This window comes from Chenopodium album, chromosome 4, assembly GCF_948465745.1.
Source record: "Chenopodium album chromosome 4, dcCheAlbu1.1, whole genome shotgun sequence".
Lineage (NCBI taxonomy): Eukaryota > Viridiplantae > Streptophyta > Magnoliopsida > Caryophyllales > Amaranthaceae > Chenopodium > Chenopodium album.
The window spans coordinates 33862686-33934774 of NC_137837.1; the positions used below are offsets into that span (position 1 = coordinate 33862686).

At 37.6% G+C, this 72089-nt stretch overlaps 2 protein-coding genes across 3 annotated transcripts; one reads left to right on the top strand and one right to left on the bottom strand.

Annotated features, from left to right (window-relative positions):
* Positions 1-29442: 29442 nt before the first annotated feature.
* Positions 29443-50297, top strand: LOC145629085 (neutral/alkaline invertase 3, chloroplastic-like). 2 transcript variants are annotated; one of them, XM_081681571.1, is made up of 7 exons: positions 29443-29620; positions 30142-30885; positions 35135-35300; positions 35392-35603; positions 39340-39833; positions 46381-46429; positions 49710-50297. In XM_081681571.1, the coding sequence occupies exons 2-7, from the start codon at positions 30190-30192 to the stop codon at positions 50034-50036; spliced, it is 1944 nt and encodes a 647-aa protein (XP_081537697.1). In that variant the 5' UTR covers positions 29443-29620; positions 30142-30189; the 3' UTR covers positions 50037-50297. The 2 variants fall into 2 exon arrangements, with proteins under 2 accessions (XP_081537697.1, XP_081537696.1); XM_081681570.1 differs by having other exon boundaries at positions 29443-29593.
* Positions 50298-52669: 2372 nt separating this feature from the next.
* On the bottom strand, positions 52670-54564 carry LOC145627847 (uncharacterized). The gene is made up of 5 exons (XM_081680191.1): positions 54363-54564; positions 54140-54315; positions 53793-53947; positions 53519-53718; positions 52670-53439 (listed from the first exon to the last, which is right to left on the bottom strand). Exons 1-5 carry the CDS (start codon positions 54562-54564, stop codon positions 52670-52672), a joined length of 1503 nt encoding a protein of 500 aa, XP_081536317.1.
* Positions 54565-72089: the final 17525 nt, after the last annotated feature.

Genomic DNA, 72089 nt, shown 5'->3' on the forward strand with positions numbered 1-72089 from the left:
TGTGACTGAAATTGGTTTATCTTCATATTGGAAGATATAATTTTTTCATGGAGTCACAAGTATTAAAGTTGGAGTCTTTATTGAACTTATGTTCATTTTTCCAACTCCCTTTTATTTTGTCAAAATCTCAAGATTAATTTAAAGTGATTAAATTAATAGTGAGAATTGCCCTAATTTATTTCATCACACCAAGTTAAACCAATTTTATTAAAGAATGGTTCTTGGAAATAAATTTGGTTAATTGCTTTTGGATGAATTATTTAAGTTGGACTTGTAATTTTTCATTTTTCCTCAAAATTGATTCTAAAATTAATTTAGAATTGATTTATAATGTCACACACAAAATCGATAATTTTCGAAACATTAGCACGCAACACGAGGCCTAAGAGCCACGAGCTAGCTCTCGGCCAGCTGGGCTGCTCACGCAACCCATATGTGGTTGTCGAGGCTGCTGGGCGCTTCGTTCTTAGGTGCGTGGTGCTATGCATCTGTGTGTGCGAGGAAGGGCGTAGGCTGCTGCTCGCTGCCAGCAGCATAGTGCGCCAGCCAGCAGCATGGCGCAGCAGCAGCATAATGCTGTGCGCGCTGTGCGTGCTGCTACGCTTGGCTGGGCTGGGCGTGGCGCATGCGAGCACAAGCAGCCCACATGCATGCTTGGTGTTGCGGGGGTGCGCATGGGCATACTACGTGCTTGTTGTACGGTACGTACAATCCCATAATTGGCACAATAACCTCGGGTTATTAAGGCGATGCTATTTTAAAGTTAATTTTAGCGTTGCTTAATATGTAAGTAAGGGTAATTTTTGGACTCCAAGTCTTAGTGCTAGGCACGTAGACATTTTGGAATACGTATTTTGCTTAAATTGTCGTTTTAATTATTTTAATTATTTTGTTTATTTAATTAAAAATTTTGAGGCTAGGCCTCGGTTTTTTAGCGACATTTGCAAAATTAATCTTGGCAAATATTTGGGTTCACCGACTTAATTAATTGGATTAGTTAAGTTGGATGCGGAATTTAGTGGGAGCGTCTCTAAGTTATTACCATAACCGGTTAAAACAACTTTGACTAGTTTAATTAGGCGTGTTAATTGGATTAACCACCTAGATTAGTTACTAGTTCTCGCGCTTTTTATGCATTGTTACTTGTTTATCGTTGTAAAATGCATGGGCCATTCACAGATAGTGAATGGATGAATGGAATGTAAAATTCTCTCACAGGTTTTATGAAATTGCAACTAGTGGGGCCCGATTAGGATAGAAAATACGGATTGTGATCCGTGATGTATTTTTGTAAATCTAAATACGGTCTGCGAACCGTTGAGTATTTTTGTACCTTAATACTTAGATTAGTCCTAATCGTAGATACTAGCAATTGTAATATTTTGGTCAAGTCTTGAAGACGGGGTTCTTAGAAGACAAAGCCATGAAGTTGCAAATGAAGACCTTTTGAAGACTTGAAGATCTCAAGGGGTCATGCTAGTTGCCAAATGCATCTCTATTTATGTTTTCGATATATATTTATGTTTATATATATATGAATTATATGTTAGATGCATGTTTAGGATTTCGAATGTTGAGATGATTAATTAAGTTCACTTAAATCAACCAACATAGAAACCCTAGGTCCCTAAAATATTGAGTAAAACTTGCCATTCCAAACCACACTTACCAACCGAACGAGGGTAGTGGTGGGCTACGCCAAAGCGAGGCATCACTACTTCTCCAAGGAACGTAAGGCATACCGGGTATGCAAGGTGGTTTTGGTTATACTCAACGATATGAGTGATGGAGTCCTAACATGTCGTGGCAAAGTGAGTAAATTGTTTAGAGAGCATTGGATGCGACGATTTATTCAACCAAGAGTGGCTTGGAGCCATTAGCAAAGCGTTGCTTACCTTAGGAGATTGAGTGTTAAGACAAGCCAAAGCATGCTTAACCACTCTTTGTTTCTTTGGATCTTGGAATCGACTTATTCTCACCTAAAATGGGGACAACCTTTAATGTGTGAATAAGACGTTTTAAATAAGTTTGATTAAAATGCATGAATTCAATCTTATTTAAGTATAATGAATGGTTTTTTATTTCAAATTCTTTCAATTGTAGAATCATGTCAACGACCTTATGCTCCCGGAATTGCCCGAAAAGTTGCCAATTTCTCTGAACTTGGTAAACTTTAAGGAATGGGAAGAGGAACTCCGAAAGACCCTCCGAAATTGCTACCTAGAGCACATTCTGGACACTCAAATCCCGAGTTTCTACTCAAAGGGGATTATGAGTGATGAGGCACATGAGGTATGGAGTGTGGATTGTAAAAGAGTTTCCAGACTCATGGCAAACTCCATCCCGGTACAATGGAAGGGGAAGTTCTCCAACTATTTTCCGGACATGATGCTCAAAGCTCTAGAAGATGTAGTCAATTTGAGAGTCACCAAAAGTACCAGAGGCAACTATGATGGACTTGTGGAAGATGTGACTAGGTCACTCTCGAACATGAGGATCAAGCCACCGCAAGATGGGTGTCTCATGAAAGAGAGACAAGAAGTATGGGCTAAGGTCTATAATGCAAGACTTAGACCCGGGATGCCACTTCAAGCTCATGTGCTCAACATGACAAGGCTATTCACCCATCTGGAGCTAATTGGCAAACCAGTGGACGATGAGCAAGCGGCTCTCATGCTACTAAGCTCACTCCATTCGGGGTATGTTTCATTAAAGATGCGACTTACGGCCAAGCGGAACAAACTGTCCTTGATGGAAGTTGTTCAAGAGCTCCAGAAAACCTATTCTTGCAAGAAGGCTAAGGTTGCTCTGAGACCAAAGAAGAAGGAGTTCAAGAACAAAGCTAAGATGCGCTGCTTCTATTGTAGTAGACCCGGACACTACAAAAGAGAATGTAGCATGTATCTAGAAGATGAGGCGAAAAGAAAAGTAACCTCAATCTCAGGTATCATCTTTACACTTGAACATAAGCCATTTATAAGGTATTAGATACCGGAAAATTGGCTCACTATATGCTCCTGTTTCAGGAACAAAGTGAGCGGTGCTTTTCAAGTGGATATGAGTACACAAGTGGAAGAAGAAGATAATCTTTCAAAGAAAGCTTGTAATCTCATATTTTGTCTAGATTTAAAACTTGTTTAGTTTTATCTACCATATTTTGATCTTGTGGCGTTGGACGTCATTTTGAACTTGATCACAAGACATATCATCTTGTTTATATTTATGGAATGACACGTTTGTGTCTTTGGACAAATTTTTTAAAATGATACCAAAAGAGCTAAGACCATAGAGTCAAATCAGACTTACTTGTGGCATTGTCGTCTTGGCCACATCAACATCAAACACATCAAGAAACTTCTACAAGAAGGTGTTCTTGACTCTTTCGATTTAGAATCGTTTGAGAATTGCGAGGGATGTCTATTAGGCAAGATGATTAAACAGCCATTCTCCAAGTTGGGAGAAAGGGCAAGTGACTTATTGGGTCTTATACATACCGATGTATGTGGACCAATGAGCTCAACCACAAGAAATGGACATCGATATTTCATCACTTTCACAGACGACTATAGTAGATATGGCTATGTCTACCTCATGTCGCATAAATCTGAATCATTTGAAAAGTTCAAAGAATTTCAGAGTGAAGTTGAAAATCAGCTTGGCAAGAAAATCAAAGCCCTTCGATCGAATCGAGGTGGTGAATACTTGAGCCAAGAATTCGATGACCATCTGAAATAAAAAGGGTATACTTTCATAATTGACACCTCCAGGAACTCCTCAATGGAACGGAGTATCCGAAAGGAGAAATCGGACCTTGTTAGACATGGTACGATCAACAATGGGTCTTAGTGATCTTCCTATCTCTTTCTGGGGACACGCACTTCTAACTGGGGCACTAACACTGAACCGTGCTCCATCAAAAGCTGTAGAAAAGACTCCATATGAATTATGGACGAAGAAACCTCCTAGGTTATCTTTTCTAAAGATATAGGGATGCGAAGCATATGTCAAGAAATTGATTTCTGACAAACTTCATCCCAAATCTGACAAGGTTTACTTTGTAGGCTACCCAAAAGAAACCAAAGGGTATTACTTCTACAACAAATCGGAGAACAAAATGTTTGTTTCTCGCGATGGTGTCTTTTTGGAGAAGGAGCACCTTTCCAAAATGACAAGTGAGAGGATAATCGAACTCGACGAAGTTCGTGAGGATGAGCAACAAAATCATAATGACAGTCAAAGTGCTCAAACAGCATCTGTTGACACATGTCAAAATGATCAAAATGTGCAAAGTCGAACCGACAATGCAAATGCTCAATCCATGACCCTACGTAGGTCTCAGAGGCCGAGATCTCAACCTGATAGATATCTTGGTTTAGTATTAACCGAGAATCAGGACATCCTGATTATGGATGGAGATGAACCGGCAACCTACAAGCAAGCGATGGCAAGCACCGACTCTGCTAAATGGCAAGAGGCCATGAGATCTGAAATGGATTCCATGTTTGAAAATCAAGTCTGGGACTTGGTTGACTTACCCGAAGGTTATACACCTATCGGATGTAAGTGGATTTTTAAGTTGAAAACCAACAAAGATTGAAATGTATTCATGTACAAAGCTAGATTGGTGGCAAAAGGTTACAGACAAGTTCATGGTATTGATTACGATGAAACCTTTTCACCAGTCGCAATGCTTAAATCCGTTCGGATCCTCCTAGCGATTGCTGCATATTACAATTATGAAATATGGCAGATGGACGTCAAAACCGCCTTCCTTAATGGTTATTTGGAAGAAACTTTGTATATGACACAGCCTGAAGGTTTTGTCGACCAAAACAATGCTAGGAAAGTTTGTAAGCTTAAGAAGTCCATTTATGGACTAAAGCAAGCAAGCAGAAGTTGGAATCTGTGATTCGATGAAGCCATCAGTAAGTTTGGTTTTATCAAGAATCCAGATGAATCTTGTGTTTACAAGAAGGTTAGTGGCAGTGACATCGCCTTCCTAGTCTTATATGTCGATGACATATTGCTCATTGGAAACAGCATTCCGTTGTTAGAGTCTGTAAAGGCCTGGCTTGGAAAGTGCTTCTCAATGAAAGACTTGGGAGAGGCTCAGTACATACTAGGCATCAAGATCTATAGGGATAGATCGAAAAGGATGATTGGATTGAGTCAGAGTACTTATATTGATAAGGTACTTGCTCGATTTGGCATGGAGGAGGCCAAGAGAGGTCACCTTTCAATGTCACATGGCATAACCCTAAGCAAGAAGCAGTGTCCACAGACACTTGATGAGCGGGTAAGAATGAATCAGATTCCATATGCTTCGCTTATTGGATCGATCATGTATGCCATGATATGTACTAGGCCAGATGTATCGTATGCCTTGAGTGCTACGAGCCGTTACCAATCAGACCCAGGAGAGGCGCATTGGACTGCGGCCAAAAATATCCTAAAGTACCTGAAAAGGAACAAGGATAAATTCCTGGTGTATGGTGGTGCAGAGGATTTAGTTGTGGAAAATTATACCGACGCAAGCTTCCAGACAGACAGAGACGATTTTAAATCGCAATCTGGATATGTGTTCTGTCTAAATGGAGGGGCGTTTAGTTGGAAGAGCGCAAAGCAGAGTACAACTGCAGATTCTACAACTGAAGCCGAATACTTAGCAGCTGCTGAAGCAGCTAAGGAGGCTGTTTGGATTCGTAAGTTCGTTGGTGAACTTGATGTTGTACCCTCTATAAAGGGTCCAATAGCCCTCTATTGTGACAACAATGGAGCTATTGCTCAGACCAGAGAGCCTAGGGAACATCAGAAGGTCAAACATGTCAAGCGGCGATTTCACATGATTCGAGAATGGAAATCAGAGGGTGAAATCAGAATTTGCAAAGTTGGAACGGATGACAATGTAGCCGATCCACTTACTAAACCTTTGCCTCAAGTTAAGCACAACAAGCACGTTGAGGCAATGGGAATCAAGCATGTAGGAGACTGGCTTTGATTTCCTTGTTTAGTGTTTTAGTTAATTTTGAGAAAAATTAATGTAAGACGCTAAGGAAAACCATTCAAGTTTTGGAGTAATATAAAATTTCATGCAATATTTTATTACTCCGTTATGCTATTTAATTGTGGTTTAGGATTAAATAATGAGTCCATTCGATTCTGAGAATATTCAAAATAGGGTATCAAGACCAGTCTTGGTAAGGAAACACCTATTAAGTGAACATTGAATATTATAATCGAAAATTATCCCTAATCAAGGCCATTTAAACGATGGACGATTAATGACCGATTGAGATTAGTGTGTAGTTTGATTTATAGCACCGTTTCATGTGCTACAAGGACATGATTGTCATAAATCATTTGCACAGGTATTGGTTTAGAACCATACTGGATCGACCTATGAGAATACTTTAAGAAATTAAAAATTTGTCATAAGTATACTTCTCATTATGGCTATCGGAACCTATTTCCTCGACCATGAGTATTGTGAGTTCTCTTGTTTGAGTACTAGTTCGCTTTGATGTTGTCAAACGTCTGCCGTAATAGGGGATTATAACGGCAACACTCGGGCGACTAGGTCCTCTCAGTAAGAGGAGCTACATTACAAGACTGGGAATGTCCCCCTACTAAAATAGGGAAGATGTCTCTGTTGTATACAAGGCCTCTCGTAGAGCGAGACTGAAAAATGCATGGCCGTGCTCGGATGGATTTTAGAAATCATCTGTTTATTGACAGTCGGACTCGGAATCGAGAAACACTTCTGGACGTAATAAGGATGACAAAATAAATCTTACCTTATAGTTCCTGAAGAGACATTAAGCGACATAGGAAAAAAGGCTGTACACAAAATGTGCACTTGTCCGGAAGGACAAGTGGGAGATTGAAAGGAATGGTGTCCTTCGAACAAGTGTACTATTCCGTTAGTGGGTTCAGAATTATTAGAAAGCTAATATATTCAGTGAGGTCAAGTGATCAGAATGCCTGGGTGGAGGCCGCTGCCGATCAGTAATATTAATGAATAATTAATATTACAGCTTAATCTTGACTGAACCCTTCGGGTCACACCCAAGCATTCAACAAACCGTAACGACGAATTAATTCGGAAGGAATTAATGAGTCGACCAAGTAATATTTATTTAGACGTCGGAAATTCGAGCTTAGAGCGTCGGAAGTCGAGTCGAGAAATAGTGAAAGACGAGACGAGAAATAGTAATAAATCAACAAAAGACCAAAATACCCCTAGCATCGGAATGCCCAAGAAAACCGAGTGCTAAGGGCGTATGGCCTAGCATGGTGGCTAGCATGCGCACCAAGCCGAGCCTAGGCTGGCTGGTGCGTGCTAGCGCACCCATGCTAGCATCGCAAGGCTAGGCGCTGCCTAGTGCGTGCTAGCATGCTAGGCGCAGCCTTGTGCGCGCAATGGCTACGAAGCCATGCCGCAACAAGCTGCAACAGCTAGCACGCTAGGCGCGCCAGCTCGCCACAGCTAGCAGCAGCATGGCTAGGCCATTGCTTGCTGCCTAGAAACGTTGGCCAAGGCCAGCAGCAGCCCGCACAAGCATGCTGGGCTTGCTGGCCAGCAGCGCCTGGCAGCCCGCATGCGAGTGCTGGGCCTGCTGGGCTTGCTCGGCGTGGCTGCCACGGACAGCAGCACATGGCAGCCCACCTTGGCTGCCTTGGTGCCCAAGGGTGGGTGCCATGTGGCTTGTGGTCCTTGAGTGTGTGTGGAGTGAGGTGGCCGGTTATGGGAGAGGGAGTGGGGAGCAAGTTTGGTCCCCCCCTTCTCCAAGTGGTCCTCACCTAACCACTCACATGAGCTTGCCACTTGTTGATTTATTACTAGCTTGATTATTAATTTTATTTTAGCTTTAAAATAAAATGGAAAAATCATACTATCCCACATTGATGGGAGAGTAAATGATACTCCCATCATTTCCTATAAATACCCAAGTATGGGCATTGGGAATGATGCTTGAGTAAGAGTTGAAAAAGGCATCACAATTAGTGAAAACCTTTGAACTCAATATAATTACTCGGGTTTTATTGATCGGGTCTTGCTAACCCCAAGACATTGGACCTAGTCGGTTTTGGTTGTGCGGGTGGACTTCGTTGGAGGTCTCCATGTGAGCGGGACTTGAAGCTTTCAAGTAAGAGCTCATTTTGGAGCGAAGCACGCATCAAAGGTAATTAGCTTATCTTAATCTTGTGATTAATTTAATTATGTTTATGGTTTTATTTATTGCGAGTGCGGTCTTGTTTTTGGGTTTGTTTCCGCGGTGAGTCGGAGTCACCAAACCCCAACAGATCCCTCATCTCTCATCAAACCTATTGAAGAAATTCATGCTATCGAAGAAGAGGAGGAAATCTTTTTCGATGCCATGGATGATTTTCCCGAACCAGGAACCAAGGAAGACGTGCGAATTCTTATATGGTCCATGTGGGAGGGAATAGACTTACTACGTGAGGTTATTGAATTTGCAAATAAACAAGGGGAGGAACTTCATAAAAAGTACGATAAAGTTCCACCCATGAAAAAAAACATTCCCTCTACAAGTAATTGACACGCCCAGGAAGAGTAGTAAACTTTATACTCCAATTGGGACTACCTATGCTAAAATGTTCAAAATGCTCTCCGAGAATGGTAAGGTCAAACCTCTCGATACGAGACCATTTGAATCTCTAAAGAGGACAGACAGGTTCTACTGTCCATACCATCAATCAAGAGGACATAACATTGAAAGTTGTTTTAAATTTAAAGATTTAATTTAGAAGATGATTGAAGATAGAAAGCTAGTTCAAATCCCACAAGAAGAAGACATAAGCATTAACGGGGTTTGGGACAGTTACGAAGAAGACATCTACCTAAAAGACATGGAAAAACCTCCACTTTCTGTGTTGTATTCTATAGGTGATTTTTGGGATGAAGAGGATTCACCTATAGACGTCCTCACAAGATCCGGGAGAACGCAACCTCCCGTCTCTACACAACCTATTTCAGCCGTGCAGCAAGTTCTCATACCTATTTGATCCGTGCCATTTATGGCACCTTTAGGCTATGTTTTCTTTATATTTCTATGCTCCTTTGTAGTCGTTTATGTCGTGTTTTTAGAGAATAATGCTCGATTCGCGTGTTTTTGTGTTAGCTTAGAGAAATGCATGCTTTTAATGGATTTCTTATCATTTTAATCATTTCTCGGCTATTTCTCTTGCTTCTCCGTTTCTTTGTCTTGTTTTGTAGGTAAGCCGCGGGCTATTTTCATGGGAATTGAAAATAGCACCCACTAGGATCAATATGCACTTTTCGGAATTGAATTTGAGTTTGAAACAAAGGAAAACGAAGGATTGCAAAGTATCAAATAGGACCTTTGTGCATTGTTTTAGTCATATCTCAAGTTCTACAGATCGGATTAGGGTGATTCAAGTTGGGTTGGAAACTAGACTTGCAGAGCTTTCCAATGATAGGTTGCACGCCTTCATATGATTCTTAGATCGGAAGTTACAGCCTTCTGAAGTTGGCCCTGGAAAAGTGCCGCGGGCGCGGGGTTGTTGCAGCTCCAAAACTGCCGTATTTGGGCAGTAAGCACCCGCGGTCCCGAGGGCTCCCCGAGGGCGCGGGCTTGGGCCACGGGCGCGGCTATCGAGGTGTCCGTTCCCCTCCGCGGGCGCGGCCGATTTCTCCGCGGGCGCGGGTTTCTGGGTCTTTTACGATTTTAAGCTTCTTTTCTCCTTTTGTTTATATAGTTTTTGGTTTCCTTTATTCTTCATTCATGTAATTCTTTAGTTTTAGAATAGTTTTCTCTCTCTTAGGTTGAGAGCTTCTCTCTCTAGATTAGGCTAGATTAGGAGTAGTTTTAGAGAGAGAAAGTGAGGAATTTCAATGGTGATTGAGAGATTGAAGATGCAAGTGTGACAATTGTGTTGGAGATCTTCTTAATTATCAATGAGCATTTCTAAACTCTATCTCATTCAATGGCTTTGTTTAATTTGATGTTTGTTTGGTTTGATTTTGATATTTGATGTTTGATTAGAGTAATTGTTCTTGATATTTTGTTGATTCTTGTTCTCTATAGTTGATAGTTGATTTGATGATGTTGTTTGAGTAGTTGTTGGCTAGGAATTGGGTGAAACTTGTATGATTGATTAATTGTGATTAATTTTGGAATTGTGTTGATTAATTGTTGAGATTAAAGTGATTAGTGAAGGTTTGCATGTGTGTAATTCAATTTGGCCTTGAGAATTATGCTAGATTGCATTGTAATTGCTAATGACATGAACAATTGATTTAGGAATTGCAATTATCAATTGGTTTTGATTGTGATTCTCTTAGTTTGTTATTCATAGTGAACCCTAGCTTAACAATTAGGAGATAGCTCTTTGATTCCTATTGATTGCTCTTATCATTTAGTCCTCACAACCTTTGATTGGCATGCTCTTCCCAAGTTGTTGCAATTGACATGATTACTTGTTGATCCCCGTTCCTAGTGTTTTATTTCCTTGGTTACTTGTTTTGTTAGTTGTTAGTATTCTCTTTTACCTTCGTCTTCGACCTAGCTTAGGCGCATAATTGAAAGTGCTTGAACATTACCGTTCCTTTGGGTTCGACCCTTGACTTTCCTCTATACTCGTATTTAGGTTTGTTAAGTGTTTATAAATTTTGTTTGACTTGGGGGAAGGGTAGATAACGACATACATTTTCCCCTCGTCAAAATGGCGCCGTTGCCGGGGAACGGTGTCTTTGTTTGAGTGTTTTTGATTGCTTGAGTCTAGGTCTTTGTGTATATTTTTACTTTTATTTGATTTTTGTTTGTTTTGTGAAAAAAAAAAAAAAGAAAAAAAATGGCATGTCTATCATTTCCTCAATATAGCAATGAGCCTTTTTGTGAATATTTCATTAGACTTGAGGGATTTTTGGACTATAATTGTTGTAATATTTGGGAGGCTTGTGAGATTTGTTATTTTGGTTTGAATGAGCAAACTAGGGATGAAGTTGAATGTATGCATAATGGTGAATTTAGAGCTTTGTCAATTGATGATGCTTGGGATTTTTATGTTTGGCTTGCTAGGGATTTTTATGATAAGGGTAATCATGAGTCTAATATTGATATGCAATGTCTTGATTCTTCTAATATTAGCATGAATTCCCATGATTTGTCACATGATCCCTTAAGTGAACCTAGAACACATGATTTCAACTTTATTTCTCCTTTTGTTCATGATAATGAAGTGCAAGCTCAAGTTGATGCTAATGGTGTGTTTCAATATTCTTCATTATTTACCATGCCTTCTTGTGATGTGCTTCATTCCCTTAATGATGAATCTCATGTTATAAATTGTGCCCCCACTCCCCAATGTGATGTATATGCTCATGATCTTAATGTTGATTCTTCCAATATTGGTTGTACTTCTTCTTCTCTTGTTGAGCCTCAACCTTCTACATCTTTTGAATCTCTTGTTGATACATTTGAGTCTCAAATTAGGCGCATTGAGCTTGATAATGAGTTTGGGCCTAGTAAGGAGATGATTCTTAATTCTATGAGAGGTCAATTAGATATAATGAAAAAGAATGAGGAGCGTATTGAGGAAGAAAAGAGAAGAGGAGAAGAGGAGAAGAGTTGGAAAATGAATTGTCATCCTTGATGCTTGTATGTGAAAAATCCCTATCCAATGTGTGTGTTGAGGATGATGATGATGATTTTGAACAACCAAGAGAGGGTGAGGATCCTTTTGGTGAGCATGTTAGTGATGGCGAAGGAGTTGAAAACCAAGAGAGTGTTGAATTTGATTATCCTAACCCTCCTTCCCATCTTGATGAGTCTCTTGTGTATGATTGTGATTCTTCTATCCATGAGTATCTAGACTCGTTTGAGGTTATGTCCAATGCATTCTTTGAGAGTCAAAAGAAAACCCATAGCCTTTTAAATGAGTTCATTAAGGATGCTTCATGGGAGAAAGATGAGTTTGAAATGAATTTGCATCCATTCATGCATGGTTTTGAGACCTTGGGCTTTAAAGTTGTTGAGGGAGTTGTTGTTCATAGTTGTTATGGAGGGGATTATGTTGTTCCTCTTGGAGTTTGGATGTTTGAGGGAGATGGATATCATGAGTGTTCTTCTTTTGAGGACTCTATGATTGATTTCCATGCTCTTATTGGTGATTTGAGGCATGGTGGTGAGAAAAAGTTCATTTGTGAGACCATAGCCCCTTTTCTCTTTTCTCATACCCCTTTTTCAAGAAGATTCAACCATATCCCTTACACTCCTATTTCTCTCCCTTCTTTTGTCAATGAGCCTATTGGGGACCCTTTTGTCTATGATGATTTGTATGAAGCTCATTTGTCCCCAATTGAGGTAAAGGGTGACGTTGCCACCCAAAAATATTTTGAGGAGAGTTTGCCTTCTTTTTCTTTTTCTTCATATTTTGTTGAATTTTCTTTTGATTCTTCCTCTTCCTTTTCTTGGCATCTCTCTCCTCATTTGCGTGCACTATCCTTGTTGCACGTACTCTTCGCGTCATTTGCCTACCTTCTCTCCTATGAAATGTGTAGTAGTGCATTTGACAAGCTCTTGCGCGCGTTGAATTATTATTTTCTAGAGCGGTCAAGCTTGGACCTTAAGCAAGCCTTTCTCGGGAAGTAACCCGTGTTTTATTGCTTCCATTTTCTTTTCTTTTTAGAATAGATTTTATCTCATGGAAATGTTTGTGTTCCTTTTGCTAGGTACATGACTTGATATACTTTGGTGCTTCTATTTGGATCAAGAATCAAGGAAGATTGGCACCACATTTGCTAACATATAGAAGGCAAGATTCAATATTAGAGGTTGTTAGCTTTGAAAGGTTAAAATTGGGTCATTTGCGGGTATTTACACCCACCTAATATCCGGTAATATCCTTCCTTGCTCTTTCTCTAGTGGATGATGACTTGTTGGACATATGTTGGTTTGATTGGATTAATCTCCTTGTTTTTCCCCTCCCGTGGAATATTTGATTTATGTTTGAGCATGTTGTCTCATTCAAGCTTGGGGGAGGGTATTCTATCATGTTTGGTGGAATGTTGATTCATATATGTCATGCACTTTTGTATATGCTTTTCCATGTTCTCGTATTTTGAAAAACTCCAAAAATATTTTTGTTTCTATCAAGGCAAAATTGCATTGTGTTTTGTTTTGTTATTGCTTTGGACATAATAACATTTGGACTTGTATACTTGAATGCTTTTCTTCCTAAATGGTAGTGGTGTGCACGGTTTGAGATACGTTTGGTTGATTCTAGGATAAAGCATGCTAAGGTAGTTGTCTAGAACTAGGGGGGTCATGAAACCGAATTCTACTTGTTTGTGGCATGTTGGTAGTTGCTCCCTATCTTCGATTTGACAACCTTAGTGAGTTTTTGCTACAACCATGTGAGATTTATATTTGTTCAAGCTTTCATCATATTCTTGCATGAGCGGCATGGGGTCCTTGACTTTGCAAGCCTAATCTATAAAGCTTGATGTATGATTCTTAAACCCGAGACCGAGCTATCTAGGGAGGACAAAGGCACCTTTTTCGGGGTGGTATTTTTCATTTTTAGGTTAGTTTGATTCATATTTGTTTTTGGGTTTCCATTTGCCTTCTTGCAACCATTTGAGCCTTATACCTTCTTTTCAAGCCACATCTTTAGTTCTTTGGCCTTTTGTTTCATTTTCTTTCTATTCTTGGTTTTTTGTGAAGCAAATTGATCACGTATGATGGAGTTTGTGGTGGATAAGTTGGAAATTTGGTTTTTATGAGTGCTAGTTTGTGATTAAGTCTTCTTTGTGAATAATGGCAAGTGTTTGAGTAAAAGCCGTCCTTAATCAGAAAAGGCATGGACTAATAAATTTCATTATAGAAAAAGCCGTCCGAATTTAGCAAAAGGCGAGGACATTGCAAGTTTAAGTAAAAAAAAAAAAAAGAAAAAAAAAAAAAAATTGAAAAAAGTGAAAATTCAAAAATATTTTGATGTATTCTTTTCTCCTTCTAAGCATTGAGGACAATGCTTCATTTAAGCTTGGGGGAGAAGCGTTTACGCTTTTTGTATATATTTCTTGTGAGTATAGCTTCAAATAAGCTTGGGGGTGTTGCTTTCGCTTGGTGATTTCTTGATCGTGTTGTTAAGGATTGATCACCCTTTTGCTTCACTTTTTAGGAAAACCTCCAAATTTTAAATTTTAGCCTACCTTCACCCTTTATGCCTTATGTTACAACCTTGGGGAAAGACCTTTCGACCTAGAAAGTTGAGTCACTATTCGGGGGAGGAATCATGGGTCATTGCCTAAGGAAAGGGGATGCGAAGTCAAGATGTCGAGTAGCCCAAAAATTTGATCTTTTTCCGGTTCCTTCGCGGAATCTGTGAGATGCTCACTATGGGGAGATATGAGATTAGTAGGGGGAACGCGGTAAGACCGTTTGGGATGAAAGTGGAGTGTGATAACTAGTTCCTATACTTAGCATTTTTATGTTTCAATCAACCTTAGGTATCTTATAGCGTGCACTCCCTTACTTGTTTAGAAAGATTTGCATTCATTGTGCTTGTACATTTGCAAAAGTCCTTTCATGAACATTTGTTTGCTTTTCTTGTATTTTGTTTTCTTTTTCATGCTTTGCCTTGTTTGTATTATTATGAGAGTTATGGGTAAACTCTTAGGATACCCTTACGAAAGCATCACTCGTCCTCTAGGGCGATCTAGGGGTTTAAATGGTTTGTCTTTAGTTGCTAAAATTGACCGTGATTCCTACGAAAGTGAGTTAGTGTATATTCCCATCTTCTCTAGTTTTCTCGTTTCTTTCTTTGCTTGAATAATGTCATCATTTTTCCCTTGGGTTGGATTTTGTTTTGCTCGAGGACGAGCAAAAGTTTAGCTTGGGGGAATTTGATCCGTGCCATTTATGGCACCTTTAGGCTATGTTTTCTTTATATTTCTATGCTCCTTTGTAGTCGTTTATGTCGTGTTTTTAGAGAATAATGCTCGATTCGCGTGTTTTTGTGTTAGTTTAGAGAAATGCATGCTTTTAATGGATTTCTTATCATTTTAATCATTTCTCGGCTATTTCTCTTGCTTCTCCGTTTCTTTGTCTTGTTTTGTAGGTACGTCGCGGGCTATTTGCATGGGAATTGAAAATAGCACCCACTAGGATCAATATGCACTTTTCGGAATTGAATTTGAGTTTGAAACAAAGGAAAACGAAGGATTGCAAAGTATAAAATAGGACCTTTGTGCATTGTTTTAGTCATATCTCAAGTTCTACCGATCGGATTAGGGTGATTCAAGTTGGGTTGGAAACTAGACTTAAAGAGCTTTCCAATGATAGGTTGCACGCCTTCATACAATTCTTATATCGGAAGTTACAGCCTTCTAAAGTTGGCCCTGGAAAACTGCCGCGGGCGCGGGCTACAGTGCCGCGGGCGCGGGGTTGCTGCAGCTCCAAAACTGCCGTATTTGGGCAGTAAGCACCCGCGGTTGTCCCAAGGGCTCCCCGAGGGCGCGGGCTTGGGCCACGGGCGCGGCTATCGGGGTGTCCGTTCCCCTCCGCGGGCGCGGGTTTCTGGGTCTTTTACGATTTTAAGCTTCTTTTCTCCTTTTGTTTATATAGTTTTTGGTTTCCTTTATTCTTCATTCATGTAATTCTTTAGTTTTAGAATAGTTTTCTCTCTCTTAGGTTGAGAGCTTCTCCCTCTAGATTAGGCTAGATTAGGAGTAGTTTTAGAGAGAGAAAGTGAGGAATTTCAATGGTGATTGAGAGATTGAAGATGCAAGTGTGACAATTGTGTTGGAGATCTTCTTAATTATCAATGAGCATTTCTAAACTCTATCTCATTCAATTGCTTTGTTTAATTTGATGTTTGTTTGGTTTGATTTTGATATTTGATGTTTGATTAGAGTAATTGTTCTTGATATTTTGTTGATTCTTGTTCTCTATAGTTGATAGTTGATTTGATGATGTTGTTTGAGTAGTTGTTGGCTAGGAATTGGGTGAAACTTGTATGATTGATTAATTGTGATTAATTTTGGAATTGTGTTGATTAATTGTTGAGATTAAAGTGATTAGTGAAGGTTTGCATGTGTGTAATTCAATTTGGCCTTGAGAATTATGCTAGATTGCATTGTAATTGCTAATGACATGAACAATTGATTTAGGAATTGCAATTATCAATTGGTTTTGATTGTGATTCTCTTAGTTTGTTATTCATAGTGAACCCTAGCTTAACAATTAGGAGATAGCTCTTTGATTCCTATTGATTGCTCTTATCATTTAGTCCTCACAACCTTTGATTGGCATGCTCTTCCCAAGTTGTTGCAATTGACATGATTACTTGTTGATCCCCGTTCCTAGTGTTTTATTTCCTTGGTTACTTGTTTTGTTAGTTGTTAGTATTCTCTCTTACCTTCGTCTTTGACCTAGCTTAGGCGCATAATTGAAAGTGCTTGAACATTACCGTTCCTTTGGGTTCGACCCTTGACTTGCCTCTATACTCGTATTTAGGTTTGTTAAGTGTTTATAAATTTAGTTTGACCGAGGGAAGATTAGATAACGACCTAGTTTTCCCCTCGTCACTATTATAGAAGACAATGATAACTACTACAAAAGGAGTGTATTTTCGACAGTATAGCCTCGACGCCAGAGCAAGAGCGTCAACAGCTAATTGTGATATACGTGTTTTCTCGACGCTTTTTACAGTCAAAAGAAATTTTTGACAAGGGAATAATCGCGTCTGAAGGAGTTATGCACTAGTAGAAAAATACAAAAAGGCAACCCCTAAATGGCACCGGTTCAAACCAAACCGGTGCCAAAACCCGCCCTAAAAATGGGCGGGATTTTAGACCAAGAGTAATGGCACCGGTTCAGCTCAAACCAGTGCCAAAAATACAAAGGGCACCGGTTTGAACCGGTGCCACTGAACCGCCCAACATTATAAAAAAAAAACCGGGTCATTTTTATACCCTAATAGCTTTCCTCTCTCCGCCTCCATTCCCCATTTCCTCTCCTCTCCTTCTCTCTCCTCTCCCTCTCTCTCCTTTCCCTTCTCTATCCTCTCTCTAAAATCACCATTTTCGATCTCCTCTCTCTCTCTCTCTTAGTTCTTTTTTCATCTCCCTTCGATCTCCACTCCCCTTAGATCCGCAGCAACCAAAGCCGCCACCACAACAACAGCCGCCACATGCAACAACATCCGCCACCACCACCACAAAGTTCGAGCACCACCTCCATTCCCACCGGCATCAAGATCAACAACAATTTCTGGGTTTTTGTTTTCAAGTTCTGGTTTTATTTTTTTTTATTTTAATTGTTTTTTTTTTTCGGATTTGGTTTTTTTTTTCGATTTTGGTTTTTTTTTCTGATTTTTGGGATTTTTTTTTTATTTTAATTGTTTTTTTTTCGATTCAAATTTTTCAATTTTGGTTTTTTTTTTCGGATTTGTTTTTTTATTCGATTTTGGTTTTTATTTTCGTTTTTAGTTTTTTTTTTCGATTTCTGGGATTTTTTTTTATTTTGATTGTTTTTTTTTCGATTCAAATTTTTCGATTTTGGTTTTTATTTTCGGATTTGGTTTTTTTTTTCGATTTTGGTTTTTATTTTTTATTTTAGTTTTTTTTTCGACATCTGGGATTTTTTTTCGATTTTGGTTTTCTGGGTTTCAATTTTGATTTTTTTTTTTTTCAATTTTTGCAATTTTGTTTTTGATTTTGGTTTTTTGGGTATCAATTTTGATTTTGATTTTTATTTTTATTTTGGTTTTTGTTTTCGATTTCTAGGATTTTGTTTTTGATTTTGGTTTTTTGGGTTTTCTGGTATTTTGTTTTCGATTTGTTTTTTTTTTTCGATTTCAATTTTTGTTTTTTTTTTCATTTTCGATTTTTTTTTTAATTTCGATTTTAATTTCTGTTTTTTTTTCCTTTGTTTGAATTAATGCTTTTTTTCTGGGTTTGAATTGTTTGGATTGAATTTCTGGGTTTTTTATTTTTTTCTTAAGCTTATTTTTACCATTTTTTTTGTCTGTTTTACTTGGTGCAGGTACAGATGCAAGAATATTGATATGTTCATATTGTAATTTTCTTTTTGATTTACGAGTATATTGTAATTTTTTTATGATTTATAATGTAATTTTTTTTATTTATTTATATGTTAGTTGTAATTAATCTATATTGTAATTTTGTATTTGATTATATATTGTAAATTTTGGATTATATTGAAACCAATTCGATTTATATTGTGATGTTATTTTTTTTAGTTGATTTAATTGTTAAGTAAAAAAAAACAAAAAAAAAATGGACATTTTTGGCACCGGTTAACCGGTGCCTTAGGCCGGGTTTGAACCGGTGCCATTTTCATTTTTTCACGTAGTGATGTCTTCGATAAGTGCAATTACTAGATATATCAAGGATCACTATTATGGAGATAATAAGTTCATTCTCTTGGGGCGTCATCATCTGTTGCTAGACTATGAGAGATGATCTTTGGGCTAGTCAAATGGTCCAAAGCCCGCTAGAATGGATCCTATGAGGTCACACACAAGGGTATTGGGTTAAGCAAGTTAGAGGTCCATTAATGGGCCTCATGAGCATTTAACTAATCATGAAATGGATTGGGCTAACATAGTTAGATTGGAAATAAGTTTTGGGCTTTTGACATGGGCTCTTGTTTAGAGATGAGATCTATAAATAAGATCCATGCCTAGGATTGCATGCAAGCAGTCATAATTCACACACAGTGTATTTTGACATCAAGGCAACCAATCCCAAAATCCTAATTCCTCTCTCTAACTCACGGATTTCTCTCTCCTCCCCTCGTCCGTACGGCCAGCCACCTTGGTGGCGCGTGTGGTGGTTCGTGGTGGTTCATGGTGGTTCGTTGCTCGCACTTCTCCATAGAAGGTCAATTGAAGAGTTCAATTGCAACTAACTAGCATTAGTGGAGGTCTTAATCTGTGCCCGTGGACCAAGTAGAGGAATCACGCTTGAGGTTCTTTATCTCCCATTGTTCTTGCTCGATCGCACGTGGAATCACGCTTCAAAGGTACGATTATATGTTCTTTATGTGTTATGCATTAGATCTTGGGATTAGGTACTGTGTGAATATGATTCATGTTTTTCCGTTGCGTAGTACCTATAATTCCCTATAGTGGTATCAGTTAGCCTTTTGCATTTACGCATATTGACTATAATTCTTTGATAGTCCACAATTTTAATTCAATTAAGAGGGAGATTGATTTAATTATGGTTCAATTATTATTTTTAATGTGATTAAACTTTTGGAATCAATTAAATGTTATTTAATTATGCTCAAATAGCCATGAAGATGACCGTTTTTAGCCCTAATATGTTCGAAAATTTCGAACCCCCTAACCCTAAATTTCGAATTTTTCGAAAATCCTAGCCCTAAAATATGATTTTTTTTTTTTTTGTGCTTGATTTTGATTTAATTCGGTTTATTTTATGATTAATAATTTTAATCGGATTGATTTATGCATAAAAATGTTTTATGTATGATGATCAATTTAATTTTAAAAGTTAGAATTAAATTGGGATTAAATTCATGAAGAACCCTAATTTTGAAATTGAATATGATTTAATTTTAAAATTAGATGGACCACATTAATTTTAATTTTAATAAAAATGTTTTGTTTTAAATTAAAAATCAATCAAAAAAAAAAGGGGGATTGAGGTGCGGCAGCCGCGGCTGGGTGGCGCAGCCACGGCGACTGCCGCACCGGTGGTAGTCCAGGAGGAAGGGTGGGCTGGGCTCGGGTCAGTCAAGGGGCAGCGCAGCAGTGCACCACCCCGTTGTGTGTGCTGCTGCTGCTGTCCTTGCGTCGCTGCAGGGACAGCGTACACCGTAAGGTGTACGGCCACCGTGGCCGGCTTCGGCTGGCCACACCACGGTGGCTGGCGCGGCTTTTCAAAAAAAAAAAAAAAAAACTGTTTTGAAAAATTATTTCAAGATAATTATGAATTATTTTGGGATAAAATCAGTTTTATTTTGGATAATATAAAATATTTTGAAAATATGATCTTTTATTTTTAAAAGATAAAATTGGTTTTATTTGGATAAAATCTTTTATTTTAGGATAAAATCAAATATTCAAAAGTTGTTATATTTGATATTATCCATATTTAAAGTTGTTAAATTGGTAATTATCCATAATTAAAGTGGTTAATTTTGGATAAGATTTGTTAGGATATTCTGAGCATATTCCAAAAGGATAATAATTGATTTAAATAATGTGATTATCCCATAATTATTTTTGGATAATAATTGATTTAAAATTTTGTGATTGGCTAGTAATTAGGATAGAATTTCCTAACATTGTTAGGATAATCTTTGAGGATAAATATGATTTATCTTTTAAGATTAAAATAAGATTTGATTCTATCTCATGACTAATTTAGAATATATGATATTTTATTGATGGTCATGAATAATATATGATATTATCTAATTGCATTAATTAAAATATGAGATATTTTGGTGCCATGTTTCCTTAATTGTGAACATTCGATGTTGTAGTTTAGGAAATCATGATGAGTGATTTATTATGTGGCAATTTTATAATATATGATGTTATTTATTGCTATATAATGACTAGTATGGCCCAGTATATTACTAAATACGATCTGCGCATCGTGATGTGTTTTTGTAATCTTAGTACGGTCTACGTACCGATAAAGTATTTTTGTAATTTTATTTCATTTTATTTTAGTAGTAGATAGAATAGAGTAAAATTACAGGTTGCAGTTAATCCAAGAAGCCCATGAAGTGAAGGCCCAAAGGAGCAAGGTGGATGAGATCCATGAAGGTTCAAGTGGGAGTTTTTTGCTTTATTAGTTTCTTAGGATTAGGGGCCATGTTATGTCTTGTTTATGCATTCAGTTTATTATGCATGTTAGATTTTATTGATGTTTTGTGATGATGCGCTAGAGTTTACTATTTAATCACAACATAATAAATCTAGGTCCCAGTAATATTGAGGTTTCTTTTCCAATTAAAAACCCGATGAAACCTTCGATATTTATGATAGGTCATGCCTCAGCTGGGTGTCATATTATATCTTAGGGGAGTGGGGGTAAATCACGTTTTACACTTTTAATTGGTTATGCTCAACAAGGTTACCTAAAGAGTTTAGAACCTTGAAGCTAAGGGTAATAATTAAACATGTGATGGATAATTATTCAACCAAGAATTACAAAGAGTTGTAATCAGTAAAGAGTTTACTCGCCTTGAAAATGTAATAGTTGATGGTAGGGCCAAAGTCCGGTCAATTATTGCACAAATAAAGGATCTTGGAATCATTCTATTCAATAGGGATCAATTAAATTGAATGAATGTTTTAAATTTACCAGTTTTATAATCGCTTAAGGTACTTTAAAAATTTTATTAAACATAATTGAATTTTGCGTTTACTTTTAAGTAATATGTCGTTCTAATTTTATTATTATATATAATCTCCTCGATTGAAAATAAAGTTGAGAAACGTTCTCAAAAGGTTAAAAGATAATCCATAAACCTATATCCCAACTTTGCTAAGATGGTTCTAAAAGGCAAGTTTTAGAAATCCATGTCACATGTCTAAGGTTGGTTTTATTCAAAATGTTTTAGTAAAATGCCAACACATCTTCATTTTGAAAAGTGTTTCAAGGGATACAATGAGATGGGAGGTACAAACTCTCTAAAAGACAAGTATAGTAGTCCAATAAAATCTCTTATATTCAATATGATTGAATATAAGAAAGTGAGTGGAAAACTCTATGATCAAAAGTTAATCAAATGACGCTATTCTTCATCCACTTTATATAAGAGTTAAATAGTTGATTAAACTCTAATATGAATGATGATTGAATAGACTTAGCAAAATCATGAAATGTGCTTAAAGTAGTTAAGCAAAGCATCATTTTGAACCTAAGAGAAGTGTTCTAAGTGGCTCAAATGGGAAAGGTTTAGGAATATATGAGGATTGCATTAAGAAGTTATAGGCCAAGAAATGCAAACAAGTTGCTACTTCTCAAACCTAGAACTACTCACATGCTAAAAGTTGTTATGAACAGCAAATGTTTCAAATTAAATGGACCAATTCCAATTGATTAGAAACTACCTCATATAGTTGGAAGGTAAAAGAATGGAAATGTTCCAAATTTAAGAAGTGTATTATAGAAATTAATTTAGCATATTGCTACTTCTTGGGCATATGATGTCTTGTTTAGATCACTCATTGCACAATGTGGTTGAACTAAAGGAAGAAGTTATGGCTGAAAGAGAAATAAATCTACAAGTTTAAAAGCAGATGTTGCTACTTCACAAGTAGAATCTACAAGTCTCGAAGCAAAAGTTGCAACTTTACAAGTAGAACCTATATTTCACCTTACCTTGTTATTGGCTAGAATTAAATAAATGTTATTCATTCTTGCCATCATCAAAACACCATTCAATGTTAGTACTGACTAAGCATCGAAGATTAAAAAACGTGGAATAAATGTTATTCTATGCTTCATTGAGTCATAATATGTTTTGATTTGCTAAATAGGTTCAAAGTTCTATATGATAGAAATAATTGAACCATTTCTATAAATGAATTGTCTCTAAAATGTCAAATAATTCGAACAAAAATGAACATTGCATGCGAAAGATCCAAAGGGATGGACTTTCAATATCTTTAGATTATGAATCCATTGATATATGTAATTATCATTCTAATTTGAAATTTTGACAAAATCACCATTTAGAGAAATGATGATGTGAACTCAAGGTCGAATACATATTGATGTAAGAAAACCAAAGGTTCAAAGGCTAGAGACGGACAATGAAACTTCATTTATGATATGATCACTATTTATGCTTAGTTGAAGCATGGAAATGAAAATACTGAAAAGTTCAAAAGGTTCGGTATGAAGTTCAGTATCAACTTGTTAAGATAAATGTTTACAGTACAATATGATTGTAATTGTGAAAATTTAAGTCAAGACATGTACTTGGCAACACATTCAAAATATTGCGATATGATCGTAATAATGAGAATTTAAGCCAAGACCTTGATAAACATCCAAGAGTTGTGAAATCGTTTTACAACAAACTCCGAAAGAAAACCTTGTGAAGTGTTTATGAAGAGAGCTATCAATCTATATGAGATATATTTTGATAATGGATGAAAATTACCTATCTTCCAACCATTATTCAGAGAATATACTTTTAAGATAAGCTACAAAACTAAACAAAAATACATAGGTCAAATCAAAATGTAGCAAAGACTCCATATATGATATGGATAAGAAGAGTTCTTATAAAGTCTTTCTACAAAGCAAGGAATAAAAGTTGTATTAAATCGTTTAATGCACGATCAATTCCTATACAGAGCACGGGGTACTACTACACAAATCACACTTAGCACAAAATTTTTGTTGCTCAAATAGGTGCCCTTATGGAAATTGTTCCAAAAGGTCAAGTGGGAGTAGTATAAATCTCGAAAGAGTTTGAGAAAAGCAACAAACAAACATGGCTCAAACCATGGTTGGTTCACCCTATGCTAAATATGCCTCCTCAAAAGGCAAGTGGGAGTATAAGAATCTTGAAAAGTTCGAGAGCCTTGAAAGAGTTCAAGAAAAGTGATTCGAAATTCTTGAAGAAATTTGAGAAGTAATCGAATCAAAGCAACAATATGAGCATGGTTCACCTCATGTTACAAGTGATAGCGCATGGTCTCATTAAGTGTAATGGGAATAATAACCATGTGTCGAAGGTAGTACATTCCTAGTGCACATCCTCAATTGTCGTTTCTCAGTGAAAACTAAACAAAGTTGTTGTATGAGTTTCAATTATTGACTAGCATATGTAAAACTTAGCCAAAGAAATATGATTTCATATTGACAAAGAGTTCTAAAATATTTATTTTAGAACATGATGATTATGCAAGTAACAAAGATGATTTGACAAGTTATAACTCCAAGTGGTTTAAAAACCAGGAAATCTGAAATAGATTCTAGATCTGTAAGCAAGTGTATGACACTTGAATAATTTGCCTAATTGGGTGAGACCCATTATAAGAAAAACAGACAAGAAAGAAAAATGTTTTCTAACTAAAGCAAAGACTTATTAAAGGATTCAACTAATTCATAGTATGACTATGACTACGATGAAAACTTTATATTAGTCATGTTGCAAAGATCTATTAAAGATATTTTAGTGATTACTACCTTATAAGATTTGGTAGATGGACTTCAAAACACCTTATTGAAGTTGTTCATGAAAGAAGATTTGTATATGATACAATCAAAAGTTTGAAGATCCAATAATCCTAGGGATGCATAGCATCATGGAGTTAGTGTTCTTAATTTTGTGAGTAAATCAAATCGTTTGATGTTCTCGTAAAATGAAGAAAAGATCTTGTGTGTACAAGATGTTTAGTGGGAGCTATGAAGTCTTCTTGGTCTAGTATAGAGAGCAATTGTTTATTTCTTGAAGGGTCAAGTGATGGCTAATGCATTTTGTATGAAAATCTTGAAGAAGAATGATGAGTACATTTGGGATTCAAAATCTATAGAGATAGGTTTTGATGGATGTTTGAGCTTGGTTAAGAAACTTATATTGATAAGATTCTTATAAAGTTCAACGTTATATTGAAAGGAGTTTCAATCTCATGTAACATGGCACATTGCTTATGATTCAATACTTTGAGAAAGGCTAATGAAATTAAGGTCTTGAGTGATGATCCTTATGCAGTTTGCAAAGGATGCATCATGCATGTCATGGACTATACTCGTCTATTTGATTCACATGTTTTTAAGAACAAGTGATGATAGATTTCAATTGAAATCCAATGTTACGTTGGAATACAAATTAGAAATTTCTAAGTTCCTTGTGAAAGGACGAAGGAAAATTCTTAGTGTATGGAGATGAAAATGATTATAAAATTTAGAAATTGCAAAATTCATGTTTATGAGAATGTCTCATGAACTCTACTTAGTAAACCCCTTCCATTTCCAAAGCATGAGAAACATGCTAATGAAACTGGATTGAGGCAAATGATGTAATTAGAAGTTGTATTTGTTTTTGGAGAAAAACAAGTTACATATGTAATACATTCATTTGCAGAATTATGTTTATCAATTGAAGCAATGTTTCAATCTTATTTAATCGTGGTTTCAAGATTAAATAAAATGTCCAAAATAATTATGAATTGATGGGCTCATCAGGTTGATGACCTGGTGAATGGAACCCCACAGGTGAACTAAATTCATATATTATTTAAGTTCCTAGTTCAAAATCATTAAAGTGGACATAAATGAGTTCAATTAATGGACTAGCATGTAAGATTGATTGGATAGCGTAGTTTCATGGGCTATAGGAGCGTAGTGAAGCTCGGTCAATCACATGGATATGCATGAATGATGCATGATCGAACTATAGACCTACTTTGAAGTTCAAGTATAGAGCTTCCAGATATATTAGTGGATTCCTTTGACATGAGTGGAACACTGATTCCATTCAATGGCTGATTTGACTGTGGTACATTCAAACGTCTGCCCGTAACTGGAGATTATAAAGGATGTTTCCCGGTTACTTCAAAAGTTGAGTGGGAGCTTTGGTTTCCATAAGATTGGATTGAGTCTACCTATTTAATTAAGAATGTGTCTTGGCCCCTTGAAGAGGGAGAATTCAGAAAAATGCATGGCCGTGCTCAAATGCATTACATAGTAATCATTTGTTCTGTGAATCTCACTCAGTTTTTCAAGAAAAGATTTGTAGACTAATATGATCACGACACGAGATGCAATCATATTATCAAATCGACACAAATTGACTTAAGGAATTTGAATATTGTGCACTTGTCTCAGACAAGTGGGAGATTGAAGGAGTTATGTCTTCGATAAGTGCAATTACTAGATATATCAAGGATCACTATTATGGAGATAATAAGTTCATTCTCTTGGGGCGTCATCATCTGTTGCTAGACTATGAGAGATGATCTTTGGGCTAGTCAAATGGTCCAAAGCCCGCTAGAATGGATCCTATGAGGTCACACACAAGGGTATTGGGTTAAGCAAGTTAGAGGCCCATTAATGGGCCTCATGAGCATTTAACTAATCATGAAATGGATTGGGCTAACATAGTTAGATTGGAAATAAGTTTTGGGCTTTTGACATGGGCTCTTGTTTAGAGATGAGATCTATAAATAAGATCCATGCCTAGGGTTGCATGCAAGCAGTCATAATTCACACACAGTGTATTTTGACATCAAGGCAACCAATCCCAAAACCCTAATTCCTCTCTCTAACTCACGGCTTTCTCTCTCCTCCCCTCGCCCGTACGGCCGGCCACCTTGGTGGCGCGTGTGGTGGTTCGTGGTGGTTCATGGTGGTTCGTTGCTCGCACTTCTCCATAGAAGGTCAATTGAAGGGTTCAATTGCAGCTAACTAGCATTAGTGAAGGTCTTAATCTGTGCCCGTGGACCAAGTAGAGGAATCACGCTTGAGGTTCTTTATCTCCCATTGTTCTTGCTCGATCGCACGTGGAATCACGCTTCAAAGGTACGATTATATGTTCTTTATGTGTTATGCATTAGATCTTGGGATTAGGTACTGTGTGAATATGATTCATGTTTTTCTGCTGCGTAGTACATATGATTCCCTACAGCGTCGTGAAACGACTATCCCTAGATCAAATACAATTTATACAACCTAAACAAACCTAATACGAGTATAAGGCAAGCATAGGGGTCGAACCACATGGAACGAATAAACACCACCAAATGTTATCGACAATTAAGCTAGTCCAGAATAAGAGATAAATAAACTAAAGTCTAAAGATGCTAGAACAAGAAATAAAACATTAAGGGAAATGGTTTAGGTATAGCATTCACTTGAACATAAACAAAGGCATAGAAATTGAATTAATTATGAACTAAACATGCTCGAATATCGAAGTAAAAGATCCAATCTAGCCGCCTTCCGGGGTCAATTGGCTTCTCCTAACATAGCCTCTATGCTTCCACATTAGAACCATATACTAGGAGGTACTATTAAATAACAATCGATAGTAATGAACCTTAACTAAGTCAACTTCCGTTCCTTGTTAGCTAAGATTCACCTTTAATCAACCAACAATGTGCACTTGCTAGAAGATTAAAGAATATCAAGCATATAAAGACTTTAATCACAAATAAATCAATTCTAAACCCTAGAACATGCTCAAGATCCAACTACACCACAACCATCCCCTTAATGGGGGAATTACTCACTAATCATGCTAATAACAAGATTAATTAACAAATAATCAAGAATAAACATGATTAACAAGCAATACCAACAACTAAAATAATAATCAAAAGAAAGCAATAAAAATAGAGGAGAGAGAGTTAGAGATTCTCATTGATTGAAGATGAAAGTCTATAGAAAAGATGATCATTTTCTTCTTCAAAATCCAAACTCAACAATGGTGAAACCCTTACTTTCTCTCTCTAAACTACTCTAATCCTAACCTAAACCTAGAGAGAGAAGCTCTCCTAAAAACTAATTAGAGAATTGAATTATTGGTAATTGTTCTCTTTCATGTTCTACTAATTACCCTAAAAATGGGTATATATACAAAGCTAATAAAACTAAGCAAAATAAAAGATAAAAGAAATATAAAGAAATCAAAAGGGAAAATGAAAATAAAAATAAAAGAAAGAAATAAGAAAAGGAAAGTAAATAAGAAAAATAAAACTAAAAGAAAAAGAAAATAAAACCAAAAACCAATTCCCACAAAACCAACAGACTCCAGCTTTCTTCTTCGCATTTGGCTGCTCTAAACTCCCTTGAAGCGCATCACCATCACCACCGTTCATCAATGGCTATCCTCGCTCCGACCTTTAATATCAACCGTTCGATCTTATTAAACATCATGTTCGAAGCTCGTGAAATGGTTCGGTCGAACCATGGGTTGGTGTGGCCGAACTACGGGGTTGGTTCGGTCGAACCATGGGTGTGTTCGACCACACCTCATCAAATTACAAAACTTCAAAAGTTCCTGACTCGCACTTCGACCGAACTCCTATGCGGTTTGCTCGAACCCGATTGATTTGCTATTTGCTCTGATTTTGGGCGCTTGATTGAAGGGTTGAGTAATTGCGGTGGATGCGGAGATTGGGTGGCTGAAATTGAGTGGCTGCGGCGGTGGTGCGGTGCGCGGTGCTGCTGTTTTGGTGGACGGCTGTGTGTGGTATGGTGGTTGGTGTGAGGGATGTTTTTGTTGTTGCTGCGGTGGTGGAATTGAGGGGGCAGGGAGTTGCGTGGGCTAGTTGACGTGAGGGAGCAGGGGTTTGCGTGAGCAACGCTGCTGCTGTTGGTATTGTTGTTGGTGAATTGGGGTGAGATGCGGATTGGTGAAGGGTGAGCAGGAGAGAGGTAAGGTTGGTGAGGTTTGATGGAGATTGATGGTGGGTTGCTGCTAGGTGGGGGTTCGCGGTGCTGCTCTGGTTTTGGTGGCTGTGAGGTGGAGTTGATCGGTGGCTGCTGTGTGCGTGAGGGAGCAGGGGAATTGGTGTGGTGGAGGTTAAGAAGGTGGGGTGATGGATAAGAGGTGGGCAACAGACGTATAAATTTTATTATAAATGAATGATTTACTCTTTAAACTACTTCCTTCGTTCCAAAAAATATTACGATACAAAAAAATAAATTTATATCATAATTTTGTAGAATTATAATCTAATAATTCTTTTGAATTAAATTATAATTCAATTTATACGTCTGAAATATTGGTATTATATCGAAAATAAAATTCTAAACTAACAATTTTATCCTAAAATTCTATCAAAATAGAATTTTAAACTAACTTTTTAATCTTATAAATAAAGTACATTTAAATCTATTTAACGTGACACGACACTTGGCGAAAAGTTAAAACCTGTGCCCTGTGCGATGCCAGAGATTTTTATTAAATTTTGAGCTAAATTTTAAATCTATATTCAAATTTCAAAATATATATCTAATACAAAATTATTTAGGAATTGAAGTGCTTTTGTAACGATTTAAATTATGTAGTAGACATATACATGACTAATAATAATATTGATATTTTTTTTAGAGTTATAATTTAATATTTTTTTGAATAAAATTATAATTCAATTTATACATATGAAATAGAGTTATAATCTAATGTTCTTTTAATAAAATTATAATTCGATTCAAACCTATGAAATATTGGTATTTTATCGAAAATAAAACTCTCAATTAACAATTTTATTATAAAATTCTATCAAAGTTTAATTAAAAATAGAAATCTAAACTAATTAATTTATCTTATGAAGTCTATTTAAGTGTATCCAATGTGACACGACACTTGACAAAAAGTTAGAATGTCAAGTGTCGCTATCTCGTGGACTGACTAAAAGTTTAGCTTTATATATTAGTTATATAATATGGTATGATTTCTTGTTTATCAAATTGATGGATGGGGGCCGGCTCGTGAAAGGATACGTAGATATCCATTAAAAAAAAATTGAATCAAAAGGATATTGGATTATTAGAGTTTTTCACGTGCAGCCCTCCCTGTTACTTTCCTCCAATTGAAGTGGCTTTTGAGCTTTTTCTTCTCCATTGGAAGCGTCGGTAAGATGTTTTCCTTGATCATCCAATGTGATTTTCACAATCTAGTATTGTTTTGATTGTTAATTTATTTCAATTTAGGGTTCTTTTGTGGTATATTATTGAATATTGAACTGATAATGTAGTTACTGAAATGACATAATTATGGTATTCATATTCTAAATTGACAAAATACCATTAATAATTGAGTCAATTTCGGATGCTAATGTATTGCAAAATCCTTGAATGTTACGACAGAATTATGAAAATGGAGTCTTGTCTTTGGCCATATTTAATTTCCGAATTTATTAGTAAAATAATTTTGATTTCTTATGGATAGGATGGAAATCAGACAACTATTATTAAGGATTATCTGCGTAAAATTGCGGTGAATCCATCGCGGTGAATCCTTCATTAAATGGGAAATGTGAGAATGTGACTTTTAGTTATTGATGGATTTTTTTTTTTTTTTTTTTGAATTTTTAGTTTGAAGAATTTTGTCCAAATAAGTAGGAGTATGTTTTGCTTTTTAGACGAGTTTTTGATGTGCTATTGGTGGTGTGTTCTTTCAGCTGTCTAATTATTGGAGGATTTTGAAGTTTGTGTTGGTTTTTTCTTCAATGGCCACTTCTGAGGGTATTATGCAAAATTTTTGTGGAATTTCTCCTTATCGTATTGGCACCAGTTACATCAGCAATTATGTTTCATCAGTATTTTCAAAATCTTATAGAAAATCTGTTTTGAAACGGGGTTTAAGATTTTCCCAAGCTGTGCAATGTTCCAGTTTGCAAAATGTTAAATTTGGGTTTGGAGGGTTAAGTGGTGGCTTGTATGAAGTTGCAACACATCGATCTAGGTCCTCAATCTTCTGCTGTAAATCTGCTGAAAGTGTTAAAGAGTCAGCTCCGGTGGATGGTTATGGAACTTGGTATGTTGATGATGCAAAAAACCTACATCCCATTAATAGTGTGGTGAATGGGTCAAATACTCTAGAAGATGTTCAACAGCTGCAAGGTGAAAAAGAAGTTACTCTATCTGACAGGAAATTAGTTTCGGCAGAGACTGAAATAGCTGCAAGGGACGATAGCACTGTCGACCCTATTGAGGAGGAAGCATGGGAGCTCTTACGAGAATCTGTTGTCAATTATTGTGGTAGCCCTGTTGGAACAATTGCTGCTAATGATCCTACTAGTTCTGATGCCTTAAATTATGATCAGGTCTTTATACGAGACTTTATACCATCTGCAATGGCTTTTCTTCTGAAAGGAGAGTATGAAATTGTGCGCAACTTCCTCCTTCACACACTTCAGCTTCAGGTACGTATCTTAATCAGAAGTTACCGAGGTAGTGTATACAAGCATATTTGTTGGTATCTTTAGTCATTACTTGTTGCTTTCACCAATGATTCTTCTATGCACTAGAACAGTAGTTCTTATCTCTATTTATTTATTTATTTATTGTTGTTGTGGAATCTGAAGTTGATTGCACCAAATATATAGTTAGGACTTAGGAGCAACATACGTTAATCCATCATAGACCTCACTTAAGGTATGGTCTGAAGTATTTTTGATGGACCACACAGGATAATCAGGATCAACATTTAGCTTATTTGTCACCTCTTAGGGTATGCACATTGGTAAATATGTCTCTCCAAAAGGCTCCCCACCATTCTGTCAAAAAAAGCCAAGAGCCATCTTTAAATCACTGTCCATGGAGAGCTACTCAATAGCTACTTAAGGTATCCCTTATTGGGGCAGAGTGACTCTTGATTTTCTCTCTCCTTGAAGAGTCATGCAGAGAGCTATTCCAAGAGCCCCTATGCACATGCTCTTAAAAGAATTATCAAGGCTTGAAGGAACTCTGTGCTGGCTGTGCAAGACAGTTTTCGAATATATAAATAGAGCCTTTTAACGATATATCCAAGTCAAGGAAACTGTCCTTACTCCTGGTTGATAAGAAGCCATTTATACAAGCTGGTCAAGTTCCCAACTTAAAATATCAAGCTAGTGTTTTCTTGGCCCTAGCCAATGTGTACGGGCCATAATTGATGCCTTCCCTTAGTGCCCTTTTCTGAATATCTTCCCTCTCATACTCATGAAGCCTTGGAATCTTGGATACACACTGTGAGTGTATGGAAGTCTCATCTTAAACTCACTTTTTCTTATAAATCATGTTATCAACTTGCTCTGTCAATCTTATAAATTGATGTGACAGTTCTAGTAGTTGGCATTTCATGCTGTACATTTATCGAAACAGACAGTGCTAGCCCTGCTAGGGCAGTTATATAGTCACAAAGGAAATCTGCTGAACTTTTGTAGATCTATTTGTTTTGATCTTACATGTGCGTCATCTCCAGTTTCTAGGTTTTTTGATGATTGGAAACTTTTATGTGTTCTAATTTCAAGAATATTTTATTTCCTTCAGATAATTGTGATTCACCTGAACTTACTCTTGTGTTATCTTCTATATTTCCTTGGTGAATATCTTGTTATTCATCTGAAATCTCTAGCAATTTATTTGTTGGCTCAAAAATTTCCTTGTGCAAAATTGTGATGTTAAAAGGCAAGGACAAGAACTATAGTACAACATAATAGACTACTTTGTGTGTGTGTTTTTAATGACTTTTGCATGTTCATAAGTCTTACTTTGAACTTATTTTCCTACTAGACTAGAAACAATCTGCTGAATAGATTGGGAAACCTTATTAATAACTTATGAACTTAAAATAAGCCTAACTTAAAACTGCACCATGTAAAACCCACACAATAAAGAAAGATTATAAGCTGATTAAATAATAGATCAAAATTATAAATCAAGATAATTTCTTCAGGCTAATTAGTATGTTAAATATTAAAACACAGATACTCTTGCTAGGTGTGAATTGTATTCTAAGCCAAATATAACAGTAACTTATGCGAGAACTTCTTCAAAGGGTGTCCTGGATTAGGCATTAGGTTTTTCATTAAATTTCCCGTGTAGTTTGAAGCCCTTAAAAACAACTAGACTGAACAATTTATTTATTTATTTATTTTAAATTTTTTTATTGTACTTGTAAATAAAAACCTTTATAATGTTTAGTTTTTAACTTCATTATGCTATGTATATCTTTCTGTTATGAGTTATTTGATGTAAGACATCAAAATAGGCATTAAAAAGGGAAAAAAAAAAAAAAAAAAAATCACATTTCTTATTTTTTTTCTTCTTGTTTTCATAAAGTTATAAAATTCTGTAAAGATATTGAATATATATATATTTTTTTCTTTTCTGAATATGGTCTAAATTGTCCGGTCCGGGTTTCGGACGAGTTGAAACGATTCAGTCTGGGACGAATACTAGTTTGGATGTCTGGTCTTCTGGTCTTGAATTTTAAATATTCAGTCTTTGGTCCGGTCTTGGACCGGTGAACAACCCTAATAGTGATAATAAGATTACAGTTCATTTTCTTGAACCTCTTTAACAAATCTTAATAGACCCATTGTCATACTTCTTGACATAAGATATCGAATGTCACTTCCCTTCATGCTCAAAACTTTGAGCTTTTTTTTGATCCTGTAAAGTATATTTCTGTTTACCATATACATTTGATCCTTGATGTTGTTGAACCTGAACTTGTCTTAACTTGTAAGTAATGCAGACTTTACTTCATCTGCTGTACCTTCCATGCTCTAAGCTGCTAAAACTGGAACGTCATGTATGATATCATATTATCATGTATTGAATTGGACGCGAAAATCTCATAAAATTCACTTCTTACTGTTGTGACTTGTGAGTAAACTTTGACAAGCAGCCTACTATTGTGCTATTTGGATTAAAGTTGGTCTTGTAGGAAAAAGTAACTCTCATATCATGGTGGTGTTTCCATATGTTTCCCTGTCCAAATAATCATCTTCAGTTTTTCTCTGTTGCAGCTTTCCATTTTGGATTGGGCACACTCTTCAAACCTTATAGGATCACAGATTACAAGTTTTACCCAGTTTTTTTTTTTCCTGACATCAATACCTTGGGAAAATCTTGCATAAAAATTTGAGATTGGTTTCTTTCCTTATGGACTGCTTGCCTGCTTGGTAATGATGTAGTCCTACCTTAGGATTGTAAGGTTGATGATTCATATCTCTGAATGCCTGAAGGTGTATGGGCAAACTGACTGTATGGGCAAACTGACTCTATGGGAAAATAAATCTTTCTACTTTATTGTTTTCTTTCTTCACTAATTCCATGCTGCATCTTCGTGAAAAATGATTTCATGGCTTATCACAACTAGTAGTTTCAAGGTCAAGTATCAATAACCTTCATACTGAGAACTAAAGTCGATAAATACTTCATTTTCAAACTTGACATCTAACATGCTTCTCATTTGGTATGGCACATGCATATAATGGATGCTTTTGAATGCACGTAGTTGGTTGACTGAGGGTTCATTATAATCTGGACAGGCATGAAGGGACATCATATCTATCACTGCCTTTGTGAATCCTCTATTTGGAATGTATACTGATTACTAAATGTACACCGCCTCCACTTATAACTTTTTGGGAAGTCCTCATGTGCATACTTCCAGCTGTTTCCATCACTGTATACTGTTAGGGATCATCTAATAGGAGTAAGGCCCACTAATTCATTTCAGAAATTCCATTCTGTTGCAGAGTGTAGAAAAATTTTTAGATGCTCAATTCTTCCGACATCACTTAAATAGTAGGACTTTTTCAATGTGTACTTTGCGTGTGCCTCTGTCTTGGTCATTAGTGAACAATCACCATGAATTAAACCAATTTTTTCTACATAAAGAAGATAGAAATAGCTTGTCATCTAGGAAAAGAAATATATATATTTTTTTCCTTCCTCTTAGTAAGAGTGTCTTCACTAATCCACAAATATGGATGTGTAATGTGGTAATACCCACTCCAGACCATGAGAACTTGAGAAGTCTCATAATTCATTGAACTTAACCTGTAGAAGAAAGAAATGTGAAGTGTTTCTTGACAGACTTGATAAGAGTGATAAAATGTTTACATGAAACACATGTCTGCTTTCTATTATCAAACCTCGTACAGCTCCTCAGTGGGTAATTGGAAGACTCTGAGCAGCATACCCAAGAAGGGAAGCAGAAATGTCAAGGTAAGAGGAGTCTGTATTGACTCAGCAACACTAGACAATCTTAAAGTTGTGATGGTAATATTTGGCAAACATGTATTTGTTTCAACAGGAATATTGGTAACCATTTATTGTTATCAACATATGTAAAAGAGAAATAGAAATCCCTTCCATACTGTTTCTAGGATCCACAGGATCTTCATTTGGTGAAGAAATAATTTAATGGATTAACCACCTATGATAAGGGAAAGAATTGAGGGATGACTGGCCACAAGCCCTTAATACCTCAAAGCAATGTTTGGTCTTCCATTTACTTAGGCCAAATATGACAGACTTGGTAAGCTGGCAAGCTGCTGTCTGCTGGTTAGAATTACTGAACTATACAATTGAGTTGATACCTTTATTTTACCCTATATTCTAGTTGGTGTTCAGTTTTTTGTTTGTCATACAGTCACTTCTCTCTTGTCTTGGCAGAGCTGGGAGAAAACAATGGATTGCCATAGTCCTGGTCAAGGATTGATGCCTGCTAGTTTCAAGGTTCGCACTGTTCCTTTGGATGGTGATGAATTTGCAACAGAAGAGATTCTGGACCCTGACTTTGGAGAAGCAGCGATTGGGCGTGTGGCACCTGTTGATTCTGGTTCTGTGATAATTTTGTTGCACAATTTGCCATGACTCTCATTTACAGTGTACCATTAAAAATTTATCATCCTTTGATGTGAATTTTTCAGGGCTTTGGTGGATTATACTTTTACGTGCCTATGGAAAATGCTCTGGAGATCTGTCTCTTCAGGAAAGAGTTGATGTGCAGACTGGAATGAAGATGATTTTAAGATTATGTCTTGCAGATGGCTTTGATATGTTCCCAACCTTGTTGGTTACTGATGGTTCATGCATGATAGACCGTCGCATGGGAATTCATGGGCATCCTTTAGAAATACAGGTATTAATGCGCCATCTGCTGCATTGCCTTTTCTATCCTTCGCAAAAATTTTTTGCTGCTTCTCTTTGTATGCTTTTGTAAAAGTCTACACTAAATAGATTTACTGCTTTACAAGTAGCAGTTTATTTCTTCCTTGCCAATTTCCCATAGTCCTTTTTCATTCGTTCTAATTCAGCTTGCCATTTCAAATATTGGTAATTTTTATTAGGTAAGAAAAAATAATCATTAGAAAGTCTTCCTCACAAGGGGAATTCTTAATGTAATTTTAAAAATGGTAATGTCTTTATATGATTATTACCTCACTATTTCCACTACTAAAACTTTGGGTCCTATACTCTGTCATTTAACAAAGTTAATGCCCAATTATCTTTCATCACATCCATTTTTTTTAACAAATTAACATTTGAGGACTTGACCATCAATTTATTTCCTAAAATTATGTGCCATGATGATTGAGCACATTAAATGGGTATCATCATGAAAAAAGATTATAAAGGACTTTCAAAGCTATCTTAATGCACCGATAAATTTTTCTAATTGCGGGCTTACATTATGACTCTCCTTTGTAATGTGAAATAAATACATATTGAGAATTCATCTGAGAGATTCTAGACAATAAAATTGTTACATCAGAATAACAGATCAAGATTCAGTGTTTGCTACCTTGCACTTATTGGGCTTTCATAAAAGATCTTAGGGTAGAAAGATGAGTTGGGAAAGTCATCCAAGTGGTTGAGAAAGGATATAGCACCAGTGGAATGTGATGCTACCTTACAATGACGAAAGGTATTCTTGTGATTCTTTATTTTTTAGGGGACTAGGGTGGGGGTGGGGTGTACTAGATTTGGAAATCGGGTTGTTCAGGCAGGTCATTTTGGGTTTTGGATATGTTTGGGTTAATAGATAATCGGGTTCGGTCAGACTTCAGGTCAAGTTTGGGTCGGGTCAAGTTCAGGTTGGGTCATTTTGGGTCTAGTCATTTTGGGTTGGGACTTTTAGGCAAATTTAGATCGGGTCGAGACTTTGGGCTAAACTCGGATCTGGGTAGGGTGTTGGCGGATTGTTAATGGGATAAAATCTATCACCTTTGACACAGGAAAAAAATTGACTAGTGAGTAAACAAAATTGTTGTTAGCATTTTTCCCCTCTTGGATTCATCAGAGCTCTCTCTCTTTCCTAAAGGGAAACCAAGGTGGTTTCTATTCACATCTTTCAAGATTTATTTGTCTAGTATAAATAGGTGGGTTTTTTAATTTTGTTTTTTTTCTATGTTCAAACAACTCTTACAAGTTTTCTTTCACGTGGAGTTTTATTTAGTATCGTCAAACACCTGTAATGATGAGGCCTTACATAGAACAAACACCATACTATTGTCAGTTTAGCAAAACGTTTGATGCAGTGGTAAATTGTTGAAAAGTATCCATTCAAACATTTTTCGTCATTGTTAATATTGGAGCATTAAAGAAGAATTATGTTTCAATGTAGACACTCTCTGGTAAACAAATTCCAATTTTTGCAAAATATTGAATATACCAAATAGGTCTTGTCCATAGGTTAGGGTGTAAGAGTGTGCGACACACTCGTGTCTAGCTATTAGCAAAGGTGTAGGGCTTGTACGGAGAGGGGCTTGTGTGCACTTAGCAACACAAGCATGAATCTAGTGATGTATCATGAAGCTTTAGTATCTACGGAGAGGGGCTTGTGTGCACTGGTCATTAAAGGCTCGTGTATTATGTAGACTTATTGTAAAGGTAAGAAAAAGCAGATTTTTTGTTAGAAATTTTGGTTAATTGAAAATTATATTTTATGACATTTAGTCACCAATATTTTGTTTTAGGATAAGGGTTGTAATTTTGCAAGAACAGGCAAGACTGGCAAGCTAAGCTATATATTTTGTATTGCCTTTAATTTTTAAATTTGAAGCCTAAAAAATTTTCTGAAATCTTGGGAGAAAATACAATATGTGATGTACACTGGACAATAGCACCTAAAGAATTATTTTGTACCCCTATAATGTAATATAAATGCGTAGATAAATTAAGATAGGATAGCATGGAAATTTTTTTGTCTTTGAAAAGTCTAGATGGATTTCATCTTCTTAGAAGCCAAGTCATGTTCTAAACTTACCTTAGTTATGAATCAGATTTATAGGTTAGTTTGCTGACAAAAAATATATTTATCACCTGGGTCAAACAAAACCTAAACTAGTGTGGTGGCAAGGAAGGGTCATACTTCCACTAGGATTCACAAATGATACAATGGAGTCTATGATTAGGGATAAGCTATGTCGGAGAGGGGGTTAAGCTGTTCACTAAACTAAGATAGACAAAATGACAAAATGAGTAAATAAACACGTTGGAAAATCAGCTCGTTAGGTACGAAGGAATCCAACACAAACAAACATGCATTAAACTAAGGGAATGAGAAATAGGAATTTTGTGGAATTCTAACATGAATCTCTTTCAAGCATCAGAATAATAGGATTATTGAAAGCTGTAAATCATATAAATACATGAGTAAACAAGATAGGAACAAGCATATTGGGGATTTAAATTTGGTTTCATCTCTCAATTCTTCACCTACTACTATCCTTATTGAGGACAAGGTAGAAAATTTGGAGTTCCAAAAAGCTAATAATTTATATAAGGAGGAGGGTCATTTAGGTAGTTCCATTATGTTCCAGTTATTAGTGGCTTGAATAACAAGATAGCTAGCAGTTTAAGAGAGAGGAAGACATATTGAATAGTGGTAAGTGTACATAGAGAAATCGATACTTCGGAGAGCATCAACCTCTCAAATGTTGGCTAGGTTGTAATCAGCGATTCCCACCATGTTTTCATTATAAATACAATCATATTTCAGTAGTTTTTCCTTAATTTGATTAGAGATATTTTCATCAATTCATCTTAACCTTCCTAATTATTAACAGTTTACTGGGGAGTAATTGGGTATGGGTATTACTGGAAAGTGGGTGAAATAATTTGTGACGTATATTGTCAAGCAAGATGAAAAGGTGGAGAGGAGAGAAACTCCATGGAGAGGTGGGTGAAAAAAAATGCAGACGCCATGCATTTGGGTATGAGGAATGTCTTTGGTCCAGTAAGAGACAATCCTGTTATGAGGAATGTCTTTGGTCCAGCAAGAGACAATCCTGTCTTGATGTTATAATTAGGTTCTTACTGTGGGGAAAATTCTATTACTCATATCTGATCATCTGATGGACCTTGGAAGCATAGGAAAGGGAGGACAGACTGACAGTATGAGCTGCTGGAGGGCGGTAGGTAGTCAAATAAACGGTAATGTTAGGGAACAGTATGCAGAAAAAATCTTTGTTTTTCTCTCATTCGTACTGAAATATATGTCATTTATCTCTGGGGCGTATGATGAGATGTGGGTTAGGAAGGGGCGTGACATTAGGAGTTGGGACTGATCCTTCCAAAGTGATTAGATCCATACAATGATAGAAAGTCTAATGAACGTATATGATGTATTGATGTGGCTTTAATTGGAGAGGAAATTCAAGTCCCTAGAAGAGTTCCAAGTCTGATTGATAGGTCCAAGTGGAAAGTAAAATGAAAATATAGAAGAGAGAAAATAGAGGTGGAACTTTTATTAGAGTTTCAGGAAACTGGACTTGAAGTTGTTTCTAATTGAATTCCTTTTTCTTATGCTCCTTCACTAGTTTTTATATTGTGAAGTCATCACTTCATTTATCTTTACACTGCTTGCTTTTCAGGCACTTTTTTATTCTGCATTACGCTGTTCTCGTGAAATGCTTGCTCCAGAAGATGGATCAACAGACCTAATACGTGCTTTGAACAATCGTTTGGTTGCATTAGCTTTTCACATCAAGGAATATTATTGGGTTGATATGAAGAAACTTAATGAGATTTATCGTTACAAGACTGAAGAATACTCATATGATGCTGTCAACAAATTTAATATATACCCTGATCAGATCTCTCCTTGGCTAGTGGAATGGATGCCAGGTAAAGGAGGTTATCTAATTGGTAACTTGCAACCAGCGCACATGGATTTTCGATTTTTCTCGCTGGGTAACCTTTGGTCTGTGGTAAGTGGCCTTGCAACAAAAGATCAATCCCATGCCATTTTGGACCTCATTGAAGCCAAATGGGCAGACCTCGTGGCAGACATGCCGTTGAAGATATGTTATCCTGCTCTTGAAGGTCAGGAGTGGCAAATCATCACTGGCTGTGATCCCAAGAATACGTACGGTTCTTACCCTGCTTATGCATTGTATACTCCTTGTCATGTACTTCCTTTGTTTCTCAATATTTGCATCATGTTCCAACTTTGACCATGTTTTACATATGCATTTATAAAAATTTCATTACTTTAATTGTTGTTGAGTTCATCTCAATTTAGATTTTCAAAATTTATATATATTTTTATATTTCTATTAAAGCAAAACTATAGATAACTAATGGTCAAAGTAGTACGTTGGAAAAGTGTATATTCAAAATGATGCAAGTATTGAGAAAGGGAGGAAGTATTATTTTGTCTTAACACACTATTTTAAGACGAGTATTCTCCATAGATAAATCTGTAGAAAATTGGGTTGGAAGATTTGTATAGAGGGATTTGTGGAAATTGGGAACTCATACCAGGAGGAAAATGTTAGTGTGCGACTCTAAAGGCTGTGGAAGTTATATACTTCCCCTGTTTTCCTAAATTCTACTCAATTTCCCGTTTATCCTTTTTTTTAAGTTCTACTCCCTTTTACTTTATTCCTGTAAGGGACCAGTTGCTCGCAAAACTTATCTTATAATTAATTAAGGATTAAGGCAAAAGCTTGAGTCTGATTAATTGATGAACGAAAGGATTACACTCAAAAAGGGATAGTTGACAGCTTTAGGCTATCACTCTCTAAGGTAGCTTTAGGCTACTAATCTCTGTCAAGTTCTCACAAATTTTCTGGATAAGTGGCTACAACTACAAGCCTTACAATTTATACTCAAGCACTACAATTTGCCCTAAACTAATTACGGCTGACTTCTACAAATTGGAATTCACAATCACTTTGTCATAGTTGCTAAAGTGGTGTCTCCTCCTTTTCAAGCTTGTCTCTTTCTCAAATAGCTTGCTTGACAAAAACTACTGTTTCCCCTGTTCTTCCAAATTCGTCTCCTCTTCCTCTTGGTTACCGTTGTAGTTGACTTGAGGTTGCCTCTCCTGCTGCACGTGATTCTTCTTGGACTTGGACCTACGGTGGTAAACCTTAATGGGCCGGCCCAAGTGCTAATCCATTACAATACCCGCCACCTCGAGATTCACCTTGTCCTCAAGGTGGAAGGAAGGAAACCGCTGGACAATGGTGGCACTATCCTCCCAAGTCGCTTTAAAGGGTGGTAGTCCACGCCACTTGATCAAGACCTCTGGAAAAGTATTCGATCCCTTGCGGATTGCCTTACCTTGAGCACATCCTCGGGTTCCACAACTAATTCCATTTCCGCCGTTAATTGGACTGGAATTGTAGGGTTCACCGCTGACCCCACTGCACGCTTGAGTTGGGATATATGAAAAACCGGATGAATCTTGCACGCCGGTGGAAGGTCTAATTTGTATGCCACCTTTCCAATTCTGTCCAACACACGAAAAGGCCCATAGAATCGAGCCCCAAGCTTCTCGTTTGGCCGAATTGCCAGGGATTTGTGACGGTAAGGTTGCAACTTCAAGAATACCTCATCCCCAACTTCGAACTGCTCGTCACGTCGTTTCTTATCCGCATAATCTTTCATGACCTGATTCACCCTTAGTTCGTTCAACATCTCATCCCTCTCTTTCAATGTTTCCTCCAATTTATCTATTGGGGTCTACCCATTGCCAATTCACCAGAGCTTAGGCGGTTCACGACCGTAAACCACCTTAAATGGTGTGAGCTTGGTCGCGGAATGAGGGGAGGTGTTGTAGGCATACTCTACCCAGTGCAACCAATTGGCCCATTTATTGGGTTGATCGGCGATGAAGCATCGCAAGTACGACTCCAAACCTTTGTTGACAATCTCGGTCTGGCCGTCGGATTGTGGGTGATAGGCGGTGCTCTGCTTCAATTGAGTCCCTTGCAAGCGAAACAACTCGTGCCAGAAAATGCTCATAAACAATCTATCCTGATCCGAAACAATGGAAGAGGGAAATCCGTGCAAGCGCACCACCTCGCGCACGAAATAATCATCTCAGGGCGTTGAAGGGATGTTTTAGCCCGATAAAGTGGCTGTACTTTGACAACCGATCCACCACCACAAGTACCGAGTCAATCCCCTTCGACAAAGGTAGCCCCTCCACGAAATCCATGGAGATGTCTTCCCAAATAGCCGCCGGAATCGACAGTGGTTGGAGTAGACCCATTGGGCTCCGCTGACTAGCCTTGTTTCTCTGGCAAACATTGCACTTCTGCACATAATCCCCCACCGCTCGTCGCATTCCCACCCAGAACCAGTCGGCGGCGAAGGTACGTTTTGACCTCTCCGTCATGGCCGCCGGTTGAGGTGTCGTGATACTCATGTAGTAGGATCTGGGTGAACTGAGATGTTTTAGGGATAACAACTCTCCCTTTAAACATCACTCTTGGACCTTCTAAGTGGAAGCCTACTGGGCTCTCTTCTCCTTTCTCAAGGCCCAATCTGATTTGGGCCATCCACTCATCAGCCTCAATATCCTTTTCCAATGCCTTCCGGTCCACAACGCATGAGTGACTTATTGCACTTAACTGCACTGGCTTGATCCCTACGAGAAAGAGCATCGGCTACCCGGTTTGAGGCACCCGGCCGATATTGCACTTCAAAATCGAACCCCACTAGTTTACGCATCCACTTTTGATATTCTCCACCCACCTCTCGTTGTTGAGTGATGTAGCGAAGGCTTTGTTGATCGGTCCTCACTATGAAATGTCTTCCAAGGAGGTAGTGCTTCCACCTCAAAATAGCCAAACATATGGCCATAAGTTCCTTCTCGTATATCGATTTTTCTCGTGCTCGGACCCCTAAGAGCTTGCTAAAATAAGCAATGGGCCTTCCTCCTTGCACCATCACCGCACCTACACCAAATTCGTCGGTCTTAACCACAAATTCCTTAGTAAAGTCGGGCATAGCAAGCACCGGTGCCTTAGTCATAGCCAACTTGAGCTCTTCGAAGGCCTTGGTAGCTTCTTCGGACCATCCAAAGCTATCCTTCTTGAGTTGGGCGGTTAATGGGGCCGTAATTTGCACATATTTGGCTACAAACTTGCGGTAGTATCCCGTTAACCCAAGGAATCCTCTCAACTCCCTCAAGTTCTTGGGTGTTTCCCACTTCACAATTGCCTCCACCTTCTCTCCATCCATGGCCACCCCATGAGCCGAAATGACATGCCTAAGATAGGCCACCTTGGCACGTCCAAAATCACATTTCTTTAAGTTGGCATACAAACTATTTTCGGCCAACTTCTCAAGTACCAACTTCACATGCTTCACATGCTCCTCTTTACTCCTATTATAAATCAAAATGTCATAAAAAAATACCAACACAAACTTCCTCAAAAATGGTCAAAATACATCGTTCATCAATGATTGGAACGTAGCCGGGGCATTAGTCAACCCGAATGGCATCACGAGAAATTCGTAGTGCCCTTCATGGGTTCTAAAAGCCGTTTCATGTGTGTCCTCGGGCCTCACCCGAATTTGATGATAGCCGGACTTCAAGTCCAACTTAGAAAACACTATCGTTCCATGGAGCTCATCAAGTAGCTCATCAATCACCGGTATCGGATATTTATCCGGAACCGTTTCTTTGTTCAAGGCACGGTAATCCACGCAAAACCGCCAAGAACCGTCCTTCTTCTTCACAAGTAAGATCGGGCTACTAAAAGGACTAGTAGAGGGTCTAATGATGCCGGCATCAAGCATCTCTTGGATGAGCTTCTCAATTTCATCCTTTTGAGCTTGAGGATAGCGGTACAGTCTCACGCTAACCGGGTTGCTACCTCCCTTGAGGGTAATGGAGTGTTCGTGATCTTGGTTTGGTGGCAACCCGTTGGGCATCCGAAACACCCCTTCAAAACTACTAACCACCTCCCTTAAAAATTTCGGAACCGCACCCTCCTCATTCGGCTCTCTTGCTACCTCCACAAGTAAACCTCCCTTATTTCGACAAAGGTTGCGAATCATGGCTTTAAGGGACACTTGGGTTTTGTCAAGGGAAGATTCCCCCACCAAGGTAATCGGTTTCCCCTCAAGTTCGAAACTCATGACATGAGTTTTCCAATTCGTAGTTACAGTTCCAAGCTTCTCAAGCCATTGTACTCCAAGAATTACATCGACATTGCCCAATCCCAAGGGTAAGAAATCCTCTACCAACACCACACCTCCCTCCAATTCGATTTTCACTCCTCTACATACGCTCCTCCCCCTCACGGTTTCACCATTGCCCAAAGACACTTCGAATCCACCTCCTTCATCGAGCGACATCCCAACCTCCTCAGCCAACCGGAGTGACAAAAAATTGTGTGTCGCTTCGGGATCGATCATGACTATCACCTCCTTGCCTTGTACTAGTCCCTTGAGCTTCATGGTTTTAGGATTAGTTAGTCATACCACCGAGCATAACGAAGCACGCACCTCTTCTTCCTCCTCTTCCCTTTCGGTTTCCTCCTCCAACTCCGACTCGCCGGCAACCATCAACACACTCAACTCCTTCCGCTTGCACCGATGTCCCACGCCCCATCGCTCATCGCATCAAAAGCACAGCCCTTTTGCTCTTCGCTCCTGGAGTTCAGCTTCTGTCAACCTTCGAGGCTCATTGATAGACTTGGAGCCTGAGGTGGGACTGGGCTTGTTAAGGCTTACCGAGCCTTAGGATTCACTAGCCCTAGGCCATACTCTACTTGGGCCGTTATTCGTGGGCAGCCCATACGTAGATATGAGCCCACCTCCTCCCTTACTGCTGTGTCCTCTCCCTGCTGGGCCGGATGAACTGGACCCGCCCCGCCACGGGCCCACACTCGTCTTGCCCTTGCTGACCCGGTTCCTAGCTTCGATTTTTCCGGCTAAATCCATTGCCCGATCCAACGTGGCCGGATCTAAGAGTCGGATTTCAGCCTTTATCTCTTCATTCAACCCATTTATGAATTGACCTCTCATAATTTCTTCAGGAATGTCATCCAAGGGAAACGCCGTTTCAATGAACCTCCTTCTGTATTCCTCCACGGTCGCCGTTTGTTGCACGGCCAACCATTGTTCTTGCAGCGATCTCGAGTTCACCGGGCGAAACTCCTTCAACACTCGACTCCTCAAATCCGCCCAGTACGCAAACGGCCGCCGCCGGTTCTCCCATTGAAACCACTGGAGTGCCGGACCATCCATCGCCACCACGGCCGCCGTAACTCGGTCTTCGTCGGAAAGCTGGTAGAAGTCAAAGTACATCTTTGCTCTCATCACCCAACTGTCCGGATCTTTCCCTTCAAACATCGGCATCTCCAACTTCCTGTGTTTCCACCGTTTTCCGTCTCCACCGCCCTCGTCCTGCCACCCTCATGGCTCCCTCACCCTCCATTCCGGCATTCCAAACCCACCACCCACGGGAGAATGCATCCCCTGATTCGATGTCGCACTGGAGGAGATTGTGGGGTTAATGGCGGTGGTCAGTTCCCCCCGCTGCTGTCATAGTGGCACGAATTTTGTCTCGAAATTTCTCCTGCTCCTTCGCCGCTATGTTGGCCTGCACTTCCTGGTCTTTTCGGAAGGGGTCAATTCTTCCCTCCAACCGGATTCTGTCATCCTCCTGTCTCTTCTTCTCGGCTTCGAATAGAGTTGTGAAGCTGTCGGTAATGGCCTTCTGGGTGTCAGCCATGGCCTTACTCACGGCCTTCGCCACCGCACGCTCTATGGACGCGTCCTGTTCCTGGAATTTGTCCTCAATGGACTTCAATCGGAATTCGACTACTTCCAACCTTTCGTCCGCCGCATCAGCACGTTGGCTCAACGACGGTCCTCCGGCCATGATCGTACCTGATACCAAATTGTAAGGGACCAGTTGCTCGCAAAACTTATCTTATAATTAATTAAGGATTAAGGCAAAAGCTTGAGTCTGATTAATTGATGAACGAAAGGATTACACTCAAAAGGGGATAGTTGACAGCTTTAGGCTATCACTCTCTAAGGTAGCTTTAGGCTACTAATCTCTGTCAAGTTCTCACAAATTTTCTGGATAAGTGGCTACAACTACAAGCCTTACAATTTATACTCAAGCACTACAATTTGCCCTAAACCAATTACGGCTGACTTCTACAAATTGGAATTCACAATCACTTTGTCATAGTTGCTAAAGTGGTGTCTCCTCCTTTTCAAGCTTGTCTCTTTCTCAAAATAGCTTGCTTGACAAAAACTACTGTTTCCCCTGTTCTTCCAAATTCGTCTCCTCTTCCTCTTGGTTACCGTTGTAGTTGACTTGAGGTTGCCTCTCCTGCTGCACGTGATTCTTCTTGGACTTGGACCTACGGTGGTAAACCTTAATGGGCCGGCCCAAGTGCTGATCCATTACAATTCCCTTTATGACAAACTTATTTTTATTATTTATCATCCACGACCTACATTGTGGAGCCCGATTTCTCTCTATCTCGGTCTTCTTTAAAACAAAAGTATCCACATGTGTGATCCCCTTTTTTACTTTTCCTTTATTTATGTAGTTACAGTAACATAATGGAGGGAGTAATATTCTGTAATACATCATTCACTTTTCAATGGCTAATATTGTACATCTTCATATAGCTCCTTCATTTTTGCAGGCCCTGGTCCTATCACAATGCTGGCTCCTGGCCGACATTGCTTTGGCAGGTCAGCATTTTTATTCATTCATTATCTTTCTTGTGTATGCTAGGCCATTTTAATGACGCACCATTACTCATATTGATTTTGTTGCTGTGTGTCTGTGCTTATGGGAGTATTTTGCTATGTCTTTAATGTTGGGAAATACAATATGCTAAAGTTTAATATACAAGGATTAACCTTGAAGTGGAAGTGATTTATCAAATGGGATCAAGTGAAGGTGGCTGACTAGCTGTATTCTGTTCATGTCCTGAATCCCAAGTCCTGAATGATTAAAAAATACTCTCAGAACTTTGTAATGAACAGAACTGATTTGATCTATTTATATTGATGAATATGACAATATACATTCCATGTAATGAGTGGTCGTTAATCAGCATAATGTAACCACCCAAAACTTGACAACCCATTTTGAAATGACCCCCCTGAAGACATAAAATGATTAAATACACAACCATCGATACTTGAAAGATTATAAGGGTTAAAAATTTAAAATCAACGAAAATGAATTTCAAAAATTATAAAAGCTATAATAAGCAAACATGAACCCAAAAGAACATGAGAGTCAAAACAAAAGAACATATGGGCTAAAGGAAATGAAGATGAACCCAAAAGAAAATACTTTTCAAATCCAAATACATATGGAAGTCCAAAGAACATTTCTATTTTCTATTTATAAAAGAACATGATGTAGTTTAGAATAAAAAATAAAAAAAAGGTCAAACACAAAAAACAAAATCAAAATCAAAAGAACATGGTTTGTAGTGAGAATTTACATTTGGTAAAAGAACTTTATTACACCACCTATAGTCACACTCGACCCACCCCAAAGAGTATGACTCAAAACCCTTACATACATTTTTACCATCACTGGTTCAACCTTCAGAATTGCTTGTCCATGCCACCATCATTCTCAAAATGCAGAAAGAAGACAGGGAGATGGTGAATGAAACTGCCACCTAATTCCAACCCTACCATTACTTTGACCCAACTTTCTCACGAGTAAGAAATCATCACAGAGACCAGTCAAAGAGAGATGGAGAGGAGAAAGATGATGTGTAAATATACTTACTTGCAATAAATCTACAAAAGGAGAGAAAGATGATGGTGGTGTCTGTGGGTATTACTCAGATGGGTGGTGATGGGTGGTGAAGCTTTGAAGGTTGTGTGGGCTTCTAGGTTGGACCAACTTGGCTGTGGATGGAGAAGGTGGTGTCTGCTTAGTTAGATGGCTGACATGGAAGACACAGAGGGAGTAGGGTTATGGTAAATGTGTTCTTTTGACTTCCTTTCTCCATTTTCTTGGTCCTAGTTCCAACACACTGTAAAAAGGTAATAATAATAAAATTAAAGAGGAAGTACAACACATGTATACAATTATTCAGCATTATGCACACTCTACTAATATGACTAGCTTAGTCAGTGTGCTTTAGCTAAAACATGTACATAATCGTGCATAAGATTCTTGCAAAAATGTGAATGTTTATTGTAAATATATTTCATATTCCATCTGTTACTTGGAGAGATATAGGAATTTAAATCTTAGCTTGTTAAAAACATGTATACTCAATTTCGATAACGTTTATGGCATCTCGTTCGAACAAAACATTTCAAATCAGTTTGGCACTAGATACTCTTGAATACTTGCCAATATGAAACTGATGTGTTATTATGGTAGCAACTAACTAAACAAACCACAATGCTAGTTTTGGTCGTGTACATGGCCTTGGCACACAAAATTTATACTTCCTCCGTATTTTATTACTTGCTCCTTTCTCCATGTGCGGCATTTTAGGAGAAATAGTAGAAAGTAATAAAATATGAAGAAAGTGGGGTTGGTGTAAAAATAAAGTAATATAGTTGAGAAAAGAGAGAATCTAGAAATATTAAAGTATGATAGTTGAGGGGTTCACTAAGAGAGAAGAAATAAATAAACGCCATTGAACACTTTAATAATTCACCAAATGCCATCAAGGTTTTCAAAATTCGCTAAATGCTACTAAGTTTTTTTAAAAATTTACCGAGTGCCATTAATGACTAACGGCAGTTAACTTTGTTAGTCATTAAGGTTTAATCATGACATGATCACGACACATGTCATGATATGATTGGTTCTTTTAAAAACAATAACATTGTTTTTCGATTTTCGTGACGAAAATTGTTCGGATAAAGTTTTGGGAGTTATTTTGATTTTTTATGGGTCCAAATTAAGCTTGGAATTGGCAAATATATATATATTTGGTCTTTTACGTTTATTTTGCTAATCTTGAGCTTAATTTGGACCCATACATGGTCATAATAACCTCCTTAATCTTACCCAATCATTTTTCATGGTTAAAAAATAATGATATGCTAATCGAGATATTTTTCGACATACAAACTGGGGTTCATTATATTATTTTTTTTTTTTGCCAATTTCGAGCTTAATTTGAATCCATAAAGGATCAAAGTAACCCCCAAAACTTTACCCGAACAATTTTCGTCACGAAAATCAAGAAACAGTGTCATGATCATGTCTTGATTAAACACTAATGACTAACAGAGTTAACGACCATTAGTCATTAATGACACTCCGTAAAATTTTTAAAACCTCGGTGTCATTTGGTGAATTTTATAAAAACTTTTGTCGCCTTAACAAAATTGTTCATGAATATTATAAAACTGATTATCATAACCAAAACTGATTTTTCCTAGTTGTATCCATGAATATGATAAATCAATTCCATGCTATTAAGTGGTGGTAATTAGCATATACTGTAACTGCCCATTATTTGTAACTAAATGTGGTCGTTACATTTCTCACTAATCACGAGATTTGATGACGTTTGCAACTCTTTAATTGTCGCCTTAACAAAACTATTCAAATTACACATAATATGTCAGTATGCAGCTTCAAAATATTGTAATGATAGTAATATTCATTGCTACATTAGTGTGGGACATGGTACCAAATCAGCACAAAAAAAAAAAAAAAAAAAAAAACTACACATATTAAAAATAATGTAATGATAGTAATATTTTAGGAGAGAGAAAAAATAGGAGAGAAAGTGGTGTGGGTTTTTTTCTTAGCTCAAAATGTGAGAAGTTTTAGAAAAAAAATGCCCATGAAAAAAAGTGGAAAAGAGGAGTGAGAAAGTGGGTAGAGAGATAATGTAATTTTTTTTAATTTGTCCATGAATGAGAGTGGTCTTACATCTTGCATTCAGATGATATATCTTTGGATAAGTTAAAGATATACATAGTACAAAGTATAATAATACTTCTGACAATTTATATATTTTTTTCACAGCTTACTGTTGCATGTATTAAGATGAATAGACCTGAAATAGCAGCTAAGGCTGTTCAGATAGCCGAGAAACGCTTATCCCAAGACAAGTGGCCAGAATATTATGACACAAAAAGAGCAAGGTTTATTGGTAAGCAAGCCCGATTATTCCAGACATGGTCAGTTGCAGGATATCTTGTTGCAAAGCTACTCCTTGCCAACCCAAATGCAGCCCGGATGCTAATTAGTGATGAGGATTCTGAACTCGTCAATGCCTTTTCTTGCATAATTGGAGCTAACCCTAGAAGAAAACGTGGTCAAAAGAGTTTAAAGAAGACTTTCATAGTATGAAACAGTAACAGCTTTCATCTTGGAGTACGGCTAATGGTGTTCGAGACATGCCCGGTCACCAATATATATTTGGTATCCAGTTTTTGATGCCAAGAATCCTATTAAATACATAGAGAGGCTTATTCACTTGTTACTAGTAAATTTTGTGTAGATTTGGATATTTTATGTAAATATTTGAAAACTCATTATTATGTATATATGGCTTACAGCATATTGTCATGGGACACGCTCTAATGATTATGTATCTGTATGATGTCAACACTTTGGAGATGTTTTGAGCTTTCAAGAGTTGTGTGGATGCTTGGATACAATAAGGTGCTCAGCAAACACTAAAAACCTAAAAAGCATATATGTAGAGTGGTTTCAAACGACTATCTATTGCATATTTGTTGTACTAACCGAATTATGCATGCCAATTCGAAAGGTGAATCATTTTACCAAGTGTACTCTCCGTTTCAAGGCTACATTGCCCCGTTATGGTTTCTAGAATAAATTTTAGAATGGTACCTTTTTTGTTTCATAATCATCATATCAGTTTCGAACTTTTGAATTTCTCCCTCTCCATCAGTGTTTGTGGAGTGGTAACGTGAGATTTCCTTTGAAGGAGAAGGTATCAAGTTTTAGTGGTTTACTTTAGATTCATTCCTTCGCTTTGATTTGGTGATTTTAGGTTTCCGTTGCTAATTGTTGGTTTATGGTATGGTTTAGGGTTTACTTTGCTCTATAATGACAATGTTTCATATGTGGCCGGGGTTATTTATGTCATTTAGTTATTTTCAAAGCAATAGTATTTCCTATTTAGAGGGGTTTTAGGGTTTACTACTTTATATAGATCCCAAACTTATGAAAATTTTAAATTATGCTGAATTCAATAAGTTGAAGTACTTTTCGTGGTAGGTATTATTTGGCAGATTGTTAATTAGGCCATTAGGGAGCTATGGTTTTGGTTTAAATTAATTGGGGTTTTCTTTTAAGGTTTTTAATTGTAAATATTTTGTAATTGCTCAATCATCTAATGAAGTAGTTCAAGTAGTTCAATATTTGTAATGCAATTATTGGCCCTTGTTTTTTATTGTACACATATAATTGTTTAGAAATGTTAAATTTTCCTGATTTATATAGCAATTCAATTAATTCGAAGGTTCATCACAAAACAAGGGTTCTACCTTTGGACCAAGGTATGAAAGGTACAATGTTGAAGGTAAATTCAATTCAGTTCTCGTAAATTAATTTACTTCTTTCGATGTACAACTTATTGAAGTTATGATAGATCTTTTCATGATGTAGTCTTTAAAGTGTGCATTCAAAGTATGTAATATAACTATCTTCTAGTAGATTTTAAATCAATTACTTACTTTCTTTTTTTTTTTTTTTTTTTTTTCAATGAGAACTTCATAAATAAAGAGCAAATTACAACCTAAGAGAGCTAAAAGTAAATAAGAACAAAGCTAATACACCAAACTAAACACACTATGTAATACCCTGTATTTTTAATGTACTTATAAATTATTTATTGGGAAATTCCCATCGGTACCATCCAGGTTCTGACTTTTCCCAGCGGTACCACATTTTTTTTTTACTTCCTAATGATACACCCCAGTTTTTGACTTACTAACTGACGTGATTAAGTCTGTTAATCAGACGTTAATAAGTTAGTAAATGGAAGCTTAGATTTAAAAAAAAGGGAAAAGTCTATTGTGCCCCCACTTAAATCATTTCCCTCAAAACTTTCCCTCTCTTATTTTTCTGTTATTTCCCACCAAAACAATTCCCTCCCTTTAAATGCGCCACTTCCTATTTTTTTCTCCATTTCATTTCTACCCCATTACTGAATTTATCTTATTCTCCAATTGTTTGACATAGCTGGTTCTTCAAGCTCTGGTTTTTCTTCTAGCAACAGACATGGAAGGTCCACTTGGGTCATCCACCAAGGCATGCTGAGTATGTTGCTGAGTATGTACTCCCTATTTCTAGTGCAGGCACTGTGGTTTCTTCATGTGGGTCACTGAAAATCAATTGATGGGAAATAGAACAAGGGAAAAAATTGTTGCTGATTATGCTAATCTGAGAGAAGAATTCACTGAATTTACAGAGAGATCATATGAATTTGCAGCCTACATTTACTTGGTTATTAGGGTTGCTGTTGTCATGTACCTGATTTTACTTTTTTTTGTTGCTCTCAATTGAAAGTGATGTACTATGTTCAATTATTAGCAATATTAATTTGTCATGCCATATATTTGGTAGATTATTAGCAATTAAAGGTTGTACTGTTTGAATTTATGAATGACAAATGAAAAAAGGGAAACATCAATTAGCTTTGTGTTTTATATACTTTTTGAAATTAGTAATGAATCTAACACAACCTTTGATCTAAATGAACTAACATCACAACTTTAAACAAGGCCAAAGTTGGCTGATTTCATATAACCAAAATGTAGATAGTTAACAAAGTTAAGTTCCAAACCAAAATATATCAATTCGAAACAGCAAACTACACTGTCAGAATCCAAAAAAAAAAAAAATACTTAAATTCACTAGCTTTTACTGAACAAAAAATCAGCTTCAGTATCAAAAAAGAGAGCTGAATACATATAACTCTCTGCTACTGTGTACAAACTTAGAGAATCAGATTAGGCTTGAGACTGGTTCAATGGTTGGGTAGGAATCTGTGAGGCATTCAATTCTGTTGGATGTTCAGTTGAGGGTCTTCCTTGCTTCATGGACTTGGATCCTGCAGCCTCAGATGTTGCTGTCTTTGAAGCCTTTGCTGCTTTAGATTGATCTCTGACCCTTGGGTTCTTGATGACAACAGGCTCAGAAGCCTTCAACTCTTTTCCAGTTAAGCCTCCCTTACAGGTTGCCTTATTGTTCCCAAAGCAACCACACTTGCTGCACTTCACTGTTTTGCTTCTTTTGCCTGGTTGCACTTCCCCTTCTTCTCTTTTTCTATTCCTACTTGGCCTTCCAATTCCCCTCTTCATCTTAGGGGGCATGGTAATTCTACCTGAGTCATCAGTAGGCCATTGTTCTGTGTCTGGAATGGGGTTAATGCACACACTGTAAGACTGCTTATATGTCTTCACAGAGTACCAGGAGCTAACAAAGTCATGTGGGTCTAACTTTGCATCAATTAGTGCCCTAATGGCATGCCTACATGGTACCCCAGATAATTTCCATGACCCACATGAACAAATTTTCGTATTAAGGCTCAGAGGGAACTGAGATCTACCTTCATGGATTTCATACTCCCCTGGGCTGGACTTGTACACTCTACAGTTTGAGCTTGCCTTTCCTATCTCTTTCACCAGTTTCACAATCTTTGGACAAATGTCTTCATCTTTCCAAGACTTTGCATTTTCAAGCCTTGTTGCAATTCTCACCATGCATACCCTCCTTATGCCTGCATATTGAATCTAAATTAGACAACTACTCACAATTTATAAACCTTATGAGAAGTAAACAAGTTATGCACAATGTACCTTCTAGCAAAGTTAATACAGGCCTACACCTATTAACTCCAAGTGCGGAGTTAAAGCTTTCCACAAAATTAGATGTATTGGATTCATTGCATACATTAGGGTCAAATTTATGCTTACTCCACTTGGACTGTTCCCCCAAGTCAGCAAACCAAGACATGACTTCATCACCTCCATGTTTCTGAAGCTTCTCCATAGCTTTCCTGAATGTTATATGCAAATCTTGAGAATTGCAGAATGTGTATGCACATGTGAAAGTAGAAGTTGAGTAGTATACCTGAATGTGAAAGCAGAAGTAGCATTACAAGCTCTCCAGAACAGGACATACATGAGAGGGCCTGGAAACTTCTTTTTGTAGTTCCTACTGAGGTGCCTACAACAGAACCTTCTGTCAGCTTCTGGCCACTCATTGTCCAAAGCTAATTCAACTCCCTGAAACAGTGATGAATTAGATAAGTATGCATATATATATATCAAGAACAGAACTGAACAACAAAATTAAAATTAGGTACTTGCCTTTTGCCTATCAGAAATGATTGTCCAATGCTTTCTTTAGGACTCTTTGACAATATTCAGCAAATGCCAGAAGAAATAGCTCCATGACTCCTTGTCTTCTTGGCTTACTACAGCATAGGCAATGGGAAAAATCTCATTATTTCCATCTATACCCACAGCAGATAGCAATATGCCCCCATAATTTCCTTTGAGGCGTGTTCCATCTACACCAATCAAAGGTCTGACACCTCTAAGAAGGCCCTTCCATGTCCAGTGAAAGAAATGAATATGCTTGTAAACTGAAGCTGCTTAGGTAGGGACTCATATTCTTTCCAAGCACAAAAAGCTTTACTTCCAGGGTTTGTTTCAATGCACATTTGAGCATACATAGGCAGCAAAGAGTATGACTCATCATGTCCTCCAAAGAGTTGCTCAATGACAAAACTCTTTAACCTGTACAAAGTGGACTGTCTCATGTATATGCCATATCTTTGGAAAAGAAACTCATTTAGTGCTTTTCCAGGAATGTCAGGGTTAGCTCTGATGTCTTCCATAACCTTCTAAGAAGCCCACTTAACATTGCATATGGGGTTGTATGTCTCTAACCCCCTGCAAGTATGCACATTGGGCCATATCTTCTTAATGGCCCAGGTTCTGCCATCTGCAAGTCTGCTTGCATGTAACCTCCAGTGACAACATTGAGATTGGCACACTGTAGTGTACCTCTTGTTGTCAGCATACTCAACATTAATAGCAAATATTTCTTGCACAGCAAAGTCTTTCAGTGTATCCTTAAAGTGTGCTTTATCTGTAAAAATCATCCATGGTCTGAGTTGAATCTTGCCAAAATCTGCATCCTCATACATCTCCCCATTCTTGTACAACCTTTTAAAGTAATCCTCATCATCTTCATCATCTAAAAATTCAAACCATTTCCCTGGTTTCAAATTATCCTTTATTTTAGGAATCCTTTGAAGCTGTACCAGCTCATCTGCAGGTATATCCCCCTTTGGTGCTACTTCTCCATCAGAATCTTCTTCATCACAATCACCCTCTCTTTCTCCAGATTCACTACTTTGCACAACAAACTGCATATTTTTCCTTCTCACCTTTATACTAGAGACTTGACCCTCCTCTTCACCCTCATTCAAACCAGAGCTAGTACCCTCCACCTCACTCTCATTCCTACCAGATTCATCACTTTGGACAACAAAATCCATCTTCCTTCTCACCTTTAATTTTCTAACTGGACCCTCCTCTTCACCCTCATTCAAACCAGTACTAAGGTCATAATCTTGACTCTCAATCATACATGACTCAACACCAAGCATCCTTCTCTCTATGGCAGCAGTACCAACCTTTAACCTTAACCCCTTTCTAATTGCTGTGGTCTTGGGAAGCTTTTTTGCAAAAACAGAGCTTTGAGATGATTTAGGAAAAAGTTGGACATTAGAAGCAGCTGTCTCAGTCACTGTAATAGGTGAAAATCTTGGGCTCCTTCTCAAAGGTAAGCTCTTGAAAACAGTATTTGGTGACCTAGGGGATGGTGGTTGCATTGGGGTTGATTTAGTGGAAACTTTCTTTTTTTTTCTTTGCCTTTTCTATCATTTCCATGGAAGCCTCAAACAGTTTCCTACCCTTGGTATACTCATGTTCATTTTGTTCAGGAATTTGTTCATCTACCGGTGAATCATGATCAGCATACCTAGGTGGAGATGAATCATCTAAAATGATCTCTTCTATGGAAGGCTGAGAGGGATCTCTTTGTGATGATTGTGTTTGGGGTGCAGTGTTATTAGTGGATTCATCAATCTTAGGAGATCCTGTTTGGGGTGTAGTGATCTTAGTGGATTCATCAATTTTGGGAGGTTCTATTTGGGGTGAGTCATCTGAGAAGATTCATTAGTTTGGGGTGCATGTTTGGACTTCCTTAAGTTCATGATCATTCTATTAAGAGGACTTGGTTTTTTTGCAAACCCAACCCAAATGTCATACACATCACACTGACCTAGGCTCTGAAACATCTTAATTAAATCAGTATCATCTAATAAAGGGTTATGCTTTTGATTGTAAGCATAATTAAAGGAAGGGTTGATGATAGGAAACTCGGGGTCTATGTCAACATTGTCTTCAAATTCAACAACCAAGTCAATCAAATTACATGTATCTAAGTCAACTTTAAAGTCAATATGTTTCCCAAAGTAATGAAACCTTAACACAACCTCATTACTATCACCCATTCTGCAAAATAAGGCAAACAAAGTACACAATTACAACATGCACAAATATTCTACACACTTTAAACAACACACATTCACAGATTCACCTATCAATCAAACATGATCATCCCATATCATCCATATACATCATATACATCAACATATACATCAACAAATTAACCTAAATTAACATGTAGATGTAAATAACCTAAATTCGCATAATTACAGAACATATTCATCAAGAAATTAACCTAAATTCCCTCAAAACAAAACACCAAACAAAATCACCAATTTTTAAAAAAATTGAACAGTAGTAGTACTAACATACCTGAATTATGGAATGTATCAATCTCCAAGCTTTGAATCCCAACGAAAATTGCAACAAATCTCTGTAAACCCTAGGTTCTCCCTTCGATTCAACAGAGCAAATTAGAAATAATTTTGAAATTGGTTTGGTTTATGTCAAATCGACATAAATGGAAGGGGAAGGGGTTTTGATCGTTGGAGGGAAGGGTTTAAAAGGGGGTAAATTATTCTTTTTATTTTTTTTAACCAAAGTATATTTTAACCTAGATTTACTAACTTATTAACGTCTGATTAACAGACTTAATCACGTCAGTTAGTAAGTCAAAAACTGGGGTGTATCATTAGGAAGTAAAAAAAAAAATGTGGTACCGCTGGGAAAAGTCAAAACCTGGATGGTACCAATGGGAATTTCCCTTATTTATTTAATTATAAAATATATTTTGAGTCAAACTATTTTAATTATTGGATTTTAAACAAAACAAGTTTTAATATTTGGGTTAATAAGTATTTAATCCAAACGTACCCCATTTTTGAAAGGAATGGTGTCCTTCGAACATGTGTATTATTCTGATAGTGGGTTCAGAATTATTAGAAAGCTAATATATTCAGTAAGGTCAAGTGATCGGAATTCCTAGGTGGAGGCCGCTTCCGATCAGAAATATTAATGTATGATTAATATTACAGCTTAATCTTGACTGAACCCTTCAGGTCACACCCAAGCAATGAACGAACCGACACGACGAATTAATTCGGAAGAATTAATGAGTCGCACGAGTAATAAATATTTAGAAGTCGGAAATTCGAGCTTGGAGCGTCAAAACCGAGCGTCGGATAATCTCAAATGTCGAGCCAAAATTTAGGATTTAGTGAGACCGGAAAATACTTCAAGTAACAAGTAAAATCCTAGCCACGCGAAAGGCTAGGAAAGCGCGCCAAATAGGAGCGTGCCACGTGGCAACGCACGTGGCAGCGACGTTGGCAGCCGCCTAGTGGCAGCCACCAAGTGGAAGCGTGCCACGTTGGCAGCGCGCCACGGTGGCAGCACATGTGGCAAGGGCCGTGGACCCGGACGATGGGTCATGGACACGGGCCAAAAGAAAGTGGCCCAACCGAACCCAACTTGGGGCTCAAGGTTGGGTGACACATGGTTAGTTCACAATGCATGTGAAATGCCTTGGGGACCAAGTGAGAAAGTGGTCCTCATCTAACCATGTGACACTTGTTACTTGTTCCTTGGTTTATTTAACTAAGGGTTGAGTTCATCAATCTTTCCGTGTGGGATCTTTTTGTGAAAAGGTCCCACATTGAAAGATGAGTGGAATTCACAAGCTATTCTTCCTTATAAATAGCCAAAGCACGGCTTGAGAATTCTTTGCTTGAGTAGGAGTTCAATAGGGCATTGCATTTGCAAAAACCCTTAAACTCGTATAATACTTGGGTTTTGGTCGGGCATCGCTAACCTCGAGGCAACAGACCTAAAAGTCGGAAGTCGTTTTTGTGGGTGGATTTCCGTTTGAGGCTCTCGTGTTTTCGGGGCTAAGCTTTCAAGTAAGAGCCCATTCGGTCGGGCGAAGCACGCGTCAAAGGTATATTTCCTATTTTTCCCTTTGTGATTATTTTATGCTTTAGTGATATTAATTATTGCGAGCGTGATCCTTGGCTTGGGTTTTTTTTTCCGCAGTGAGTAGGACTCACCAAACCCCAACATCGGTATTGGAGCTCCGCTCGTTTATTTTTATTATCATATTTTTCATGGTATTTTTATGGCTTAATTTTTCTGGTTATAAGTTGCTAATTAGATTAGTAGCTCGTTTTTATCCATTTTAACCTCGTATTAAAGCTGACTTCAGCTCTTGAACCCAGATTTCGACCCAAAAATAGTGAATTTTGGGTGGAAAAGGCGTTCTAGAAATGATTTTACCCTTTTAGGACTCGAGTTTTAGCCAAAAAACGACTAGAAATTCATTTTTTGAGGGGTTTTTCGTTTTTAAGAAAATTTTTCTGTCTTTCTAACCTTGAAAATTAATTGCATATTTATGGTGGTTATGTAATTGGTTCAATACATATTTTATTTGCAATTTTAAACCTCTTTAGGCATGATTACTTCATGGTAATTTGTGTTTGAGAGCTTGGTTTTATTTTTCACATAATTGCAAATTAATTGCATTAATTGTGAAGTTTTTGCTTTTGAGGCTTCTAAAGTACTAAAGATTCAATCTTTAATTATGTTAAGTGATTGGAACTTAAAAGCTACTAAATTCGATGAATTTTATGTTGAACTTTGTTGTTTTAATCATTTTGGTTGATTGGAAACATAAAGTTTTCAAACTTTGTGATAAAAATTTGTTTATCTTCATATTGGAAGATATAATTTTTCTAGGATTCACAAGTCTTAATAGTTGGATTTTTTATTTGAACATTAAAGTTCATATTTTTCCAACTCCTTCTTACCTTGTCAAAATCTCAAGATTAATTTAAATTTATTAAATTAATAATGAGAAATTACCTTATTTATTTTGTTGCACCAAGTTAAACCAATTTAATTAAAGAATGGTTCTTGGAAATTATTGTTGGGGTTTGGTAAGTCCAACTTACAGCGGAAACGACCCCGGCCCAAAGAACCACTCGCAATTAATAAAACCATAAAGCATAAACATAAAACATAACAAATAAACATAAAAGGATAGAATCGTAATTTACCTTTGACGCGTGCTTTGCCCTCAAAGACGGGCTCTTACTTGAAAGATTTAGCCCCGCTCACACGAGAGCCTCCAACGGTATCCACCCACAAAGGACGAACAACGACTTTTTAGGTCCGCTACCTTGGAGTTAGCAAGGTCCGACCAAAACCCGAGTGATTAAATTAGTTCAAAGGTTTTCACAATGGTGATGCCTTTTTCAACTCTCACTCAAATGATTTTCCCAATACCCCAACTTGGGTATTTATAGGGAAAACAAGAGAGTGAAAAAGCTCTCCCATCAACGTGGGAGAATTTGATTTTTCTATTTTATTTTAAAGCTAAAATAAAATATATAATCAAACTAGTAATAAATCAACAAGTGGCAATCTCATTAATTTGTCAAGTCGGTTCGTATATTTGTTAGGGTGTGACCCGAAGGGTTCAGTCAAGATTAAACTATAATATTAATTATACATTAATATTACTGATCGGAAGCGGCCTCCACCCAAGCATTCCGATCACTTGACCTTACTGTATATATTAGCTATCTAATAATTCTAAACCCGCTATCAGAATAATACACTTGTTCGAAGGACACCATTCCTTTCAATCTCCCACTTGTTCTTCCGGACAAGTGCGCATTTAGTGTACACCCTTTTTCCTATGTCGCTTAATGTCTCTTCATGAACTATAAGGTAAGATTATTATCTCATCCTTATTACGTCCAGAAGTGTTTCTCGATTCCAAGTCTGACTGTTAATAAACAGATGATTTCTAAAATCCATCCGAGCACGACCATGCATTTTACAGTCTCGCTCTACGAGAGGCCTTGTATACATCAAAGACATCTTCCCTATTTTAGCAGGGGGGACATTCCCAGTCTTGTAATGTAACTCCTCTTACTGAGAGTACCTAGCCGCCCGAGTGTTGCCGTTATAATCTCCTATTACGGCAGATGTTTGACAACATCAAAACGGACTAGTACTCAAACAAGAGTACTCACAATACTCATGGCAAGGAAATAGGTTCCGATAGCCATAATGAAAAGTATACTTATGACGATTTTTAATCTCTTAAAGTATTCTCATAGGTCGATCCAGTATGGTTCTAAACCAATACCTGTGCAAATGATTTATGACAATCATGTCCTCGTAGCACAAGAAACAGTGTTATAAATCAAACTACACACTAAACTCAATTGGTCATTAATCGTCCATCGTTTAAATGACCTCGATTAGGGACAATTTTCGATTATAATATTCAATGTTCACTTAATAGGTGTTTCCTTATCAAAACTGGTCTTGATACCCTATTTTGAATATTCCAAGAATCGAATGGACTCATTATTTAATACTAAACCACAATTAAATAGCAAACAGAGTAATAAAATATTGCATGAAATTTATATTACTCCAAAACTTGAATGATTTTTCTTAGTGTCTTACATTAAGAGTTCAAAATTTAACTAAAACACTAAACAGGGAAATCAAAGCTAGTCTCCTACATGCCTGATTCCCATTGCCTCAACATGCTTGTTGTGCTTCACTTGAGGCAAAGGTTTAGTAAGTGGATTGGCTACGTTGTCATCCGTTCCAACTTTGCAAATTCTGATTTCACCTTCTGATTTTCACTCACGAATCATGTGAAACCGCCGGTTGACATGTTTGACTTTCTGATGTTCCCTTGGCTCTCTGGCTGAGAAATAGCTCCATTGTTGTCACAATAGAGAGCTATTGGACCTTTTATGGAGGGTACAACATCAAGTTCACCAATGAACTTACGAATCCAAACAGCCTCCTTAGCCGCTTCAGCAGCTGCTAAGTACTCGGCTTCAATCGTAGAATCTGCAGACGTACTCTGCTTGGCACTTTTCCAACTGAACTCTCCTCCATTCAGACAGAACACATATCCAGATTGCGATTTGAAATCGTCTATGTTTGTCTGAAAGCTTGCGTCGGTATGACCTTCAACAACTAATTCTTCTGAACCACCATATACCAGGAATTTATCCTTGTTCCTTTTCAGGTACTTTAGGATATTCTTGGCCGCAGTCCAATGGGCGTCTCCTGGATCTGATTGGTAACGGCTCGTAGCACTCAAGGCATACGATACATCTGGCCTAGTACATATCATGGCATACATGATTGATCCAATAAGCGAAGTATATGGTCAGATTTGTTCTTTCCCGCTCATTAGGTGTCTGTGGAAACTGCTTCTTGCTCAGGGTTATGCCATGTGACATTGGCAGGTGACCTCTTTTGGCCCCTTCTATGCCAAATCGAGCAAGTACCTTATCAATATAAGTACTTTGACTCAATCCAATCATCCTTTTTGATCTATCCCTATAGATCTTGATGCCTAGTATGTAATGAGCCTCTCCTTAGTCTTTTATTGAGAAACATTTTCCAAGCCAGGCCTTTACATACTCTAACAACGAAATGCTGTTTCCAATGAGCAATATGTCATCGACATATAAGACTAAGAAGGCGATGTCACTCCCACTGACCTTCTTGTAAACACAAGATTCATCTGGATTCTTGATAAAACCAAACTTACCAATGGCTTCATCAAATCGCAGATTCCAACTTCTGCTAGCTTGTTTTAGTCCATAAATGGAGTTCTTAAGCTTACAAACCTTCCCAGCATTGTTTTGGTTGTCAAAACCTTCTGGCTGTGTCATGTACATAGTTTCTTCCAAAGTACCATTTAAGAAGGCGGTTTTGACGTTCATCTTCCATATTTCATAGTTGTAATATGCAGCAATCGCTAAGAGGATCCGAACGGATTTAAGCATTGCGACTGGTGAAAAGGTTTCATCGTAATCAATACCATGAACTTGTCTATAACCTTTTGCCACCAATCTAGCTTTGTAAATGAATACATTTCCATCTTTGTCGGTTTTCATCTTGAAAATCCACTTACATCCGATAGGTGTATAACCTTCGAGTAAGTCAACCAAGTCCCAGACTTAATTTTCAAACATGGAATCCATTTCAGATCTCATGGCCTCATGCCATTTAACAGAGTCGGTGCTTGCCATCGCTTGCTTGTAGGTTGGGGGTTCATCTCCATCCATAATCAGGATGTCCTCTGATATCTCGTTTAACACTAAACTAAGATATCTATCAGGTTGAGATCTCGGCCTCTGAGACCTACGTAGGGTAATGGATTGAGCATTTGCATTGTCGGTTTGACTTTGCACATTTTGATCATTTTGACATGCGTCAACAGATGCTGTTTGAGCACTTTGACTGTCATTCTGATTTTGTTGCTTATCCTCACGAACTTCGTCGAGTTCGATTTTCCTCCCACTTGTCATTTTGAAAAGGTGTTCCTTCTCCAAAAAGACACCATCGTGAGCAACAAACACTTTGTTCTCCGATTTGTTGTTGAAGTAATACCCTTTGGTTTCTTTTGGGTAGCCCATAAAGTAAACCTTGTCAGATTTGGGATGAAGTTTGTCAGAAATCAATTTCTTGACATATGCTTCGCATCCCCATATCTTTAGAAAAGATAACCTAGGAGGTTTCTTTGTCCATAATTCATATTGAGTCTTTTCTATAGCTTTTAATGGTGCACGGTTCAGTGTTAGTGCCGCAGTTAGAAGTGCGTGTCCTCAGAAAGAGATAGGAAGATCACTAAGACCCATTGTTGATCGTACCATGTCCAACAAGGTTCGATTTCTCCTCTCGGATACTCCTTTCCATTGAAGAGTTCCCGGAGGTGTCAATTCTAAAAGTATACCTTTTTCTTTCAGATGGTCATCGAATTCTTGGCTCAAGTATTCACCACCTCGATCCGATCGAAGGGCTTTGATTTTCTTGCCAAGCTGATTTTCAACTTCACTCTAAAATTCTTTGAACTTTTCAAATGATTCAGATTTACGTGACATTAGGTAGACATAACCATATCTACTATAGTCATCTGTGAAGGTGATAAAATATCGGTGTCCATTTCTTGTAGTTGAGCTCATTGGTCCACACACATCAGTGTGTATTAGACCTAATAAGTCTCCTGCCCTTTATCCTAGCTTGGAGAATGGCTGTTTAATCATCTTGCCTAATAAACATCCCTCGCAATTCTCAAACGATTCTAAATCGAATGAGTCAAGAACACCTTCCTATAGAAGTCTCTTGATGCGTTTGATGTTAATGTGGCCAAGACGACAATGCCACAAGTTAGTTTGGTTTGAATTCATGGTCTTAGCTCTTTTGGTATTATTATTCACATTATAAACTTGTTTGTCCAGATCAAGCACATAAAGACCATTTTCAGAATGTGCAATACCATATAAAACATTATCGAGATAAAAAGAACATTCATTGTCTTTTACTCGAAATTCAAAACCCTTGGCGTTTAACGCCGAAATTGAAATGATGTTTTTGGTAATGTTGGGAACATAATAAACCTTATCTAGTTCCAAAACAAGTCCGGTGGGCAAAGACAAACAGAGAGTTCCTACGGATACGACACTAATTTTGGCTCCATTGTCGACCCGGAGTTCAACCTCTCCCTTCTCTAGCCTTCCAGCATTCCTTAGTCCTTGAGAATTGGAACAAAGGTGTGAGCCACATCCGGTATCTAATAACCATGATGCTAAGTTAGTGAAGCTAAAGTCTATAACGAATATACATGGTTCAGAAGCAACGGTTCCGTTCTTCTTATCTTCCTTGAATTTGAGGCAATCTCTCTTCCAATGTCCTTTCTTCTTACAGTAGAAGCATTCGGAATCAGATTTAGAAGATGATACCTTCTTCTCTTTGTTGTCCTTGGTAGCTTTAGGCTTAGGCGCAAAGGTTTTCCTCTTGCCCTTCCCCTTAAAGCCTTTCTTCTTTTTGCCTGAGAATTTGAACGACTTGCCCTTTTTGATCATGATCATATCATGCTTCCTCTCATCCTTGAGCGTTTGCTCTGCTTGCTTCAACAAACCATGAAGCTTGGTAAGGGTTTTCTCCATGCTGTGCATGTTATAGTTCATCTTGAACTGATCATAGCCTTTGTGCAGTGAGTGGAGGATGATGTCAATTGCCATCTCGGTTGAATACCCTGCATCATGCCTTCCCATGTTCTCAAACAATCCTATCATTTTGAGTACATGTGGGCTGACTGGATCTCCTTTCTTGAGCTTTTTCTCAAGGATCTGCCTGTGGGTTTCAAACCTTTCAGTTCGGGCCTGCTCTTGAAACATATTCTGCAATTCAAAAATGATCTCAAAAGCTGTCTCCTTCTCAAAGAAAGTCTTTTGAAGCTCTGGAGACATTGTGGCCAACATGATGCATTTGACATCTCGATTGGCACTTTGCCATCGATTTAGGGCAGCCTGAGTCACTTCCTCATTGGGAGCCTCAGGAATTTCCTCATCAAGGACATATTCCTTTTGCTCTTGCATGAGAACAATTCGCAAGTTCCTTTGCCAATCAAGAAAATTTGGCCCACTCAACTTTTCCTTGTCGAGAATTGAGCGTAACGAGAATTAGTTGTTTGAGTTATTTGAAGACATGATTCTACAATTGAAAGAATTTTTATTGAAAAACCATTCATGAAATTTAAATAAGATTGAATTCATGCATTTTAATCAAACTTATTTAAAACTTCTTATTGACACATTTAAAGTTGTCCCCAATTTGGTGAGAATAAGTCGATTCCAAGATCCGAAGAAACAAAGATTGGTAAAGCATGCTTTGGCTTGTCTTAATACTCAATCTCCTAAGGTAAGCAACGCTTTGCTAATGGCTCCAAGCCACTCTTGGTTGAATAAATAGTCTCATCTAATGCTCTCTCAACAATTTTTTCACTTTGCCACGACATGTTAGGACTCCATCACTCATATCGTTGAGTACAACCAAAACCAACTTGCATACCCGGTATGCCTTACTTCCTAGGAGAGGTAGTGATGCCTCGCTTTGGCGTAGCCCACCACTACCCTCTTTGGCCGGTAAGTATTGTTTTAGAATGGCAAGTTTTTACTCAATATTTAGGGACTTAGGGTTTCTATGTTGGTTGATTTAAGTGAACTTAATTAATCATCACAACATTCGAAATCGTAAACATGCATCTAACATATAATTCATATACATAAACACACACACACACACACACACACACACACACACACACACACACACACACACACACACACACACACACACACACACATATATATATATATATATATATATATATATATATATATATATATATATATATATATATATACTGAAAAACATAAATATAGATGCATTTGGCAATTAGCATGACCCCTTGAGATCTTCAAATATATTGAAAAACATAAATATAGATGCATTTGGCAACTAGCATGACCCCTTGAGATCTTCAAATCTTCAAAAAGTCTTCATTTGCAACTTCATGGCTACGTCTTCCAAGAAACTCTATCTTCAAGACTTGACCATAATTAAATGCAACTACTAGTATCTACCATTAGGACTAACCTAAATATTAAGGTACAAAAATACTCAACGGTACGGAGACCGTATTTAGATTTACAAAAATACAACACGGATCGCAGTCGTATTTTCTATCCTAATCGGGCCCCACTAGTTGCCATTTCATAAAACCTGTGAGAGAACATACATTCCATTCATCCATTCACTATTTGTGAATGGTCCATGCATTTTACAACGGTAAACAAGTAACAATGCAAATAAAACACGCGTGAACTAGTAACTAATCTAGGTGGTTAATCCAATTAACACGCCTAATTAAAACTAGTCAAAGTTGTTTTAACTGGTTATGTAAATAAGCGCAATTTAATATTTGAAGCTCCCACTAAATTCCGCATTCAACTTAATTAAACCAATTACTTAAGCCGGTAATTCCCAAAATTTGTCAAAATATATATATTTTGCCAATGCCGCTCAAAACCGAGGCCTAGCCTCCAAAAATTTATTAAAATAATTGAAGCAAATTAGATTAAAAAAATAATTAAAATGACAATTTTTTAATCAAAATTACGTAGTCCAAAGTGTCTAAGTGCCTAACACTAAGACACGGAGTGCTCACATTTCGCACAACCGTTAGATGCTCAATGAACGTGGGAGTGGGCCCAATGTCGCTAAGCGTTACACCGCCCACATCAGCGAACTTTCACGCATCAAAAACGTGGCCCTTGATAGCCATGTTGAACGAATTCATAGGACTACATTGCTTCGCGAGCAACGTCTATGACAGGGTAAAGTCGTATCTCCTAATCAAAAATAATTCCTAAGTCCTCTAACTAAAGCAGATAGGGAAGTAGGGTCGATCTCCACAGGGAAACAAGTCTTTTTACTCCTAATTAATTATTATAATCTAAATTATCTAAGTAACCAATATTTATATTCGAATAAGAAACTAAACTACTAAGATTGAGAATAGGGAGAAAACAATATATGAAAGGATCTAGGGTATAGGTTCACCAATAAATAATACTCTAGGGTAAAACATAGTAATCAATCATTGACATTGCATAAATAACACGATTAACAGGCTCTCGCAATTTACTAATCACCATAGATCTAACAGGCTCTCGCAATTTACTAGATCTAAGTTCTTATTGAAAATAGCCTTTAATATCAAATTAACATATGCTCGATTCATCAATTTAATATTGCTATACTTTTACAAGCCGTAATTGTAAAACGTTAAAACAATTCAATAAGAAATTATCATGCAATACCAACAATCAATAATAGTCAATCATCAATGCATCAATTAACCAGATTGTAAAGGGCTTTCGCTACGTATTAGAATCACACAATTAATTTACCGGTATTAAATTTCATCTCTCGAATCTCGACTTAACCATTTATAAATTACTCTGCCTATTGAAACTAGACCTAAACATTAATTCTCATCTTTCGAATCTTGAATCAATGTTGTCAAACTCATGCATAAAAGATCAGGCCTAATCTAGTCACAGAGCATTAAATCAATCAATAGGAAATTAATCTAGCATTGATAATGAACAACAACAAATTACCCCTTCATATTATTTATGGATCCCCATAAACCCTAGAAATAAAATTACTCACACATAATTAATATAAAGAAAATAATAGTATAAAAGTAATAAGCAAAACAAAATAATAAATCTTGTGAAAAAGTAGAAAAGAAAAAAAGGAAAACTAAAACTAAAACTAAAGAAAAGAAAACTAAACTAATTAATCTAAAAGCTAAAAACTACCCCCCCTAATCTGCGGTACTACTACTCCTTAAATAAACACAAATCACCGACACAACTATCATCAAGTGGGCCTAAACAACTAGCCCACTATGATAAGTGAAAAGCTCGCAGTAACACTCTCGCCCGACCGGGCCATCTACCGCCCGATCGGGCCCGCTATATATCACGCCCAGCAGTATTTGTGGGCTGCTTGGTTCTTCGTTTGGGCCAGCAAACTTGGGCCAATAATTTAAGTGTTATTTTATAATTCGTGGCCTCATTACGTGGTCCGTAGATTCCTTCTTCTTAATAAGTCTTATTCTTGTAATAATATGAAGTATTATAACTCCAAATGAACCGAGCCCTTAATCACCAAACCAAGTAAAATAAGTTCGACCTTGGGCTTCAAATATACGGTCATGAAATACGATCAAAATCCAATGTCTTTGTAGTGGCTCAATAAGTTCGGGAATTGTCATAAATATGCAAATTCCTGTAAAATAATATCAACTCTACAAAAACACTAGAAAATGTATATTAGTAATAAAAATAGCTCCGTAGAGCTCAAATAAGCACAAATATGACCGTGGGACGGGGAATAAAAAAATATATAAAATAGACTTATCAGTCTACACATACCTCTAATCACATAATACATGCACCAAGTTTAAACGATGCACCATGTGCTCGTGTCCCGCATCACCGCGCCACAGCAGCCCCAAGTGCACGCAACACAGCTCACACGCACGCACATGGCAGCGTGCTGCTGTGCTGCGCTGCTGCTGGTTGCGGCCTCGCGCACCAGCCACGCGATGGCTGCACGCACAGGGCATGGCAGCCCCTTGGCAGCCACATGCGGGCTGCTATGCAGCCCGACTAGCCAAGGGAGTTCATGCCTTGTTTTGCGTGCCATTAGCCTCGTGATTTGATCCCGAATTTTTTTTTTCTTGACTTTCGAAATTAATTCTAAATTAATATTAGAACTAATTTTAATGAGAAAAATTAAAAATTTAAACTAGTCTATTTCAAATAAAATTTTTAAAGTGCATGCAACCAAAATAATTCCCAAGTACCATTCTTTAATTAAATTGGTTTAACTTGGTGCAATAAAAATAATAGGGAAAATACTCACTATTAATTTAATTAATTTAAATTAACTTTGAGTTTTGACAAAATAAGAGAAAGTTGGAAAAATTAACATAAACTCAATAAAGATTCCAACTTTAATACTTGTGAATCCTTGAAAAATTATATCTTCCAATATGAAGATAAAAAATTTTTCTATCACAAAGTTTCAAACTTTATGATTCCAATCAACTAAAAAATGATTAAATCAATAAAGTTTAACAAATGGAATTTAGTAATATAAAGTTTCAATCACTTAACATAATTAAAGATTGAATCTTTAATACTTAGAAGCCTCAAAGAACAACAATTTCACACTTAATGCAATTAGTTTGCAATTATGTGAAAAATAAAACCAAGCATTCAAGCACAAATTACTACAAAGTAACCATGCTTAAAGAGGTTTAAAGTTGCATATAAAATATGTATTGAACCAATTACATAACCACCGTAAATATGCAATTAATTTTCAGGGTTAGAAAGACTTAAATTTTTTGTAAAAACGAAAAAACCCTCGAAAATAGCATTTGTGGTCGTTTTTTGGCTAAAAACCGCCCCCTTAAAGTTTAACCATTTCCAAAACACATTTTCCACCCAAAATTCACTATTTTTGGGTGGAAATCTAGGTTTGGGGCTGAAGGTAGCTTAAATACGAGGTTAAAATAGATAATACGAGCTACTAATCTAATTAGCAACTTAAACCAGAAAAATTAAGCCATAAAAAACACCTTGAAAAATATTTTGATTTTAAAAATAAACGAGCGTGGCTCCGATACCGCTGTTGGGGTTTGGTAAGTCCAACTTACCGCGGAAACGACCTCGACCCAAAGAACCACTCACAATTAATAAAACCATAAAGCATAAACATAAAGCATAACAAATAAACATAAAAAGATAGAATCGTAATTTACCTTTGACGCGTGCTTCGCCCTTAAAGACGGGCTCTTACTTGAAAGCTTTAGCCCCGCTCACACGAGAGCCTCCAACGGTATCCACCCACAAAGGACTAACACCGACTTTTTAGGTCCGCCACCTTGGAGTTAGCAGGTTTTCACAATGGTGATGCCTTTTTCAACTCTCACTCAAGTGATTTTCCCAAAACCCCAACTTGGGTATTTATAGGGAAAACAAGAGAGTGAAAAAGCTCTCCCATCAATGTGGGAGAATTTGATTTTTCTATTTTATTTTAAAGCTAAAATAAAATATATAATCAAACTAGTAATAAATCAACAAGTGGCAAGCTCATGAGAGAGGTTAGGTGAGGACCATTTGGAGGAGGGGGGACCAAACTTGCTCCCCACTCCCTCTCCCAAAACCGCCACCTCATGCCTCAAGCTACCCCTCACAATGCTCCACATGGCACCACACTTGGGCACCAAGGCAACCCAAGGTGGGGTGCCATGTGCGGCTGCCAGCAGGCTCAGCACAAGCGTGCGGGCTGCTTGGCGCTGCTGGCCTAGCACGCCCATCACTTGATTGTGCGGGCTGCTTGGCGCTGCTGGCCTAGTACAGCTAGCATGCTGTGCTAGCATTGGTGCGCTAGCACGCTCCAGCCAACCTAGGCTCGGCTTGGTGCGCATGCTAGCCACCATGCTATACCAAATGCCCCTAGCACTCGGTTTGCTCGGGGCATTCCGATGCTAGGGGTATTTTGGTCTTGTTGATTTATTATTTTCGTGTCTCGTCTTTTATTATTTTTACTCGACTTCCGACGCTCAGTTTCGACGCTCTAAGCTCGAATTTCCGACATCTAAATATTTAATACTCGGGCGACGAATTAATTTCTTCCGAATTAATTTGCCGAGCCGGTTCGTATATTTGCTAGGGTGTGACCCGAAGGGTTCAGTCTAGATTAAGCTGTAATATTAATTATACATTAATATTACTAATCGGAAGCGGCCTCCACCCAGACATTCCGATCACTTGACCTTGCTGAATATATTAGCTTTCTAATAATTCTGTACCCGCTATCAGAATAATACACTTGTTCGAAGGACACCATTCCTTTCAATTATTTTAGTTAAATGCACTTGAATGAATTTTATTTATGTAAGACTTGTTATTATTTTCATTTTTCCTCAATAAATTAATTCTAAAATTATTTTAGAATTGATTATTAATGTCACTCAATATCGGGAATTTTTCCTGAGTCATGAGCACAAAAATCGAGGCCTAAGAGCCCCAAGCAAGCTCTCGGCCAGCAGGGCTGCTCACGCAACCCATATGGGGCTACCGAGGCTGCTGGGCGCTTCGATGGTGTGTGCGTGTTGCTGTGCGCATGGGCAGCAGGCTGTGCGTGCTATGTGTGCAAGGGAGGTAGTGCGTTTCTTGGTGCGTGTAGGCGGGGTATACGAAGGGCTGCGTGCGCTATGGCTGTTAGGCAGCATGAGCCCGACACAGCAGTAAGTGCATGCGAGCAGCAACTTGCACCCCTGCCAAGGCTTGGTGCCTAGCAAACCAAGCCTCATTGCTTGGTGCTATGCACACACACATTGGGTTACGTTTTGCATTTTATGTCGTTTTAATTATTTTAATTAATTTTGTTTATTTTAATTAAAATTTTTGGAGGCTAGGCCTCGGTTTTTGAGCGGCATTGGCAAAATTTAGTTTGGCAAATTTTGGGTTCTACCAGCTTAATTAATTGGATTAATTAAGTTGGATGTGGAATTTAGTGAGAGCTTCAATTATTAATTACGTCAATTACATAATCGGTTAAACAACTTTGACTAGTTTTATTAGGCGTGTTAATCAGATTAACCACCTAGATTAGTTAGTAGTGCGGGCGTGTGTTTTATGTATTGTTACTTGTTTGTTGTAAAATGCATGGGCCATTCACAAATAGTGAATGGATGAATGGAATGTATATTCTCTCACATGTTTTATGAAATGTCAATTAGTGGGACCGGATTAGGATAGAAAATACGGACTACGTGTCGTGATGTATTTTTGTAAATCTAAATACGGTCTGCGTACCGTTGAGTATTTGTGTTCCTTAATAGTTAGATTAGTCCTAATCGTAGATACTAGTAGTTGCATAATTTTGGTTAAGTCTTGAAGACGAAGGTTCTTGGAAGACGAAGTCTTGAAATTGCAAGAGAAGACCTTTTGAAGACTTGAAGAATTCAAGGGGTCATGCTAGTTGCCAATATGCATCTTATACTTATGCTTTATTTATTTATGCTTGTGCTTATATATTAATGATATATTAGATGCATGTTTAGGTTTTCATTATGTTGCGATGATTAATTAAGTTCACTTAAATCAACCAATATAGAAAACCTAGGTTCCTAATAATATTGAGTAAAACTTGCCTTTCCAAAACAACACTTGCACATCGAATGAGGGTGATGGTGGGCTATGCCAAAGAAAGGTACCATCACTACTCCAAGGAACATAAGGAACACCGGGTGTGCATGTTGGTTTTGGTTTTACTCAACGATATGAGTGATGGAGTCCATACATGTCGTGGAAAAACAGATATATCGTCATGACGCATTAGATGCGACGATTATCTAACCAAGAGGGGCTTGGAGCCATTAGAAAAGAATTGCTTACCTTGGGGTATCAAGTGGTAGGACAAGCCAAAG

Bases quoted from the DNA above. Each gene is read 5' to 3' on its own strand.
- LOC145629085 (XM_081681571.1), top strand. From the start codon at position 30,190: ATGGCCACTTCTGAGGGTATTATGCAAAATTTTTGTGGAATTTCTCCT. The intron at 30,886-35,134 runs GTACGTATCTTA...TTGTCTTGGCAG, and splicing joins TTCACACACTTCAGCTTCAG to AGCTGGGAGAAAACAATGGA. The intron at 46,430-49,709 runs GTCAGCATTTTT...TTTTTTTCACAG, and splicing joins GGCCGACATTGCTTTGGCAG to CTTACTGTTGCATGTATTAA.
- LOC145627847 (XM_081680191.1), bottom strand. From the start codon at position 54,564: ATGGAAGACATCAGAGCTAACCCTGACATTCCTGGAAAAGCACTAAAT. The intron at 54,316-54,362 runs GTAAAGCTTTTT...CTACCTAAGCAG, and splicing joins CATTGAAACAAACCCTGGAA to CTTCAGTTTACAAGCATATT. The intron at 53,440-53,518 runs GTACATTGTGCA...TTCAATATGCAG, and splicing joins TGTATTAACTTTGCTAGAAG to GCATAAGGAGGGTATGCATG.